Source organism: Alosa alosa, chromosome 19 (genome assembly GCF_017589495.1).
Source record: "Alosa alosa isolate M-15738 ecotype Scorff River chromosome 19, AALO_Geno_1.1, whole genome shotgun sequence".
NCBI lineage: Eukaryota > Metazoa > Chordata > Actinopteri > Clupeiformes > Clupeidae > Alosa > Alosa alosa.
Genome location: NC_063207.1, coordinates 14,207,960 through 14,280,048, shown reverse-complemented (window position 1 = coordinate 14,280,048; position 72,089 = coordinate 14,207,960). Strand labels below are relative to the sequence as shown.

General features: G+C 43.4%; 4 protein-coding genes across 5 annotated transcripts; 2 read left to right on the top strand and 2 right to left on the bottom strand.

Moving 5' to 3' along the window:
• Window positions 1–115: 115 nt before the first annotated feature.
• Window positions 116–795, top strand: LOC125284532 (protein yippee-like 5). The gene has a single exon (XM_048228511.1). It carries the CDS (start codon window positions 152–154, stop codon window positions 335–337), a length of 186 nt encoding a protein of 61 aa, XP_048084468.1. The 5' UTR covers window positions 116–151; the 3' UTR covers window positions 338–795.
• Window positions 796–16,319: 15,524 nt separating this feature from the next.
• On the top strand, window positions 16,320–26,610 carry slc30a10 (solute carrier family 30 member 10). Its single transcript, XM_048228510.1, is given in 5 exon segments — window positions 16,320–17,264; window positions 21,045–21,110; window positions 22,434–22,673; window positions 25,210–25,427; window positions 25,429–26,610. Coding segments are annotated over 5 exon segments (1,248 nt in total). The 5' UTR covers window positions 16,320–16,768; the 3' UTR covers window positions 25,657–26,610.
• Window positions 26,611–31,246: 4,636 nt separating this feature from the next.
• Window positions 31,247–45,558, bottom strand: lclat1 (lysocardiolipin acyltransferase 1). The gene is made up of 6 exons (XM_048227782.1): window positions 45,227–45,558; window positions 38,787–38,956; window positions 37,526–37,724; window positions 37,033–37,179; window positions 35,317–35,433; window positions 31,247–33,562 (listed from the first exon to the last, which is right to left on the bottom strand). Exons 2-6 carry the CDS (start codon window positions 38,952–38,954, stop codon window positions 33,018–33,020), a joined length of 1,176 nt encoding a protein of 391 aa, XP_048083739.1. The 5' UTR covers window positions 38,955–38,956; window positions 45,227–45,558; the 3' UTR covers window positions 31,247–33,017.
• A 12,683-nt stretch (window positions 45,559–58,241) lies between these two features.
• lbh (LBH regulator of WNT signaling pathway) lies at window positions 58,242–67,817 on the bottom strand. Of its 2 annotated transcripts, none has more exons than XM_048228573.1 (3): window positions 67,567–67,817; window positions 61,797–61,899; window positions 58,242–59,013 (listed from the first exon to the last, which is right to left on the bottom strand). In XM_048228573.1, the coding sequence occupies exons 1-3, from the start codon at window positions 67,593–67,595 to the stop codon at window positions 58,804–58,806; spliced, it is 342 nt and encodes a 113-aa protein (XP_048084530.1). In that variant the 5' UTR covers window positions 67,596–67,817; the 3' UTR covers window positions 58,242–58,803. The 2 variants fall into 2 exon arrangements, with proteins under 2 accessions (XP_048084530.1, XP_048084532.1); XM_048228575.1 differs by lacking the exon at window positions 67,567–67,817 and adding an exon at window positions 66,399–66,867.
• Window positions 67,818–72,089: the final 4,272 nt, after the last annotated feature.

Below are 72,089 nucleotides of genomic sequence, written 5' to 3'. Positions count from 1 at the left end.
TGAACACCTCTACACACATACACGCACACACACACACAGGTACAAGTTACTGGTGTAATAAACTTAACTTAAGTGTGTGTGTGTGTGTGTGTGTGTGTGTGTGTGTGTGCAGGTGGTCAACCTGCAGTACAGTGAGGTGCAGGACCACGTGATGCTGACAGGGAGGCACATGGTACGTGACGTGAGCTGTCAGAACTGCAACAGCAAGCTGGGCTGGATCTACGAATTTGCCACGGAGGACAGCCAGCACTACAAGGAGGGCCGTGTCATCCTGGAGCGGGCGCTGGTGAGGGAGAGCGAGGGCTTCGAGGAGCACCTTCCCTCTGACGCTTCCTGAGACGTTTACTAACACACACACACACCCACACACACACACGTGGAAGTGCACAACAAAGTATTGACAGCCTCTGAGCAATACTCTGACAGTCTCCAAGACATGCAGAGCTCAAAACATATTGAATACTTAAAAAAATATATATTTTTGATAACACTATATTCCCTGCCCCTACCAACACAATTGTGTCGTAGCCACACAGATGCTGTAACTTATGTGCACTACACACACACACACTTTCCCTCAAAATGTACAGAGTATGTCATCCCCAAACAGACGACTACAGATACCAACAGACACCATGTCTCTAAAGAGTTAATAACAAAGCAAGCCAAGCAACTTTTCAATCTTGACTCTCTGTGTGTGTATGTGCTGTTGCTGGCGTGGGCAGATGTTGTACTGTAGACCCTGTACTGGCTGTACTGAATGTCCCTGCCTTGTGTCTCCCGCCCCATGCAGCTGACCCATTTAACGCACAGAGAGGGACCTGAGCCACACTCTGAATGTTCTCATATCACGCAGCACTCGTGAATGTAGCGTAAACAGCTCCAGTACCAGGTGGCATGACAAAAGACCATGAAACACCGCAAACTTGAGACATCCCTCCCTATCATACTCATGCACACTCATACATTGATACTCAAACCAACAGAATATATAAACATGTTTGCGCTCAACACCGGAGGAGTGGTTTTCTCCTCGCTCTGGCGGATTTCTAGGTAGATCTCTTAAGACATAGGTGTGTGTGTGTGTTCCATCGGTGACCGTGATTTGTTCAAGTAAGAGTTGTTCCTTGACCAACATTCTAAAGACGGTCCTGGACCAACAACTCTTTAAAGGGACACCAGGCAACGTTTTCATGTTAATTAATCATCTTCGTAAGTCAGTATATGGTTAAATGACTCATTACGGGGCGAATGAAGGCTCTCTCGCCCGCCCCTACTGCCTGTAGAAAGAATATCCCACTTGCAAGTTCGGTGTATCCTACCCGCCGACCGAAGCAGGATCAGTTTACAGCACAGCGGTAGGCTAACGAAACGCTAGAGATTGTTGCAAACGTGTGTATAATGGCAGAGCCGGTGAAGAAGCAGCGAAAACCATTGACGGAAGACGCAAAGAAAAGGAAAAGAGCTTCAGACCGAGCGAGGGGGAGTTTCATAGAGAAAAAGCATCAGGCTTGCCTGGTGTCCCTTTAACCAATCACAGCCTTGTGATGTCATCAATGTGAGTCTTCTGCTTCTCCCATTGCCATTTTGAAATTTCCCTCCAGAAACAACCAGTGGATCACCAACTTGTATCTCAATAAAGGTAGGTAGGGATGGGCAAAGCGAGGCTTTATGAAACACTGAAACGTTCGAAGCAATTGTGCCGAATTGTTCCGAAGCTTTGAAACAATTCCGACACCTCAGAGCTGTTTAGGGTGAAACAAATCTGTCAAATGCTTCGTATTGGAGATGTAGTCTTTAAAGTTCGTGGCTCGCTGTGTTACCTGTGTTCCGTCTTTGTCAAAAGCTAAGCAGCATGCCCTTGGTCAATTACTGGATGGGAGACCACATGAAGTCACAATAAAGGGAATCTTATTGCTGCCACTATGTGTTCTCTAAATCACTTTCTTCTTATAAAAACTCTCGATTTTTGACCATTCTGAGAGTTTAGTTGAAACTGAGTGGTTAATGGTGAAGTAAGAAAACATAAACAGATACGATCTGAAACAATACCTTACAAATCAAATGGGGATCGAACCACATTTGAGCAGCCTGGGCTACCGTGCAAAAAACACCCTCACTAACCACTACACCATCATGGTTATTGCTTAAGAGAAAGCTACACTGTTAATTGAACGCGCGGGCACGCCTGCCGACACCGGTGAAATGCACCGAAGGTTCACTTAACTTTGGTCACATGACATGGGGATTTTGAACGATGTTTCGAAGCAGTGGTCACATGACATGGCTGTTTTGAACCACGTTTCGAAGCAGTGTTTCGAAAAACTTGTGCTTCGAAGCCTCGACACTGATTCGAGACGTCGGTTTGGAAAGTCACACCCCTAAAGGTAGGTCCTTGCATATTTATGTGTAAAATAGTTGTAAAATAAAGTAATTCCGAGTGGAATCTGAATATATGCACCTTAGATTTTTTTTATTTTTGTTTTAGTTGACTTGGTTCCATGTTTGTCTAATGTTAGCTGCCAGGCTAGGGACCATACATTTACTGTAATACATTAGCTTTCTAGTAGGTAATTCAGTGGCTATGCATCTTTTAAATAACTTATTTCGAAGGGATACAGTAGTTGAAGTAGCTTTGAATCTCATTTAGCAATCTTGGTGCCGCTGTTATTATGTTAGAGGCTAGGCTAGGGAACATAAATTTATGCTACCAAATTAGCTTGCTAATAGGTAGGTGCAGCATGCAACTATGTGAAGTGCCAAGCCGGTGTTATGTTAGTTCACTTGCTAAGGAGCACACTTTTGGACTACTAATGTAGCTTGGTAATAGGCTAAAGCAGTAGCTTTTGTTTGTACATGGTCCTGGAGCGACGTTGCCATGTTGGTCTTGGACCGTCTTTACAATGTTGGTCCAGGACCCACATTGTCATGTTTGTCCAGGACCGTCATTACAATGTTGGTCCAGGACAGGCTTTACAATGTTGGTCCAGGACCCACATTGTCATGTTTGTCCAGGACCGTCTTTACAATGTTGGTCCAGGACCCACATTGTCATGTTTCTCCAGGACTGTCATTACAATGTTGGTCCAGGACCGTCTTTACAATGTTGGTCCAGGACCCACATTGTCATGTTTGTCCAGGACCGTCTTTACAATGTTGGTCCAGGACCAACATTGTCATGTTTGTCCAGGACCGTCATTACAATGTTGGTCCAGGACCGACTTTTCAATGTTGTCTTTACAATGTTGGTCCAGGACCGTCTTTACAATGTTGGTCAGGGACCGTCTTTAGAATTTTGGTTCAGCACCGTTTTTACAATGTTAATCCTCGACCAACATCGTCATGTTGATCCTGGACCAACATTGTAAAGACGGCCCTGGACCAAAATGGTGGTCACTTCTGGAAGATGTACAACAAACAAAAGTGACTGCTTTAGCCTATTACCAAGAAGAGACCCAATAGTTGATATAGCTTTGAAGCTCATTTAGCAATCTTGTTGCCATAGTAATTAGTGCTAATGTTAGCTGCTAGGCTTGGTAAAATACAAAAAAATAGCTTGCTATTAGGCAATACAGATCTGTCAGTTGTCGTTAGACTGATTTATTTTCTTCCTACATTTCTGAGAAACTTGCCATGTTTAAACCTTCATCATAAGGAAGCTGGTCCAGGCCCATCACAGTGCAGCTGGTCCAGGTCAATCACAGGGAAGTTGGTCCAGGTCCATCATAAGGAAGTTGACCCAGGTCCATTACAGGGAAGCTGGCCCAGGTCCATAATAAGAAATAGCACTCTGCAGTCTGCACACACTCTGCTCTGGTCTGGACCCAAATTAATGGTCAAAAGCCTTGTGCAATGGCAGCAACGTTTGCTACACAAGCGATACATCGCTGTTTCAATTGAATTTTCTCCTCATTAATCTGTTTATACTATAATTTAAGGGGGTGGGACATGGAACTGCAGTTTAAAGGAGAATTCCGGTGTGATATTGACCTAAAGTGTGTTGAAACATGATACCGAGTGTGAACGTATGTCTCATAGCCCATCTCGGCTTGTCCCCTGCACTCCAAAATCTGGCGCTAGTTAGCCGATGCTACCAACAGCTTTTTCAATGGTGGTGCTTCGGCATCAGGCCAGCCATGCAAATAAATCACTGTTTTACACCATTTACTAGGCTCAATGTATCTCCACACTTCATTGGTAGACTTCCGAGGGCCCTGACATTTAAAACGAGACATTGAGAACTTTAAAAAAGCACTGGTAGTTTACTTACAAGACGATTTATACAGACAGTATCTTCACGAAGTTTAGCGTTTGCAGCCATCTTGAATTTAGTCACGATAAGTCGAGCGACTAGTAAGAATGAACAGGTATGATAAGGGATCAGATTCCAAAAATAATTCCGTGGAAATGCATGGATTCCAGTTGCTGCTACTGGAAGAAACTGGAATCCATGCATTTCCACTGAATTATTTTTGGAATCTGATCCCTTATGGCTAGCCCGATGCCGAAGCACCACCATTGAAAAAGATGTTGGTAGCATCGGCTAACTAGTGCCAGATTTTGGAGTGCAGGGGACAAGCCGAGATGGCCTATGAGACATACGTTCACACTCGGTATCATGTTTCACTTTAGGTCAAAATCACACCGGAATTCTCCTTTAAGAAAGATAAGATTAGTAGGGGATTGACTTTTGCCATGTTAAGCTATGTAGACTGATGGAGTGTGGGTCAGTAAGAGTACTTATTTGGAAAAATATATTGAATTATTTTTTAAGTGTCAAAAATATATATTTTTGTCATATTTGTCAATATATATTTTGTCAATATATATTTTTTGTAAATATTTTATTTTATATTATATTTTAAATTTTCTACAAGAGGCCAGACACCATCAGAGACTATGAAAACAGACTGCCCACCTGCACCAACACCGCAATATTTCCAGATGGAAATTATCCATGTGGGCACTGAGCACAGGACAATTTCACACACAAATGTCACTCCTTTAATCACCCTATAACAGGAAAAGAACTATGGGTTAAAGGAAAAATCACATGCAGCACTACTAATTAGGTATATTTGATCAAATGTCCCTGTGGGAAAGCATGTAGGAAAAACACGCAGGGCTCTGAAGACAAGAATGTGAACACAGAAGCAACATCAGAAACAATCATTATAAGAGTCCCCTGGCGACTCATTTAAAAAAATTTGGAGGTTCATAGGGTAAGAACAAGTCAAAAACCACCGAAGAGGAGGGGACATAGACAGTCAGCTTTTAAAAAGAGAGGCTTTTTAGATTTACCACCAGGGAACTTTAGCCCCAAGAGATTTTTCAAATCTGCATTTGTATACACTAGAGATCTGTTGTGGTCTTATATAAAGTTCTACTAATGTTTCTTATAATGTTCTTATGCATTTGTTTGGCATTAGTCACGCCACAAGCTTGCCTGCCATACCTGTAAGGGTTAATGAGTCACTGAGCTGGCTCCCCCCTATACTGTAGGCCAGGTGATTTAGAACATGTGCAATGCCTGTGTTTGCAGTGAATCTGAGGAAGAACAATCAAGGTCATAATGTCTTGCCAAACTATGAGAAAATAAAATCAAGAAAAGAAAATACCAAGGAGTGTGTGGACTTTTTCCTAAACACTTTTGCTTGTTTTTGTCCTGTATCTTGGATTGTGCACAAAGTCCCTTTACAAGTTGTTAGAGAATGGAGCCATACACTTTTCTAAGAATCTCTGAATTTACCTGTATGGGTGTCACCAAGCCATATATAATTATTTTACAATCTCAGAGAATCATGTTTATTGGTTGCAAAAGAGTTTGGGTAGATTGTGGAATGGCAGTGGCAACATACTGTAGAATAGCATTCACAATTTATTGTAACATTGTAACATAATTATGTCACAAAAGAACAGTTAACATCGCTATAGAGTCAGGGACATCAGTATAACTTTACCCAATATAGCCTTTAACTTTTTCTTTTTGGGTAATCTTTGAACTATTGTACAGTTGAGTCACATTTCCTATTTGGAAACAGTGGCTGATCTTGCATACATTATTTGGGGACTTGCTGACTGCAGATTTAGAAACCGATATACTGTGGTTTGTTTATGAGGCACTTTGAAGCTTGCCTAGCAATGTCCATCAATAGGGGGAAGTGAATGGACAGTGTGAGCCACATGGCAGTCCCATGTTTGAGGTGGGCTACACGCTTCACAATGACAGCAAAGAGTTGTTATCAGACATTCACTAAGACTTATTACCCAGCACCAATCTATCTAATAAAAACTTTTGGAAGTGCCATTAATGATATGTTATAAAATATTATAAAATATACCCGACCGAGGACCGAATATTTTAAAATTAAATAAAGGAAAACCGAATATTGATCCTTCATTTCAATTTCCAGTATTATCGTTATGTGGTATATAGGAAGTGGAACCAAGTCAAGCAGCATGCGTGTCTTGCCGCAGAAAGCTGCGTTGTCTGATGGACAAAGCACATAACGATGACAACTCTTTGCTGTCATTGTGAAGCGTGTAGCCCACCTCACAATGATTCTGCCATTTTTATAGCTGTAACAGTAAGTGTTAACATAATGTTCCCCATAAAGTCAAAGTCAAAGTCTGCTTTATTGTCAATTTCTTCACATGTCAAGACATACAAAGAGATCGAAATTACGTTTCCCACTATCCCACGGTGGAGACAAGACATATTTGACCAATTAGGTCCACAGACAAACATAACATTCAAGTAAACAATATAAAAAGTAAAAATAAGAAGGCACATACAATGAAGAAAATAAGAGCAGCAAAATTTGAGTTGAAAATGTGCAATTGTGCATACAGTAGACAGTCAATATAATAGTGCAAAAGTCAGGCCAATAAATGGCTGAGGTAGTTCTGTTTGACCTAAGTATGCAAGTGGCATAGTGGTGCAAGTTATGTAAGAGCAGCAGAAGTGTGTTCAGAAGTGTTTTCAGGACAACAGGACAACAACAAGTTGCAAAGTGGAGTAGTGCAAGGCAGCCATTGTGGGTCCAAAGTCCAGGATGTTATGTAGCTGAGGGTGGAGGGGGGAGAGAGTTCAGCATCCTAACAGCCTGGTGTATGAAGCTGTTGGTGAGTCTGGTGGTGGGGGGTGCAGGCTTCTGTACCTCTTCCCAGAGGGCAGTTGATCAAACAAATTGTGAGCGGGGTGACTTGCATCACTCACAATTGTGGTTGCCTTGCGGGTGAGGTGGGAGGTGTAAATGTCCTTCAGGGAGAGGAGTGAAGCACCAATAATCCTTCCAGCTGTATTCACTATGCGCTGCAGGGCTTTCCTGTTGTATTCAGTGCAGCTTCTGCCCCACACAGCGATACAGCTGGAGAGGATGCTCTCAGTGGTGCCTCGGTAGAATGTGGTCATGATGGCTGGTGGAGCACTTGCTCGCCTGAGTTTCCGTAGGAAGTACAGGCGGCGCTGAGCTTTCTTCGCCAGTGATGCAGTGTTGGTGGTCCAGGAGAGGTCTTCACTGATGTGCACCCCCAGGAATTTGGTGCTGCTCACTCTCTCCACCACAGCACCGTCGATGGTCAGTGGCAGGTGTTGGGTGTGACCTCTCCGGAAGTCAACAACAATCTCCTTGGTCTTGCTGACGTTCAGCAGGAGGTTGTTGTCCCTGCACCACGTGGTCAGAAGGTTGACCTCCAACCTGTATTGAGTCTCGTCGCCCTTGGTGAGTTTTGTCGTCAGCAAATTTCACTATGTGGTTGTTGCTGTAGGTTGCAGTGCAGTCATGCGTCAGAAGGGTGAAGAGCAGCGGACTGAGCACGCAGCCTTGAGGGGCCCCCGTGCTCAGTGTGATGCTGCTTGAGATATTATTGCCAACACGTACTACTTGAGGCCTCTGACAGAGGAAGTCCAGTAGCCAGTTGCAGAGGTAGGTACTGAGTCCCAGTTTGTCAAGTTTGCAGATGAGTTGTTGTGGTGTTATGGTGTTGAATGCAGAACTGAAGTCTATAAACAGCAATCTCACATATGAGTCTCTTTTTTCCAGGTGGGTGAGGGCTGGGTGGAGGGCAGAGCAGATTGCATCCTCTGTGGACCGTTTGGCTTGGTATGCAAACTGGAAGGGGTCCAGGGTGGGGGGGAGAATGGATTTGATGTGTGACATGACAAGCCGCTCAAAGCACTTCATGATGATGGGTGTCAGTGCCACGGGGCGGTAGTCATTGAAGCAGGATGGAGCAGTTTTCTTCGGCACAGGTATGATGGTGGCAGCTTTGAAACATGATGGGACGATGGCTTTAGGGCTGCAGCTATCGATTCTTTTTGTAATCGATTAATCTAGCACTTTATCGATCGATTAATTGATTATTCAGATTTTTTTTTTTTTTTTTGCATTTTTAAACAACCAAAACAAATAATGCATAACGAAAATGACATGGCTGTAAAATCATCAAGCAATTGGCACAGAGGTATTTATTCTAACTCCAATATCAGGCTACAAAACTAAGCCCATTTATTGCAATTTACCCATTTAGTGTTTATAAGTGCCAGTGCCAACAATTAAATAATGTTCAAAATGCTCTCTGTAAAATTGCAGCCTCTTGTGCATGACTTAGCTGGGCGAACAAAGCTGTCCACACTATGTTGTGAAGTGCTGGGAGGGAGAAGAGGGAAAGCAATTTAATGTATTAATATGCACAACAAGTTTCATGCTGCAATCTAGACCTGACATCAAAGTAAATATCTGTTTTATGTAGATTTCTACACCTGCAGCATTTACCATTAGGCTACTAACAAATAATTTTACTATTAGGCTACTAAAAAATAATTTCTGGGGTGAGCCTATTTGCTATGGTAACCTAGCAACCTGTGTGTGTGTATGTGTGCAAGCGTGAGGGAAGATGAGGGTGCATGCATGTGTGTATAAGGGGTTCTTTTTTAGGCATACTGTCTTGCAATTGAACGTGAATAAGTTTACTACTTAAAAACATCAAAGCTAAACATATTACATCACAACATCGCTACAAATACAGTATGTGATTAAAATCAGCCAACATCAATGTAGGCTATAGGCTACGTAGTTGATAGATAGGCTAGATAGATTGATAGATGGCCTACTTTATTGACACTTGGTGAAACAGCATGGAGTAGATGTTTTCGGTTCAGATGCTTGTTCTTTTCCTTTTTGAGTATGTAATGATCCCAAAACTTTACTTGAAAACTTTAGACATTCTCTGCCATTTATGGACATCTTGACTCCGCCATCGCGCCAGCTAAATTCAGAATGTATCACGATTCACGCGCTAGTGGTGTGCTTCCTGAACAACGGTCCGTGTGGAACAATCTGATCCCCCGTGTATAGTGCGCGGCGCCATAGAATTTAAGGGAGAGGCTTCGAGGCAGGGTTTTTGCCTCGAGTAATTTTTGTAATCGAGTTATTCGAGTAACTCGATGAATCGTTTCAGCCCTAGATGGCTTGCTTCAGGGAAGTGTTAAAGATGTCTGTGAAGACATCCTTAAGCTCCTCAGCGCAGTCCTTCAGCGCACGACCTGGGATGTTGTCTGGGCCTGCTGCCTTTCGGGTGTTGATAGCAGCAAGTGTCCTATTCACGCTGTCGGCAGAGAGGCACAGTGGCTGCTCGTGTGGAGGGGGAGGGGTCTTCTGTGGGCAAGTGCTGTTTTGTGCTTCAAAGCGAGCAAAGAAGCGGTTCAGATTGTTGAGCAGAGGGATGTTGCTCTCACAGCTCTGTGGCGCGGGCTTGTAGTCTGTGATGGCCTGAATGCCCTGCCATAGGCTTTGTGTGTTCCTGCTGTCTTTGAAGTGGGTGGTTACACAAAAAATATTTTAAAAATATTTTCACAATATATTTTGAAATATATGTACATATTCAAAATTGACAGAAAAAAAAATAAATTTCAACATATTTTTCCAAATAAGTGCCCTTAACGACCCACACTCAGTCAGTCTCCATAGCTTAACATGGTAAAAGTCAATCCCCTACAAAACATCTTTCTTAAACTGCTGTCCCACCCCCTTTAATTATAGTATAAACAGATTAATGAGGAGAAAATTAAATTGAAACAGTGATGTATCGCTTGACCATCCATTTGGGTCCAGACCAAAGCAGAGTGTGTGCAGACTGGTATTTCTGGTATGATGGACCTGGGCCAGCTTCCCTGTGATGGACCTGGACCAATTTTTTTATGATGAGCCTGGACCAACATCCCTGCGATAGACCTGGACCAACATTCCCTGTGATGGACCTGGGTCAACTTCCTTATGATGGACCTGGACCAACTTCCTTATGATGGACCTTGGCCAACTTCCCTGTGATGTACAGGGACAAACTTCCCTATAATGGGCCTGGAATAAACAAAGCAGACAAAAATATTTTGCAGCTTATTGTATAAAGGTTTAAACATGGCAAGTTTCTCAGAAATGTAGCAAAAAATAAAAACAGTCTAACGACAACTGATAGATTTATATTGCCTATTAGCAAGCTATTTTTTGTATTTTACCTAGCCTAGCAGCTAACATTAGCACTAATTACCATGGCAACAAGATTGCTAAATGAGCTTCAAAGCTATATCAACTATTGGGTCTCTTCTTGGTAATAGGCTAAAGCAGTCACTTTTGTTTGTTGTACATCTTCCAGGAGTGACCACCATTTTGGTCCAGGACCGTCTTTACAATGTTGGTCCAGGATCAACATGGCGATGTTGGTCCAGGATTAACATTGTAAAAACGGTGCTGGACCAAAATTCTAAAGACGGTCCCTGACCAACATTGTAAAGACGGTCCTGGACCAACATTGTAATGACGGTCCTGGACCAACATTGTAAAGACAGTCCTGGACAAACATGACAATGTGGGTCCTGGACCAACATTGTAATGACGGTCCTGGACAAACATGACAATGTGGGTCCTGGACCAACATTGTAAAGACGGTCCTGTACCAACATTGTAATGACAGTCCTGGACAAACACGACAATGTGGGTCCTGGACCAACATTGTAAAGACGGTCCTGGACAAACATGACAATGTGGGTCCTGGACCAACATTGTACTGACGGTCCTGGACAAACATGACAATGTGGGTCCTGGACCATTGTAAAGACGGTCCTGGACAAACATGACAATGTGGGTCCTGGACCAACATTGTAATGACGGTCCTGGACAAACATGACAATGTGGGTCCTGGACCAACATTGTAAAGACGGTCCTGGACCAACATTGTAATGACAGTCCTGGACAAACACAACAATGTGGGTCCTGGACCAACATTGTAAAGACGGTCCTGGACAAACATGACAATGTGGGTCCTGGACCAACATTGTAAAGCCGGTCCTGGACCAACATTGTAATGACGGTCCTGGACAAACATGACAATGTGGGTCCTGGACCAACATTGTAAAGACGGTCCAAGACCAACATGGCAACGTCGCTCCAGGACCATGTACAAACAAAAGCTACTGCTTTAGCCTATTACCAAGCTACATTAGTAGTCCAAAAGTGTGCTCCTTAGCAAGTGAACTAACATAACACCGGCTTGGCACTTCACATAGTTGCATGCTGCACCTACCTATTAGCAAGCTAATTTGGTAGCATAAATTTATGTTCCCTAGCCTAGCCTCACATTACAGAGGGCGTCCCATTGCTTAATGAGCTTCAAAGCTACTTCAATTACTGTATCCCTTCGAAATAAGTTATTTAAAAGATGCATAGCCACTGAATTACCTATTAGGAAGCTAATGTATTACAGTAAATGTATGGTCCCTTTAGACAAACATTAGACAAACATGGAACCAAGTCAACTAAAACGAAAATAAAAAAAAATCTAAGGTGCATATATTCAGATTCCACTCGGAATTACTTTATTTTACAACTATTTTACACAAAAATATGCAAGGACCTACCTTTATTGAGATACAAGTTGGTGATCTACTGGTTGTTTCTGGAGGGAAATTTTAAAATGGCAATGGGACGCCCTACAAAGGCAAAGAGCAGTATCTGCACTTTTTCAAAAAAAAAAAAATTGCACAAATAAGAAGTACATGATCTGCTCTTCAATCTGTTAAAATTTCATATGGCTACCTAATACATTTCTTAGCTAAATTTACATTTTTAGTTTGCAGTTTGTATAGAAAAGTAGAGTGAAACCAAGGCAGAGTGCAGTATCTGCCCTTACTGCCTTGATTTCAATTGCCATTACTGCATTCTGCCTTTGTTTCACTTGCCCTTACTTTAATAGGGTGTGTGTGTGTGTGTGTGTGCGCACAGGGACAGACTGGGACTAAAAAAGAGGCCCTGGACTTTCTTCTATAAAGGCACACTACCATTCACACACACATTAGGTGTCTATCATGATACAGTCTCACAAATATTAAATGCCAGTGAAAGTATCATATTCAAAATAGTCAGTCTTTTTTTACAAAAAGTAATTAACATTTACTTTAATAAATATAAGCATCAGTGTGCAAAGGTGTCAAAGGTTAGGTTTTGGTGTGCAGCAATGCAATATTGCTTGACATGAAAGTCTACAAGAATACCCGATTGATTTTCTTCCATTTTAACATAAATGTTTATAAATGACAGAGTTGCCATTGTTAAGGCATCAAGCAGCATATCTTCACTAAAAATGTAGTAAGTACCTCCTCAAATAATATAAAAACTTAGTGATCACTTGCTACACTTACTGCAAAATGTTATTGTATGGCTACGTAAGTATAAGCAGTAATGCAAAGGCAAAGCGCAGTATAGCCTATAAAACTACCAAATTTTGCCTAAATGTCAAAAAACAAAATGTTTAATATTCACCTCACTTTGATCTATCTAATTATACCCCTTGTTGTTGAATATAATTTGATGCTTATACTTGGTGTAAGAAAAACACAAAAAGCCGTTTTTCTCAGTTTGGCATTTTTGCAGATACTGCTCTTTGGCTTTGTAGGGCAGAGAAGCAGAAGACTCACATTGATGACATCACAAGGCTGTGATTGGTTAAAGAGTTGTTGGTCCAGGACCGTCTTTAGAATGTTGGTCCAGGAACAACTCTTACTTGAACAAATCACGGTCACCGTGTTCCATCTCCCATCTGTATTGTTGGCTTGAGAGAATCCTACAAAGAGCTTTTTACAGTTTTTCCTTACAAAGACTCCTGGGTTTGCATGTCCAGTTCTGCTCCACTCTGTACTGTGTGTGTGTGTGTGTGTTAGCGTGTGAGACTGAATACTTTTTATAATGTGTGTGTGCAATGAAGCGTACGTGTGATGGCCAAGTGATTCTCCATGATGTCATTTCTATTGATGGTCTCAATGAGGCTGTCATTTCTTTTTCCTGTTTCTTCCTTGCTTCTCCCTCCTTTCCTTACTCTTTTCATTTGTGTGATATATTAGAGTGTTATAGTTATGATATATCGTATAAGTATCATTATTTCTATTGTTATGGTTATGAACAATATGGTCAGTACATGGCCATTTTCTGTTAAGTATGGCTTTGAGTAATAATGCTATTATCAAGTTCATTTTTGATGTCAGATTTAAAGGGAAAAAAAACTCAAACTGATTTATTCCTCCTTATTGTGCATATTTCTTCAGCAGTGTTGATTTTGAATAAAGACTGGTCTTGCAACAATAGTACTTCAGAAGTATTGTCTTCTTTTATTTTACATTTTATTTTGCCTAGATGCATTGATGTTTCCAATGTCTTTACAGTACAATTTGCAACAAACTTTTGATAGGCTACCTCCTGCTAATCTTACCATTTTCGAGCTTTCATGAAAGCTAATTTGTTGTCTGATTTTCAATGTTGAAGCGTCGGCTACTTTCGACTACGACGTGTAGTGAATATTTGGAAACTAGGGAAATGTGAAAGGGACTGTTCGTTATTTATAAACGGGCCACCGGAGGGATTTTGAGTGCTTCAATCAAAAGTTGCATGACCCTCGCCTGCCTGAAAGAAAATTTTCAACGACCCTCCAGCAGCATTCACATAGAAGACATGACCCTCTCCGGCCAATTGTCAATACCTTCCGCCCGCGCTTGGAAGCGCTATGAAAACACATCGACTTAACCTACCGATCGGAAATTAACCTCTGCTTTCTGATCTAACACATCACACTTCACCAAGATGGTGGCCATTTTAGTAGATTTACTCACTAACGTTGTGGAAACACAATAAGCATGGAAACTAAATGCACACTTCCTGCAACTGCATTAGCCTACTTGAAATAAGTTACTCCTCTAGTAAGTATTCACATGAAATAAAACAATAAAACATTGAGACCATTCAAGAAAGCACACTGGGTAATAACAAATTCAACACATGAACTTGTTGCTATGGACTTGTCTCTAGGCTTCCTCAGTCATTGTAAAGCTGCCAAAGCTGAACATTATCCAAAACTCAATTTCTCAGACGAGCGTCAATTTGAGAGCTTACTACACTCCTTCCTTCTCAAATGACTTGAAAAGGCCGTTTGCACAATTTCACAAATAACCACAGGGACCTAACATGCCAACTTTTTCCGGGTTTATCATTTTAACTTTTCTCCGCTGTCTTGCCGTTTTAATATTTTCCCGTAGAATATCCCATATTACTGTACTCTCATAACATTAGTCCTGCATTCTGGCCTGTCTCTGTGTTGTTCTGTTGTTACCCCTTGCCCTTCCAGTGAAACAGATATATTCAAATCATCGTTTTGCTTGCTTGAATGCGAACTCAGAGTGATGTTAACCTAGGCCTATTTAAGTTAATGACGTGGTTGTCGTGAGAGCAAGATTCATTGGCGCTTGCAGCGTTCGGCCGTAGGCTATATGTCTACGTGCGCACCTGCCAGGCTACTCAGCTACGAGTAGACAAAGAATTCCCCCTGTATATTCACTCCAAGTTGGCCTACCATAACTTACCAACTCTACACTGCAGACCATAAACTGGCTATTTATATGACCAATGTATTTGTTCAACTTTATGAAGCAGAATTACGCACTGCTACTTGGAACGTAGGGTAGGCTAGAGTGGGGGGAAACGCCCCTTGAGGTAAAACGCCCCCCCCCCCCTATATTTCACAAACTAATCACTAGATGAAGTAAAATGTTGTTGTTTTTATTTCTATGCACTATGTTGACAATGGTGATGTACAAGTACCCACCATAAAATGGATGCATGCTCTGTACTTCAAGAAAACAAAAGAAAAATGGATTTTTAGGCAAGTGTTCTAATTTTCAGCAGTCACTAAAACAAAGTTGGATATTGCCGATATATTGATCAAATATAGTAGCTTGTAATCAATTTATTGATTATATTTTATTGCTCCACAATAGATTTTGTTTACTTTAGTTGTTAACATTTGGTTTTGCTATTAATGTACGAGGGGCATTGCTTTGACAGGGTGGGGGCATTTTACCCCACCCTTGGGTGGCGTTTTACCCCACCGCTGGGGCAAAACTCCCCTTTTACACAATTTTTGTTGTTGGTAAAATACTAATTAACTGTATCACATATTCCTTGGGGGGGGCGTTTTCCCCCACTCTACCCTAACACATTTTTGTTGGCAGGAGAGAGAATGACAGCGATTAACAAATTGCACTTGTTGTTGGTTACCAATAAAAAGGGCCTAGGCTACTATATATTTTTTGCAAAAAAACAGAAAGGATGGAGACAGCAAAGCTAGAGATGGGCAGAAACAAGGTCAATTGGTAGAAATGCTTGTCAAAACGTTAGGAGTGGATGTGTGGATGAATGAAGCACAGTGCTTTATGTTAAGCATGCACACTGTTTAAAGTTAGGCTACACGGTAAACTAGCCTACCAGTAGGCTAAACCAAAGTTAAATTTAGCTTTTTTAGGGCTGGATAAAGTTGACCAAATGGAAATAGGCTGTTAGGCGTGAATAAAGTAGGCTACTTTGTTGCTCCAACCCTTCCAACGTTAATGGGGAGGAATGTTGACATTTTCCGTATTTTGCGTGAGAAACCCGGGAAATCTCCCTTATTTTCATTGTTCAATCTTGACAGAGCTATGGAACGAAAGAGAACGTTATATGGCGACAGAAATCAACAATTAAACAAACCACTTTGATTTTTTGCTATTTTCATTAATGCAAAAGATGGGTGACCCCCCCTAGACAAAAAAAAGTTAGCTGGGTAACGTTCATGTCGTCATTTTCTCAGCACAGGGACAATGGCGACAGGCTCGTAATTATGCACAGATCGCTAGGAAATAGCCTACGAACGCTGACCCACGAAACTGTTGACTGACATTATCTGAAAGGCAATACGGTCTTGAAATTAGGCTTGGATACCTAACTCCGCTCACTATCATGCTGGTTCCGACTCCTTAGTGAATGAGGGTTGAGGAAAAGGATATGAACCATAACCATGTAGGCTACGGCATTATGTATCAGGGGAGGTCTGAAAGGGGACAGTTTGTAGGCTACGCTCACTGCGCAGTCAACAGCGGTCGGAGCTGGCAAAAGGCAAGATAAACCCTTGCCTGTTTCTTTGAGATAACGATGTCCGGTTTACTTTTGCACGGGTAAAATAAAGGAGCAAACCTCATCCAGGACCTCATCAAGACGCGCTAAGAGAAGTGCCCTGCCCTCCCTATGTGTCTGACTCAGCTGTCACGTTCAATATTTGCTGACAGACAGAAAGAAAGAAGGTGATACGAAGATATCAAAAGCAGCGCACCAAAGCAACAGATGAATTGGATGGATGACTTTCCCTTTCCTCCAAGCAACAGTTAATTCCAGGAGGAAAATTGAGTAGCCTAACCATGGGGCGCTACAGCGGAAAAACATGTCGCTTAATTTTCATGCTTGTCCTCACTGTCATATTCTTCGTGGCCGAGATCGTCGCCGGGTACATGGGGAACTCTATAGCACTTGTATCAGACTCCTTCAACATGCTGTCGGACATTCTGTCTTTATGCGTGGGCTTGACGGCCTCGTGGGTGTCGCGTCGTGCCGGATCAGGGCGCTCCACATACGGTTGGGTCCGGGCTGAGGTGGTTGGTGCTCTGGCCAACGCCGTTTTCTTGGCCGCCCTGTGCTTTTCTGTTTCGGTGGAGGCGATGAAACGACTTGCCCGGCCAGAGGCCATTGACGATCCTAAACTGGTTCTCGTGGTCGGCGCCCTAGGGCTTGCTGTTAACATTGTTGGGCTGTTAATTTTCCAGGACTGCCGTAGTTGCTGCTGCTTGGGCTCCCGGATGAAGAGAGCCCATGAATCAACCAAATCAGACGGGGGATGTGAGATGAACGGCGAGGCAGGTGCGGTCGCCTTTATATTTAAATCATCTCACGCTCTAACTTTTTTGTACAACTTTTTAAATGACTTTAAAACCGATCACATTTGAGGGAAACAAGATAATAACGGTTTTGACGAATCTTCAGTCAGAGATGCGCAAGCAGCTCAGCGTTAGAAAAGCCCGGACACATTTAGAGAAGGTTTTTATAATCTAAAATTGTGTCAGTTTGGAGAACAATATGATTGCCTTCCCAGCAATGTCCGGAAATTTTGCATACATGTCAAAGTAACCTCTCCCACTCACCCTTGATTTGTTGTAGAAAGTCTTACTTACCTCATCTGCTATTCCCTGGGGATGCCCTGGCACCAATAGTAGGGGGGCCTATGTGTCTAATTTGGGGGCTTGTGGGATTCGCATGTTAATTTTTTGAGAGTAGCCTATCATATCTTTGTTCTAGGGGTTCTTAAGAGTAAAAAAAACATGTCTCCATTTTTTGAAGGTTTTGAAGGACCCAAATCAAAGGTCAAATTCAGAAAAGGTCAAATTTGGTGTTTTGTCCATAAACCTCACATTGCCGGTATTATAGCATAGGGTTTGGTGCCAAAAAGCAAATATATTCTACAAGGTAGTGTGCAAAAGTGGACCACATAAACAATACAACATTATAAAACATTTTTAGGCTGATGATTGATCTCTTTAACAAGACATTGTGCCTAAAATTCTCGAAATTGTCCGCTTAAAAAATAATACTTCAATATCAATACTATCAATTCATGCCTATTAGTGTGCTTGAGCTTGCTCTGCCAGTTCTTGTCTACACCCATTCAGAGCACAAAGTTTAATAGACTTTTACATAGCTAGTACCAGCTGAAGTCTGTAAGGCCTTCTGTAGCCTATGTATGTGTGAAGAAAAGAAAGGGTAAAAGGATCAGATAGACAAACAGACAGGTGAGTGTGTGTGTGTGTGTGTAAGAGTCAGAAAGAGAAAGAGAGACACTACCAGTGACAGTTGGCTGTTGATAGCTGGCAGTTATAGAATTTAGAATATTGAATAACCTGAAGCACATAGTGCTCTGTTCTTCATGGTTGGTGATATTAGTGACCTAGCCTTTTACATCTGAGCAAGCACATTTTCATAATTCATGGTGGCACAGTCTAGTTAGGTTATATTCTGAGGTGTGTCTTTCTGTTAGTCAGGTGATGGCACACATATTCTAAAAGAAACAGATTTTGGGCTATGTATCCAGTGGCAGATATGTGTGGACTGGTGAATGACCCATCACTAGAGACATATGCCAAATTTATTGTTTTTGTCCATGAAAGTGTATGGAGATGGTGATCACAGATCAGCTAACGATTACATTGTTACAGTGCAGTTATTTTACAACAGAACAAAGCAGTTTGGCACAGGAACTGCTACAAATCCACCTGTAACAGTGAGCATCTGCAGCATGCTAAGATTCGCTACTAAATCATGTGAAGCAGGCAGGACTCAGTGTCTTCAGAAAAGACGTAGATCATCTTCTGAACCTGCAGCAACACCTGCAACTGCATCAAGTCCATCTAGAGGGACTTTGTACACTTGTTCAGCAGCAGCTGCTGCCAGCATAGATAAGTACTTGGTTGCCTGCATTGAAAGAGGACACCTCATGAAGACGCTCTTTTGTCTGCTTCTTTTTTTTTTCCTTTTATTGAACGTGTTTAGAGAGAAATGTAATTTAAAAACTGCTGTTATTTTCCCTCTGCAAGTATTTAGTTTGAATGGTATCTTCAGTTGTAAGGCGCTGACCCTAATAACTTCATACAATAAAAAATAATTATAAAAAAAAAGAAGCAGACAAAAGAGCGTCTTCATGAGGTGTCCTCTTTCAATGCAGGCAACCAACCAAGAGATATAAGTAATATTTTGAAGTCAATGACTTTTAACAGGTAGCCAGTGTAAAGATGCTAGGATGGGGGAAATATGTTCATATTTTTTGTGTGTGAGCAGCTCCATTTTGTATAAGCTGTAAGCTCTTTAGAAAGGTATTATTACAGCCAGCGTAATAGCATTGCAATAGTCTATCCTTGAGGTGACAAAAGTATGGATTCATTTCTCGGTATCTGGTAAGGATAAGGACTTCCTTATCTTTGAAATGTTCCTTAAATGGTAAAATTAAGTTTTGGTGATCTGTTTTATGTGATTATTTAGTGCTAGGTCCTGGTCAATTATAACTCCTAGGTTTTTAACAATTGTGGATGAGGTCAGTGGAAGATCACTATATGTAGCCTGTGATGTGGATAGGATATCCCTCATCTTTTTAGAACCTAAAACCATGACTTCTGTTTTATCTGAGTTCAAAAGCAGGAAATTATTCGTCATCCATGTCTATATCTCTTATACATTGGGGCAGCCGTGGCCTACTGGTTCGCACTTCGGACCTGTAACCGGAGGGTTGTCGGTTCGAACCCCGACCAGTAGGCACGGCTGAAGTGTCCTTGAGCAAGGCACCTAACCCCTCACTACTCCCCGAGCGCTGCTGTTGATGCAGGCAGCTCACTGTGCCGGGATTAGTGTGTGCTTCACTTCACTGTGTGCTGTGTGTGTTTTACTAATTCACGGATTGGGATAAATGCAGAGACCAAATTTTCCTCACGGGATCAAAAGAGTATATATACTTATACATGTGTCAAGTTTGGCTAACGGGGTTAATTCATCAGGTTTTATGGAGAGGTATAGTTATGTATCATCTGCTAAAGAACAGGGGCCCCAGTACTGATTCTTGAGGCACTCCATATTTTACCATAATCTGGGTAGATGGTTTATTATGGACCTGTACAAATTGTTGACGGTTAGGAAGGTATGATCTAAACCAAGCGAGTGCTGAGTCTTTGATGCCTATTACATTTTCAAGCCTAAGTAGTATGTCATGGTCTATGGTGTCAGAGGCAGCGCTGAGGTCCAGGAGGACCAGTATTGATACAAGGCTAGGTTTTTCGAGGGAGGGCTTAATAACAGATGTCTTAAACGACTGCGGTACATGCCCTGATAGCATTGAATTATTTATAATCTAGAGCAAAACATTATCCTGGAATGGGAGAGCAGTCTTAAGAAGGTGAGTAGGAATAGGGTTTAGTAGACTAGTTGTAGATTTTGATGAGGAAATTGTGGAGGTGAGATCTAATATGTTGTGCATATGTAAATTAATTAAATGTTGTTCGAGGTCTCATTTGTGATTCTGTTATGTTTTTGCTATCTTTCAGCATTGGAGTATGTGTATTTGGTGAAACTGATTGGTTATTGATCTTATCTCTAATTGTTTGACACACAATCATAATACTGACATACAATCATACTGTTGAAAATAACTGTTTTGTGAACTTTATTCATCATAGCCAGTGCTTTAGGCGAAATGTATGGTGTTAATTATAGTGAAATATACATTTCAATATATTACATATACAGTATACAATTACATATACAATATATTACATATACAGTGAAATATACATTTCAAACCCACAGAAACCACATAGGCCCTAGACTACAAGCCAAGGCTTCTGTTGTGGCCATTTCCCCCTCACAAACACCATGAGAGTCAGCACTGTCTACCATGTCTCTCAGGAGTGGGGCAGAACAAAGCCTACTGCTGCAGTATGCACTTCTGTGTGCTCAGAGGAAGTCAGTATAAAGGGCTTCATTCATGATCTGGACAAGAAAAACGTCCCATGAATATGTCACACTGCCCTTGTATTGGAAACTCTTCTGCACTCTCTCTCATCTACATTAACAGCTTGTTGTATGTTTAATGTTTTGGCACAGGTACCACAGTTCTAACTGATGAGAGTGAGCTGCCACAGAAAGAGGGGCAGCCCCTCAATATCAGAGGTATGTGTGCAGACAAAAAATACAACACTTGAAAACACGCACTCACACCTGTCTATTATTAACAGGGATGGACTGCTAAAGAGCAATTTGTAATGGCACAGACAGAGAAAACAGAGAAAAATCATTAGTCATCCCGCTCTCAGAGATGTGGCTTTATAGTCAGTGTGACACGTCCATGTGAGAGCTACATAAGAAAAAGACGACGCCTTTAGATGAACATCTGTTTGTTTGGTTCACTGAAACCATTGCATTTCTGGATGAAGAGAGGTCATTGAGGACACTACTGTTGGCTGTCTTCAGGCCTGAGACCTTTGAACTGTTTATGTAACTCAAAAGTCTGTGTGGTGTATCACCTTAACAGTGACTTGGCATTTCATCCATGCTATCAAATATTTACCATAATGCTTAACCCCTGACTACACTCTACCATAATGCTTAACCCCTGACTCACCCAGCATTAATGAGAGACCTGTACAGTTTCAGATTATGGCTGTCTAGTAATCCATCTTTACACTTGAATCTTATCACTTGAAAATTGTATTGACCACCAGGAAATGGTTTGCCCTGTGCCATCTATAGCCTGCTCAGCATTTATAACACCTATAAGCAGTGGCGCCGCTGGGGGGGGGGGGGTTAGGACAATTCTAAGGGCCCAGCACTGACAGGGGCCCCCCAGAGAACCCCCTAATAATACTATAGCAGAATTATTTTCTGTTTTTCTGTCATAGGGCCCAAATTTTCTAGCAGCGCCCCTGCCTATAAGACGCTGTTAGAACTCATACATGTAAGCTTTTGCCCCAATGCATGTTAGAAATAACTCGTCTTGATGTTATATCAATGTTACAATTAATATATAAAAGTTGTAGTAAATTAGACATCCTGGGGTGCGTTTCCCAAAACCATAGTTGCTAACCAGTTAGCAACTTAGTTGGTTGGCAATGGGAAATTGCACTGCAACCAACAAAGTTGCTAACTTAGTTAGCAACTATGGTTTTGGGAAACGCGCCCCTGTAGTATGTTTTCTACAGACACAGAAATGAAGGACTTCTGGCATTCTAAACAGAGGATATTTTAAAATGAAACATTACAGTTAGAAGATTGGAGATACACACACATGGACCTACATATTAAAAAACATGTAAATTGATTAGACAATTTACAATCAATCAATCAACTCATTTTTTTTCAGGAAATGCTGTGTTAACATTCAGATCTCACACTATCCAGAAGGCTAGATCTATTTGTTTTGCACACCAGCGAAGCCATGCTGACTTTAGAACCGTAGAACCTTAGAACCTTTAGAACCTCTGTGCTGCAATGCAGGTGTGCTGCTTCACGTTCTAAATGATGCGCTGGGCTCCGTGGTGGTAGTGGTGGCCTCGGCCCTGTTCTACGTGTGGCCCCTGGACCCTGGGGCCAAGTGTAACTGGCAGTGCTACGTGGACCCCAGCCTCACTCTCATCATGGTGGTCATCATCATGTCCTCTGCTGCCCCGCTGCTTAAGGAGACAACCACCATGCTGCTGCAGATGTGCCCGGCTGACCTGCCTCTGGCTGCGCTCGGTGAGTCCTCACAGGTGTCTTCACCAACTGTTTAGGGAAGTCAAAGGGGTTGAAGAGTTAGTGAGCAAGTCCATATTTCTAAAGGGCAACAAGCATTTACCCATTATTCAAAGAGGTGCAAGAGAGATGATAATAATTGGACAAATACTGTAGTTATTTAAAGTTAAAGTTGACTTTATCCAAGGCGACACAGACTCACAATGAAAGAAGTCCAGGTTTAACTTGAGAAGTGGGATAGCTCCAAATGAATGTATAATATTGGTAATGCCACCTCCCTAAAGGGTGTCTTCCACTGTATAGCATTTGTCATGCTATTCTGCTGCTGTTCAGATCATACTCTTTCACTTCGGCACACAGTATTGCCTGCGTACATTGCATACTGCACATGTTAAGAGCAGATGCCTGAAGAAGAGCAGCAGCTCTGTGGAGGGGGACCTGGACAGGGCGAACCAGTTGAACCACTTCTACAACAGGTTTGACTGCCCTGCTCCAGCTCTAATGGCGGTGGTCTGTCCACCACCCCCAGCTGACTCAGACACGGCTCTTGTTTGCGTGCCTGCCTTACCCCCACCTCCCAGCCTCATCACCTCACGCCCTGTGCCTGTTGAGGCGTCTACGACTCTGGCAGCCTTGATATGGACATCAAGGAGGTGGTCATCCCCCAGCCCCCACCCCCATACCCCCTCAATACCAGTGCAACACTCACCTCCATCATCACAGGCTATCGTACCCCCACCATCACTGGATATTGCACCCCTCCCCCACGTGGCGATCACGAACAATGAGTTGACAACGAACTCAGTCAACAGCCATCAGACACACAGATCCCAGATGCACCTCCCCCCCTCCCCTCCCCTTTACACCCCCCATCATCACAACAGATCAAGTGAGAGCCCAACTAAAAAAACTGCGCATCAATAAAGCAGCAGGGCCTGACAGACTGTGTCCAAGGCTACTCAAGGCCTGTGCTGCTGAACTGGGGGAGCCACTGAAGCACATCTTCAATTTGAGCCTACGCCTTGGTCAAGTTCCAACACTGTGGAAGACATCATGTCTCACCCCTGTCCCTAAGAAGCCACACCCTAGTGAGCTTAATGACTACAGACCTGTCGCTCTTACATCACATGTGATGAAAACAATGGCGCAACTAGTCTTAGGTATGCTCAGACCCCAGGTACGGTCTTAGGTATGCTAGACCCGTTACAGTTTGCATACCAGGAGAAAGTGGGCGTGGACGATGCCATCACTTATCTTCTACACAGGACACATTCTCACCTAGGGGAAAAGTGCTGTGAGAATCATGTTCTTTGATTTCTCAAGTGCTTTTAACACCATCCAGCCCCTCAGACTGGGAGACAAGACATGTTCAGAGGACGCAATGCCAGCGTCCTCTTCTATGCAGTGGTATGCTGGGGAGGAAGCACAAAGAAGAAGGATGCGGGGCGAATTGACAGGCTGGTAAGGAAAGCTGGCTCTGTAGTGGGAGCTGAACTGGAGTGCATCACTTCAATGTCTGACAAAAGGACCCTGAACAAACTGATCAACATCTTGGACAATGAGTGTCACCCACTCCACAGCACTGTTGTTAAGCAGAAGAGCCTGATCAGCTGGAGACTTCGCTCACTGCCTTGCACAACAGACAGACTGAGGAAGTCATTTGTCCCCAGGGCTATTGAACTGTTCAATGCTTCACTTAAGGGAAGAGGAGAGATCATAGACTGTAAAAAATAGGGAGAGATAGACTTATCTGCATAGTCTGTCTGCCTCTTCACCCCCTCCATGTTTGGATACTGTCTGTCCACTAGCCACTTTTTACCACTGTCTTTCTGCCTCTGTTTGCGTGCTATATTAGCACATTAGCACATATGCATAACCCCTCCCTCCATGCCACAGCCGAACTGTGGCCACACTTATACCTTTTCTTATATAGATATATAGATAGATACATAGATATATAGATATATAGACTTATTCTTGCACTGTTGGACTTACTCATTTGCACTATCACCATGACCACTATCACCATTGCACTCACACAGAGCACCTTACCTTACCTTACTATGCACAGAGAATCACAGGCTCAGTCCCTGCCTCAGTCATGGCAAGCGCCTCTTGATTGATTAATCACCACTATGTGGATACTGTTTTTAGAATTGATTTAGATTAAGTGTTAGTATAATTTGTATTTTAGTATATTTAGTATATTCTTTATCTTCTACTGTCATTATTGCTTAGTTGTGTTTTTATATTATATACTTTTAATTACTTTTTCTGCTGTTAGTGAATGCGTGTGTGTTGTCTGTATGCTACTGAGACCTTTTCCCCTGGGGATCAATAAAGTATCTAGCTATCTATCTATCTATCTATCTATCTATCTATCTATCTATCTATCTATCTATCTATCTATCTATCTGTTAAGCCTAGCCTACAGTTATCTTACACAGTTATGTGGCTTAGAATGGTAGCCTACATATGAGATGGTAATTCACTCCATTTTTGCTCTCTCTGCTCTCATCTCTGTCTCTCCCTTTCTCAGTGGATGAAGTGTGCCTACTTCCTGGTGTGCTGGGCATTCATGATGTCCATGTGTGGGAATTATGCAAGGGCCGGCTTGTGGCCACCCTCCACGTGCACTGTTCTCCTGAACTCCAGGGCGGCGTTGCCGCCTTTACCTCCCTCTCCCGTCAGATACGCCAAATCTTCCACCAGGCTGGGGTGCACAGCCTCACCCTCCAGCCCGAGTTTGGTGAGCCCCAGCCGGGAAGGGGCGCCTGGCGCAGCCACTTGTCTGGAACCCTCCTGCCAGAAGCTGTCCTGCTGCCCGCACGCCACCCGACAACAGACTGCCGTGAGCCAGAGCAATGGGCACCCTCTGCTGCCCCTCACAGAGGTGTCCGTGGACGAGCCTGACAGCACCAGCACCAGCACCTTGCTGAGGGAACGGGCAGGAGCGAGCAAGACCGTCCAAAGCACAGAGTTTTAGAGCTACTCCATCGCTGAGGGTAGAAGATGCTGCTCCAGAGTTGACACACGCTTCATTCCTACTGTAGTGAGACTGAGGAGTACTGAACAACTGGCTCTTTCTTTTGAAAGATGTCCATGGACTGAGGATCAAAAGGACCATATGCCTGTAGGACAATCTGTACATTTGAATAGTTCAAATGGCCAATGTGTATGTTTGGACCAAATATGTACTGTACAAATGTGCCTTCCCTTTCTCAACTGTCTGCCAGACAAGCTATTCAGGGTTTAGCGCGCACACACACACACACACGTAATTATGCCAGTGATCAATTTCATTTATGATGCACTTTTGCACCTGTTAATTAGGCTACTCTCATTTCCTATCACAGGCTCTGATAAATTAATCAATTGAATCAGTCAGTACCCGTAATCTTTGCACTGTAACTTTGAGAGGGTAGTGAGTTCATGGGTAAAGGTGAGGGTGAGTTACTAGGATAAATGCTACTTCCCATTGATTGATAGACTGATGATTTTTGAGCAACAAAAATTATACTGAATATGATGCACTGTTTAGATATGTACTGTATTAGGTAGATGTCACAGCAAATGTGACTTGTTTTTGTCTAATAATCATTCAGTGAAATTAGTATTCTCATAAGCCTTCCTGCCTTATGTGTATTGAAATGCATTAGTCAGTTCCATGACTGAAGTTATATCCAAACATAACTGTCTCAGTCCATAATGCAAGTCTTGATGTCAGGTCTGAGAGAAGAGTAAGGAACTGTATGTGTCATGGTGCTTTGGCCAGTAGATGGCACTAGAACAAAAACATTGCGGGACCACGCAGCCTGATGCAGCGATTGAATATGGTTGTACTGTATGTATTTATGGTTGTACAAAATGCTGTCTACATGTCATTCCACAATGTAATCCCAAAAACAGTTTTATGAGTAAAATATCTCAAGTGATTTAATAAGTGATCATCAAGGTATCTTGCTCTGTGACACGATACATGACATTCTGCTTATTGACTAGATTGAATGAGGTGACGGGAAAGGGAGCATTTTTCAGTCATTTTCAAAAGTAAAACAAAAGCAACAATATAGATATTAATAATGGCAGAATGAGATTTATGTTGTTATATGAATAGATTTACAGTACATACTGTATATATTATATATTTTCAAGTGAGGCTGTTGACCTACTCGCTGACAGAGGACAAGAGGTACAGCGGTGTGTGTGTGTGTGTGTGCTCCTGAACCTGCACACTGATGTTTGAAACTGGAGCTGGGGATTGTGGAGAGATTAAAAAATACACAGTTTTCTCACTGACTCAAAGCTCCCATGATGCAACAGGAGAACGCAGCGTCTATTAACAAGAGAATGACGCAGCGCTCTTCTCATATCGCCCAGTTGAGGACAGAGCTATATTTAGGCTACGAGATGACTGCAGTGTGTGAGTGTGTGTGTGTGTGTGTGTGTGTGTGTGATGACACCTGGAATCTCCACTGTCTGTATGCCTGTAGGAGAACTCATGGATACAGTACGTCAAAGACCCTCCCCCCTAAAGGAGGAGAAAGAAAGACAACGCCTGCTTGGAGAGAAAGGAGAGATCATCTCTGAGAACCCTGATCTCCGACCTGAGCACCAACGAAAGGCAAAAGTTTCATTGACTGAAATACAGGCACATATTACAGTTATCTACAGACAGACATTCACTTAACACAGATAGATAATAGGTAAGACCACAGTCATGTGTTCCAGACAGGTTAATCGACTTGTATATAATATACAAAAACACAACTAAGCAAGGACTGTAGAAGATAAAGAATATACTAAAATACAAATTATACTAAATAAAACTTAATCTAAATCAATTCTAAAACAGTATCCACATAGTGGGTGATTAATCAATCAGGTGCTTTGTAATGACTGGAAGCAGGGACTGAGCCTGTAGTCCCTCTGTGCATAAAGTAAGGTAAGGTGCTCTTTGTGAATGAGTGTCACGGTGATGGTGCAAATGAGTAAGTCAAACAGTGCAACAGTGCAAGAATAAAGTCTATATATCTATGTATAAATAACTATATTAAGAAAGGTATGGTCACAGTTCGGCTGTGGCATGGAGGGAGGGGTTGTGCATATGTGCTAATAAAGCATGCAAACAGTGAGGCAGAAGACAATGGTAAAGTGGCTAGTGGACAGACAGTTCAAGACATGGAGGTGGTGAAGAGGCAGACAGACTATGCGGAGAAGTCTATTTATCCTCTTCCCTTTAGTGATGCATTGAACAGTTCAATGGCCCTGGGGATGAATGACTTCCTTAGTCTGTCTGTTGTGCAAGGCAGTGAGCGAAGTCTCCAGCTGATCAGGCTCTTCTGCTTAACAACAGTGCTGTGGAGTGGATGACACTCATTGTCCAAGATGTTGATCAGTTTGTTCAGGGTCCTTTTGTCAGATATTGAAGTGATGCACTCCAGTTCAGCTCCCACTACAGAGCCAGCTTTCCTTACCAGCCTGTCAAGTCGCCCCGCATCCTTCTTCTTTGTGCTTCCTCTCCAACATACCACTGCATAGAAGAGGACGCTGGCAACAACAGACTGGTAGAACATCCTGAGAAGCTTGCTGCACACATTGAAGGAGCGCAGCCTCTTCAGGAAGTACAGCCTTCTTTGCCCTTTCTTGTAGAGTGCATCAGTGTTGGCTGACCAGTCCAGTTTATTGTCCAAGTGGAGACCCAGGTACTTTTAGGTGCTTACCACCTTGACATTGACCCCATCAATGGAGACTGGTAGCAGAGTGGGCTTAAACCTGCGGAAATCCACCATCTCCTTGGTCTTTGAAGTGTTGAGTTGGAGATGATTGAGTTTGCACCATGCACAAAGTCCTCCACCACCTACTCCTCCTCCTGCCCGTTCCTGATACACCCCACAATTGCAGTATCATCAGAAAACTTCTGCATGTGGCATGACTCAGTGTTGTAGCAGAAGTCAGATGTGTACAAGGTGAACAGGACTGGAGAGAGCACAGTTCTCTGTGGCGCTCCGGTGCTGCTGATCACAGTGTCGGAGAGACAGTTCTTCAGTCTGATTTAACTGTGGTCGCTCCGTCAGGTAATTTGTGATCCAGGTTACCAGGTGAGCGTCCACACCCATCTGCAAGAGCTTGTCTCCCAGTCTGAGGGGTTGGATGGTGTTAAAAGCACTTGAGAAATCAAAGAACATAATTCTCACAGCACTTTTCCCCTTGTCCAGGTGAGAATGTGTCCTGTGTAGAAGATAAGTGATGGCATCGTCCACGCCCACTTTCTCCTGGTATGCAAACTGTAACGGATCTAGTGCATGGCGTACCTGGGGTCTGAGCATACCTAAGACGAGTCGCTCCATTGTCTTCATCACATGTGATGTTAGAGCGACAGGTCTGTAGTCATTAAGCTCACTAGGATGTGGCTTTTTAGGGACAGGGGTGAGACATGATGTCTTCCACAGTGTTAGAACTTGTCCAAGGCGTAGACTTAGATTGAAGATGTGCTTCAGTGGCTCCCCCAGCTCAGCAGCTGCACAGGCCTTGAGTGGCCTGTTGACTTTCCCGATTTCCCAGTTACCTCCAGTCCAGGTTCCATTGATGTGTTTCAAGACTTTATTATTTTGGTGAGTAACTGGTTCTCTTAAAGAGGATTTGACTAGGTGGCTTATGTTCATTTAAAATATGTGTTTTCTTTGACAGGAGACAAAGAGGCTCATTGCAAACCCTTAATTGCCACTGTTCTATGTGTGTGTACATGATGGTCTGACTTCATTTGTTACATTAAGTTTCACATAAGTTACAGCTATAATTTCAAAGACAAGATTTCAGCTGATGGCCTTATATGTTTAGCCCATAATTAAATGACCCATTAGCCAAAATAATCATAGCACTCAACTACAGAGTCTATCCTGTATCACCAAGTGACAATAGCATTCCAATAACAACAACAAATCAGGTTGAACGAATGTTAGTCTAGGTATAGTGTATTTGTGAAAGCGTGAGGTACACACACACACACACACACACACACATCTCCATCTCTTTTCATTGGTTTAATATCCAAAAAAGTCAGGACATTGTGTAAAATGTAAATAAAAACAGAATGTAATAATCTGACAATAATATAACCCATATTTAATTGCAAAATATTATAGACAACATATAAAATGTTGAAACTAACATCCTATGATTTTATGAAAAATATACACTGATTTTGAATTTGATGCCAGCATCATGGGTCAAAAAAGGTTGGGATGGGGACAACATCTTTCATACTTAATATCATTCAAATATTCAGAGAATCCAGAAGAAATGTTTGTACTCAAGGGACAGAGCTGAAAAACAATATTGGATGGCAATGATCTTTGGGACCTCAGATGGCACTACCTTAAAAAACAGACCTGTCTGTAATGGGAATCATTGCAAGGGCTCAGAAAAACTTCCAAGCACAGTTTGATACTCCATTCACAAATGCTGTCTAAAACTCTACCATGCAAAGAAGAAACCATATTAAACCATGATCCTGACAGGCCATCCTCTGGGTCCAATCTCATTTAAGATGGACTGAGGAAGTGGAAAACTGTCCTGTGGTCAGTCTAATCAAAATGTGATATTTTTTATGGAAATCATGGACCTTGCAGCCTCTGTGCTAAAGACAAGAAGGACCATCCAACTTGATGGTTTTGGGGTGTGTTAGTGCGATTTAAAGCTGCATTTAAAGAAGAAAAGACCCAATGACAGCTTAGCAATGAACTCACTTATGTCTTTTTTTTACCTCAACCCATCCCCACTCCCTCCTCATACATGTTTTCTATCATATCAGACACAAGTAAGCAGCAGCTAAGCAACCAACACAGCGAGGGAGTGGAAAGACAAAATGACATGCAAGAGGTCTCAAATGACATCATAGCACCTCCTGTTGCCTGGCAACAGACAAAAGAAATCAACACGAGTTGCCACAGCAACCCCTCTTCACCTTCGAATGTCCCAAGTCTCAACGAAACGACCCCTTCTGTCACTCCTAGCCTGTGTGCATTGTGAGAAGGTGACATGAAACATTGACTCCATGATGCTTGATTTACACCTGTGTTCAACTAAGATGACCCATTGCTGGAAAAACCGTGGCTCTTTACCACTGAATAAACACAGACAAACACAACACTCAGTATTGCTAGGAGAGGTGGAATCTAGACCTGTGTTCACTGATTCCATAGAGCACTATATACAAAGATCCTTGATTACTCTGCTTCAACCCTCTCTGCTATATAGCTCTCCTTGGCAGTCTACAATCACCCTTTAGTGATCATAGGTAGAAAGAATGATTATTGCTTGACAACAGATCTTTTATTTTGGATGGGACTGAATGGTGAAATCAATCCAAAATGTTCTCCAACCATAAAAATATTAACTTACAAAATGAAATATTACTGGTAATACTACCAATAGCTAAATGAAATGATTTTACTGAAATCTCTGAAAGCTTAAAATTCATTTTCTTCATTAACTTATTCCAATACTTAACATACAGGTTTCTGCAACCTAAAACAGTTAAACAAACAAAAACAATAATTACAAGAATCCCAAGCTGGTGGAAGAAGTGAATATTTATTTGGAGTTCTTTAACAGAGTGGTTACAGAGATCATGAAAGTGATAAACTTTACCTGAGAGGATAACAGGGGGATCACCTCCAGTATAACATGGAGAGACTAAGGGCAAAGAGTGAAACTCAGTTTGGAACTGAACTTTATGAGATCTATTATAGTAGTAGTGTAATTGGTACAGGTTGACCAGTTTGCAAGCTACAGTTCTCCATCACAGTGTCCAAGGCCAGTTTTCCTCTGCACATACATGTAGATACACACACGTGCACGCACAGACACGCACGCGCACACACTCACGCACACGCACACACACATTACATCTGTTATGAAGAGAAGGATGTCATCATCAAGACAGCATCTGATTGTGATTCAGCGTAACATGAGTAGTCTATGATTGGTGATGTTTTCTAATCTCCAGTTAGCACTCTAAGTCAGCAGTGGTTGGCTTAAGGCCACCACACAGTGTTGGTCTGCGCACTACCTTTGCCTCTGCCGTTCCCATGCAACAGCTTCAATAGCCATGCACAGTCACACACACACACACACACACACACACACACACACACACACACACACACCTGCAGTATAAACAGCTAAACAGCTATAGATCCAGCATCCAACGCATACATACTCCTGCTACAGAAAAACAGGACGTTAAGATGCGGCTTCATAAATGTACAAAAACACACACACACCTGTGCTAAGGTGAGTCGGGGCTCTGTGTAAACTCATCACAGTTTAGAGAAAAGGGGGTCCAGATGCGAGTGTCAGCACGGCGTTGCATTCTGAACGCGGCCGGCCTGCGAGCACTACTAACAATGTCTATTGGCTACAGGAGTGACGTCTCTCGACTCATCTCCACAACACAGCGCTAAATTTGGCTACAGTTGCGATTAATGTTCAAAAACATGACAAGTGCAGCCCAGGGCCGCGGGTGGCATGGCAACACAAATATGGCTTTGATTCCTGAAGGATAAAAACATGAAAGGACAACTAACACAACAAAAAACTTAAACAAAGCAATGACGATTTAAAAAGATACCTTACAAAATATGGCTGTGATTATAGAAAATGGTATAATCTGGCATATAAAGTAATATTATGTCAATGACATATGACAGGCTAGGCTGTAAAAAAGATAAAGAAATAAAAAAATGCTTCTCTCCCATTTAAGACAAGACAAAGCAAAGTGAAACTGAGGAGAAGAGAGAAGAGGGATTGTGAAGTGGATGGTTGGCTGACCTTCAAGTAAAGTAACCACCAAACTGCCATACACCAATAAACATTCACCAAACACACACAGCAATGATTGGCAGAACAGCATTCCGTTTAAGATATTTCTTAATCTTGCCTGTTCTTCTACATTAGTTCCTGACATTGTACCAGTCAGTGACCTCATCCGTCTACACATTCATATTTAAACCTTCTCCGTCTTTCAGAGCAGAGGCGGACGGCAGCACAGCCCAGGTTGCCCGGTTGACGGCCAGCATATGGACACACTAGTGAGCGAAGGAGAGTGAACGACAGCACGAGATGGAGGGCAGGAATGGAGGGAGGAAAAGTGAGCAGCTCTCTCTGCCTGAAGCTTTGGTATGAGGAGACAGAGAGAGTGTGAGTGATTGTTTCCTCTCCGTCCAAAAAAAAAAATGGCACTCGCCTCGCACCGTCACCTCCTGGGGAAGGACGTCGTCCCAGACACACACCGTTTCCCCCGGGCGGGCGGATGGGTGGCCGTGGCTCGACCTGTGTCCATCCTCACTCTTTCTTCTTCTCCATCCCGTTCCCTACGTCCTCTTTGACCCCTGACCTTCCTCCGTCACCATGACGACCGCCCATCCAATAGCGGTAGCAGGCCATCTCCATCAGCTCCACACCGCCCACCAGCTTCTGCTGTGCCAGGAAGAAGGCCACCACCAGCAGGAAGTAGAGCCGCACGGACGCCCACAGCCAGAGGGCGGCGAACGAGAGCGCCACGAACACCGTCCAGTAGAGCAGCGAGGCGACCTTGATGAGAGTCACGCGCAGCTCCGTCTTGCAGGGCGGCTTTAGCGCCCGGCGATGTCGAAGCCCGCGGCTGCTCCCGGGGCGAGAAGTCGCGCGAGGCTGCTCCTTCTCGGTCCAGCGCTCCTGGCACCAGGCCTGCAGCGCCTCGTTGCCCGTGGGGAGGGCGGAGACCGGGTAGCGCTGCACGTGGAAGTGGATCTCGCGCGGAAACAGGCCCAGCACCAGGTGGCGCTCCGTCTGGGGGATGTTCTTCGGGTAGGCCACAGTGATGTCGTGCACTGCGTCCAGGTTGTCACCTGAGAGAGAGAGAGAAAAAAACAGAGAGAGAGAAAAACAGAGAGAGAGAGAGAGTCCTTAAGGGCCCCTCACCATGCCACTCCAAGGCAACCCTGGAAGATGATTACATCAACAGTATTACAAAAACCACTTCATTGTGAAATCTGGGCCGTCTCCACTGTTAATCAGTACACTCAAGGACTTCTCAAGTCCAGCATGTGTGGACCTTGTAAACCTCTGACCAGTCACTCCGGTAACGCAAACAACAAAGATAACAGAAAAAAATGCATTATGTTGGTTATGGGGGTTATACATTATCTTATCCTATTTATTTACACTGACGCATCAAACAGCCCATCAAAACTATTTTAAGTTAACTCATCTGAGTGGACATAAGAGTGTGTGTGTGTGTGTGTGTGTGTCCAGTGTGAAAGCGCTCCTGGGGACACTGATGACCTTGGTGCTGGCTGCCCCCAGCTCAGGCCCGTTAGGCAGCTCTGCGGAGCCCCATACTCGGCCATTTGTGAGGGGGAGCGCTCAGTCGGTCTGTCCGTGCGAAGCCAGCCGGCAGCGGGAGGGCATTAGAGCGGCTAAAATCAAACGTGGTGTGAATCCACCCCCGGCCTCCACTGTCGTCAGCGCTCTCGTCAACGCCTCGTGTGGATCTACACCCCCCTTCCCCATATCTCTCTCTCTCTTCCTATCTCTCTCTCCCTTACCCTCTCTCTCTCTCTCTATCTATCCTTCCCTCTCCCTATCCCTCTCTCTCTCTCTCCTATCCTCCTCTCTCTTTTTCCTCCCTCCCTCTCTCTTTTTCTCTCTCTTCCTATCCTCCCTCTCTCTTCCTATCCCTCCCTCTCTCTCTCTTCCTATCCCTCCCTCTCCCTATCCCTCCCTCCCTCTCTCTCTTCCTATCTCTCCCTCCCTCTCTCCCCTGCCCTTCTCACCCTGTGCCCAGCTCTCACGCCATGTCAGCACCGTGACCTCCCTGACTCCACTGAAGGCTCGGGCTGGTGCTGTCAAAGCAGTTGGACAAGGGCCAGACAACTGTTCAGGGAGCAGTGTGTCCATGAGGAGTCAGAGTCTGTGTGTGTATATGTGTGTGTGTGTGTGTGTGTATGTGGGGGCAAACAAGTGTGGCTGAGACAGATGAGCATTCCATTGAAGAAACGAAGGGGGTGGTTGTCCTTTCCACCAGACAAATATGAGCTCTATGCCACAGACGTCAGACAGACACACACGCACACAAGCGCACACACGCACACACTACTGGGAAACGGGTGAGTAGTGCAGCCTCCTACTGTGTACATCGATGGCATTACTCAATGGTGTTGCAGAATGTTGTGGACAGCAGCCAAGTCTGGCAGTCCGAGTTACAGGATAGTGTTTGACATAGCTGGATGATTCACTGGAGATCATCTCTTTATGTGTGTATATGTGTGTGTGTGTGTGTGTGTGTGTGTGTGGTGTCAGGACAGTTCGGTAATATGAATACTTGAATACATAACCTTGTGCCTTACATTTTTCCATATGACAGGATGCCAAACCCAGGAAGTGTTTCAGTTCTAGCCTATTCTGTCTAGGTTTTGTTCATCCCAAAAAAATGCACTTTGTGAGATACAAGGCCATGGAAGGATATTGTGGCCATGATGGCATCATTACACAACTGACTAATGCTGATGAACCGTGTGACTTGCGGTCAATATTCTAACTAAGGGGGCAGATCACAAGTGAGGTGTGGTGATTGGCCGATGTGTGTGCAGTGACCTCTGACCTTCACGGAGCGTGTTGACGATGAAGGTGAACCCGGTGGTGCGTGGGTGCAGCACGTATTCGTACTTGGGCAGGCCGTTCTTCTCAGCGAAGACGTCGCTTCGCGCTCGCGTGTTGTCTGTAGGGTCAGAAGCGAGCAGAAAAGAATAGCACAGGAGGGGAGGAGAAAAGACCACTTCCATTCACTTATTTGTCAGGCACTTTTTTTCCAAAGGAACTTGACAAAGCTAAGCAGTAGATGACAACCCAAGTGACAGAAAGGCTAGGGAGAAACCATGATGAAATGTGACTAAACCTAATTTCCATCAGCCTGAGAGCACCAGCATGAGGGTGGAGTGAGGAGGAGGAGGAGGAGGAGGAGGAGTGGGAAGGAGGAAGATTAGGAAAGGAAGAGGTAAGACAGGATTATCATCTACTTGTTTACAAACAGCATCTGGCTTTCACCCATCCACAGTGAGAGCGTGATTTGGAGGTGCTTGTCATTCTTCTCCTTCTCTCCTTCTTTAAGCACCACACACACACGGTTCAATATCTATTTTTTCCCTGTGTGCCAACACACTCACACACAGACAACTCCTCCTCCCTCTGACACACACAGACTGGAGGAAAAGTATGTCATACTGTTTTTAATTAATGACACAGGGACATGAGGGGGCATCTGCTCGAAAAGACACACACTAGTACACACATCCACACACACACACAAATACACAGTAATTAAATCAGGCCAGTGTTGTAACGGAGACTCAGGAGATTAACTGCCCCCATCTCAATAGAAGAAGCGAGAGGGGGCAGTCAGTGTTAAAACAGATTTAAATCAAAAGCTATCCTAAGAGGATCTGATGGACAGGTGAGAATCTGATCTGCGTGTGTGTCTGTGTCCGTGTGTGTGTGTGTGTGTGTGTGTCAGGGGTCAGTATGTTTGGACATGCTGTAATTGGACCACTGCCAGCTCGGGTCTGCTGGCTATTTCAGGGCCAGTACAACGTCCATTTATTTCCACTGACCTCTGTTGTGTCCAACAGAGGTATGCATGAATGCCACACACAGACCCTGAAGAACAGAGTACAAGAATAAGCCTGTGAGTGTAAAAGACAGAGAATGTACAGTAATTATGAGCAAATTAGAGAGAGTGAGAGTGTGTGTGTGCGTGTGACATTCTCTGTGCACATTCACACTAGACCCTTTGGTTCAGACCCGAGTTCGTTTGGACTGTTGGTTCGGTTCATTTTGATTGTGTAGTCTACCGAACTCGGGTGCGGACCCAAGACCGGACCAGAGTCCGCCAGAAAGCGGTGGTCTCGGGTACGGTTTGAAGCTTTGGTATGAATGCTATCTTTTCCAAAACCAGGAAATAAACACTATTGGTGGTCCATATGATTTTACCACTTTTTTGTGGCATTGCCAAGCGATATTGGTAAATAGAAGCTAGTGTTTATAACATAAACAGACCTGGGTGCACAAATAAAAATTCAATGTGAAGAGACCTGCTTGGGCAGGGCTATGGGGGAGTAACAGACTTCACACTTGGTCCGTTTAACAGAACCGCACTCAGGTTCGGTTCTGTTAAACGGACCAAGTGTGAAGGCAACCTATTGAGTGAAACCTCTCCTAATAACACGTGAAAGAGGCAGAGGGAAGAGTCAGTCAGCAAAAGGAAACAATAAGTGTAAGGGTTTATATGAATGGGCATGCGTGTGTGTGCGTACTCCCTCACCGGTGAGGTCAGTGCCCTCGGGGAAGAGCAGGAGCTGCAGGGGCTCCCTGATGCGGCAGAAGTACTGCAGCATGTTGGCCATGTGGGTGCGGTCCTCCTCCCAGCGCCGATGGATGAAGATGAAGGAGGCTACCTGCATCGCCCAGCCTAAACACACACACACAGGCACACTTTTTCAAAACTAAATGGCGACGTGCTAATATCACTGTATAAACTGGTTTTATCAGCATTGCATCGCCCAGTCTAGACACAGAGAGAGAACTGGTAATACAAGAGATGTGACAGGAAGCAGTGGGAGTATTACTCTAATCAGAGCAGTCATTCTGCAGCCAGGGGGGCTGCAGGGGACCAAACAATGATGCAAGACTTGACACACACAAACATTTATTTGCACCCTAAATGTAGGATAAGGTCAAATTAAGTCTATCCTCGTAAACTAGTGTGTGTAGTGTGTGGCATGAGTGTACATGTGTGTGTGTGTGTGTCCACACACCGAAGCCAGGCACAGCTTTGAGGCCGGCCTTGAGGCAGATCTTCTCCAGGCGCAGGTAGCTGTAGCGCAGCAGGCAGCACCATAAGAACATCCAGTCCAGCCGCGTGCGGTGGTTCATGATGATGACGCTGCGCTCGCCCGGCACAAAGCCATCGCCTGTGATGACCACCTTCACCCCAAACACCACCTCCAGCAAGGCCTGAGGGACACACACACACAGTCAGTGTGACAACCCTCTCCAACTTCTCACGTTAGTGGCATCATAACGTTACTTATACCTGCTCTTAAAAAATAATATTTTTACAACTGTATCAGCAGGAGGCAGAGAAGTTTTGTTGCGCTCAGACGACTGTTTTTAAGTCCAGGTGCGTTAGAACCAATAATGTGAAGAGGCTATAAGTGGTTCGCACTCTGAAAAAAGTGACTAGACAAAGTCTTGCAAAAGGAGCAACTAGTTTTAATAGAGAGCAAGAGCAGACGTTTCAGCCATCCGGCTATTCTCAACGCTCGTGTCTGCTATTGCTCTCTATTAAAACTAGCTGCTCCTTTTGCAAGACACACAACTGTATCAGCAGAAAGCTCCGGTGAGATTGAAACTTGAGTTCAATCATGAGTTTATGGTGACACACGTGAGAGTCTTTGTCAGCATGTAAAAAGGTCAGGGTTTTGTGGTGAATATCACGCTGGTCAGAGGTGAGTGAAAGAGCACATGCAGACGGGCGTGAGGGTTTTTGCATGCAAACACACACACAAAATCGGTTTGTGATGGAAAGTGCACATTACAGATACACACACACACGTGCTTTTCTGCACACATATAAATGTACACATCATAGCTCTATCTCTCACGTATACGTATACATATACACAAACACACACATCCTCTCTGTCTCTCCCACACACACAGATATACACACATACCACATACTCACCACAGCCAAAGTGAGCTTCACACACACGCTATTATTTTATTTTATTTGTATTTATCCTTTATTTAATTAGGAGTCCCATTGAGATCTTGCATCTCTTTTTCAAGGGAGCCCTGGATTTGCAAAAGTAAAAAAAAAATATATTATTACTAAAATTATAAGTAGTTTATAAAACATGAAATAAATAAATAAAGAAAACAAACAAAAAACAAAAGGTATTGATTTTCCTCTTCCTCTCTCCCGCTATACCACACACACACACACACACACACACACACACACACACACACACACACACACACACAGACACAGACACACAGACACACACCCACCACGGGCAGGGTGAGCCAGGTGGCGACGATGCGATCAGTGAGCCAGCGGTACCAGGCGGGGGAGATCAGCATGAGGGGCAGCACCGGCCCCAGCATGAACACACTCCCAAAGAAGCTGCCCAGGAAAAGAGTGGTCAGGAAATAAAGGCCTCGCGCAGACACCGCCATACCTGAGAGAGAGAAAGAAAAAAGAAAGAAAGACATTGATCCATACAAATAAACCAATGCTTGTTACATTAATTGTTACATTAATGCTACCCAACTTCTGGTTCAGGCAATAGTCATCTCCCGACTCGACTACTGCAATGCCCCTCCTGACAGGTCTCCCAGCCGCGCAGTGAAACCACTTCAGATGATCCAGAACGCCAGCGGCGCCGCTTCTGGTCTACAATCAACCCAAAAGGGCACATGTTACCCCGCTGCTCATCCAGCTACACTGGGCTACCTATGGCGGCCCCAAGATCAAATTCAAGTCTCTAATGCTTGCCTACAAAGTAGTTCCTCGGGTTCTGCTCCCACCTACTTGAATGCCCTCATACAGACTTACACTACCTTCAGACCGCCAAGGCCCTCTGATCTAACGACGCCTAGCTCTACCACCGTACGCCAAGCCAATCCAAACTTTTTTCTCATCTGTTGTTCCTCGTTAATTGGGAACACACTGCCAGTTCCTACAAGGGCAGGGACATCCTTTTCCACTTTCAAAAAAACTCCTGAAGACCCAGCTCTTTAGAGAACATCTACTCTCATAGCAACACTTACAACAAGTCTTACTGATCCTAGCACTCACCAGCCGCTTTTAAACTGACAAGTAACTGCTAAAAACAGCACTCACCGACGACTTATTCTTACTGTACTCTAATGTTTTTTTTAAACTGTCCTAAAATTGTGAGAATTGTTCTAAAACTTACTGTTTACCATGTTGTTAGTCGCTTTGGTTAAAAAGCGTCAGCCAAATGTAATGTAATGTAATGTAATGTAATGTAATGACACTGTTACAGAGTGTGTTTTTGTGTTGCTTGAGGTGCGTTTGTGAGTGTGAGTGTGAATGCAAGTGTGCGTGTTTGTGTGTGTGTGTGTGAAAACGGATTCAATTCATCTGTGGGAACATCAATGCAGCACAGATGTCAGAGCTGTTGTGTAAACAGGACTACTGCTGGTGAAAGCAGAGTATGATGAGGAACGTGTGTGAGAGAGTGTGTAAAAGATAGAGTGAGAAGTGCAATATGAATCTCGTGTGTGTGTGTGTGTGTGTGTGTGTGTGTGTGTGTGTGTGTGTGTGTGTGTGTGTGTGTGAGACTGATAAAACACTCAAATATTTCTACTGTGCTGCTGATTAGAGTGACTATCAGTAATCGTTACCTCCCTAATGATATCCATTACAAGAAAGGTACGTGTGTACATGCAAGTGGATGGAAAGTATTAGACACACTGTCAGGTTGCAATCCTGCTGAGAGTGTTAAAATTTACACTGGTATAGCAGGTACAAAAACGCACACACACACACACACACACACACACACTCCAACCATCTGGTGAAGTTTGCGGATCTTTGTATTGGTGGGCCTCATCACTAACCATGGCATGAGGCTCACTACAGAGAAGAAGTAGACCTGCTGGCTAAATGGTGCAAAAGACAACAACCTCCTGCTAAATGTCAGCAAGACCAAGGAGATTGTTGTCAACTTTCAGAGAGGCCACAAACAACTGCCACCACTGTCCATCGACGGAGATGCTGTGGAGAGAGTGAGCAGCAAAAAATTTCTGGGGGTGCACATCAGCTTAATTTACCCTCCTGACCACCAACACAGCATCACTGGCTAAAAAAGCCCAGCAGCTCTACTTCTTGGCTAAATTGAAGAAGGCAAGTGCCACGCCTCCCGTCATGACTACATTCTACAGAGGGACCATCGGAGCATCGCCTCCAGCAGCATCACAGTGTGGGGCGGAAGCTGCACAGATCAGAACAGGAAGACCTCCAGCGACTGTTAACACAGCTAAGAGGATCATTGGAGCACTACCCCCCCTGCAGGACATTTACACCACCCGCCTCACCAAGTAGCACTAATGATTGTCAAGGATACAACCCACCCCTGCACACAAACTGTTCAGCCTCCTGCCCTCTGAGCTGTACAGGAGCCTCCGCCCAAGCACTCACCAGACTGGCAAGTAGCTTCATCCACCAAGTAATCAGGATGCTGAACACTCTACCCACTTCCTCCCATCACTGACAGCCCCCCCCCCCCACTCCACCAGCCAGCCAGGAACCTAGGAAACTAGGATCCTGTCTACCCTAACCCCTCCCCCAACACCGCCTGTGGAACTGCACTGTGACTGGCAAGAGCCTAAGTTGCTGTTGCTGCTTCACATCAAGCCTGATATACTTGAAATTACTGCATACTGTATATCAATGTAAATATACAGGTCACAACAAGCACAAGTTTAAACTTCATGTAACTGTTAAGACTATATAAATATACAACACAACTACCTTCTATTTTTTTTTATATATATGTCCTATATTTCTATTTTGATACATACATGTTCTATATTTCAGTCTTGCACTTTAATTTAATGTTTATTGTCTATGGCTATGTCTATAGTCTGTCTATGTCTGTATTTAAAGCATGTCTATGTCTGCATGGGAAAGTAAGAAACGAAATTTCAATTCTTTGTATGACCAGTGCATGTAAAGAAATTGACAATAAAAGCCGACTTGACTTGACTTGACACGCACGCACTTTCGATCTCAGCATTAGCGTATTCCAGCAGCCTCTCGGTCGCCATAACAGCAGTACGCTACTGTAATGACGGTCTGCTGGGAGGTGTCATTTGTACCCTCTCTTAGAGGTTAATATGGTACATTAGTATAGTAGGAAAGCTGCAGTCTGTGTCTACATGTATTTCCCTGCTCCTGCTGCTCCCAACACTAGTCTTCAGAGTAAATGCACACTGATAGGACTTGATACAGACTGAGCCTTTTGCCTGGCAAACAAGCGCTGCTCATGTCCTGCAGTAGTCATTTGGTTAAACAAATCATACTATCATACTAAAGTCATAGTACAACAATCTTGCTACTGTTGGAGAAGAACAAATGAAATATGTAGGCTATTCATTTGTTTCAACACACACACACACACACACACACACACACACACACACACACACACACACACACACACACACACACACACTTAATGATTAATGGAATGTGTGCTTGTGTATGTGGTTTGTGGTAAGGGAGAATGTGTGGAGTGTTGAACACCGGTGGAAAGATGACAAAGGACTTCAACCCCTACTGCCATCACCACACACACACACACACACACACACACACACACACACACACACACACACACACACACACACACACACACACACACAAAGTGTCTCTTGGTCAGAGCTTGAAGGGATGGAAAAAGCAATGATGCTTTGATGACTTTTTTTCCACTGGCCCTGAACAATAAACACTTAGAGGATTACAGATGGATCACGCCTGACTGAGTACACGTGGCCCCTACCCAATCACTCACACACACAGACACAGCGTTTCTGGGACACACACATGACTCAGCATACCAGTCTCTCTGACACACTCATAAGATTAGAAATAACAGCCGGTCAAAGCTCACCGTGTCTTCACGAATGACTCAGTCTTACACAGCATCTAAAAGCTCTTCTCGGCTCAGGCCTGTCCTTGTTCCCCCCTCGCTTACAACGCATTACACGTTCCCATCCACTAGGAACATCCAGTGTTAATCACAAGATAACACACTTGCAATCAACGGGGCCTTAAACACATGCAGGACCAGGCCTTCATGCATGCAGGAACTGGCACAGAACAGTCTGAAACATTTTGAGGTCAACAGATCTCGTTTTTTAAAGATACATGAATGATGGGAGCGGGAGTAATAGCATTAAAGCCCCTCACCACTTCAGCTATTCTTGTTATCACTCCTCTCGTCCCTTCACTTATCCACGGCCCCAAATCTGCCCTTGGCAACAGCACTCCTGAGTGAGAGCTCTGTCTCACAACCTTGGTATAGGCCTACCATCTCTTGACTCTTTGGCTGGATGGTGTTTAGAAAGGTATTTTTCCTCCTGACCTAAAACAACCTAACCTCCCCATAGGGTGCCAGCCATGTCTGGCTGGCTTTATGAGATGAAAACAAGGAGATGAAAGCATGGAGAAGCAGTTGTTAAATTGGCTACTATGCCATTCAAGACCGTTGCTTTCTAGACAGTTGAATCAGTACCAGGATTCAGATATGTGGCAGGCCTGGCTATATTAAAAGAGTAACGCTCAAGTTCTAGACCTAAATGAAAAGATGTAACTGAAGGCAATGCTGATTGTGGTGCAGAACATTCTGTCAATCAATAGCAGGGCTCAACATTAACGGTTGCCCGGTTGCCCTTGGCTACCAAATTGATACCAGATTTGGTTAGCTTTGGCAACCAAAACCTCATGCCTAGTTGCCAAGCTGGCAACCACTTTTAACCACTTTTAAAACAACACAACTACATGATCAGTTCAATAGTATAATTAAGGAGTCTTCTCTGTCTGATAAGTCTATTATTTTAAAGAGCTGCTCCTAAATAATTAGAGTTAGTGTGAAGTGTTGTGGACCAATGCCCAACCTCATCCTGTGGGTGACCACCTAAGCCTCAACATGTGCCCTGACCTCCACTGGCTCCCACACGCCCTGCCAGACTTTCCCATGACCCAGCTGACCGAGAAGCTGGGTCAGAGTTCCAATTGCCAGTTCTGACAAGTGTAAGCATTCACTGCGTTGTGGCTTGAGCTACTTTAGACAAAAGCATCTACTGTGTGGGTGCAGATCTAGGCTACCGCAGCTTTCTCTTCCTCTACATGCAAATCCAAATAACCATGGGACTCGTTAGGAGGAAATTAGGAGGTTTGGTCCTAATTTCACTTTTTTTTTTTAAATGACTAACCTGATTGGAATTTACGGACAGTTCTTTAACTCTTCAGACAGTTGTTACTAGTTAAGACTCAAAATGTACCATTAAAAAAAAATCCATGACATCAATGATGAAAGCTAATGTTCTGGGCTACATCTTGTCCAATTTTATGTGCATGAGTCAGTGTGTGTGTATGTGTGTGTGGCTGACAGACACACCCAGCTGTCCCAGACCTGCCAGGTGATCCTCTTTGCATTTTAATCTCTCTGTGTCTCTCAGGGCAACCCACTCACACGTGATTGAGAGACACTGTGTGTCCTTTTCAGCTGATCTAATACGGCATCACTGTAGTATGCTGTGCTCCATTAAAAGAACGCTCAGCAAGCGGCTGCATACAGTACCTGAATCAAGTAATCTGTGATGGAACAGAGGTGATTCTAACAGAGGTGGAACTGGTTTGCATTGACCAGGGCACTCTGCTCTACAATTTTAATGTTGCAGTCAAGTCCACTTGGAAGCACTACAAGCACCGCTCTTGTTAGTGCAGACGGACAACACAGCACCAGAGGATCAACCACACGCACACAGCTGCAAAGTACTTTTCCACCCAGTCTGCTTGATAAGAGTACAGCTGTTTATGGAGCCTTGAGGAGTGAACAAACAGCAGCAGCTTCGAATGTGCAGTTTACAGAGTGAGAGCAAACCACACAACCTTTGTTTTGTCTACACTTAAAGTACAGATAACATCTCAAGGAAGTAGTTTCAAACTGCTGCATTGTATGATTTACAAGGACAAAACTGCAATTAGACCCCCAAAAAACTGTGGGGTTTTATGCCTTTCATCTGAGAAGTGATGAGTGATAATGCACGTCACGAACTCTGCATAGTCCCTGAGGTATCCGGATTTGCTTTCCTCCGACATGACTGTGTGTAACCCTAGTGGGTAAACACGAGGATGCACGGGGGCCCCTAGTGTAAAGTGGCTAAAAGTACTGTATTGCTATAACATCACCGACTATAGAGCAAATTACTAAAGGAATGACGTCAGTAAACTGCATTGACGTTAAACGGTAAGGGTAATGCATAGGTTCATTGCCCAGCTATATTCTAAAGCGGCTAACGTTAGCTGGCTACTGTCAATATAAACCACAACCTGTGCCAAGCTAACAGTTAAGGGAAGTAACTACTTCACATACCATCCCAATGGCAAGACAGTCGCAGCTAAACACTAAGATACATAGCTAACAATCTATAAACCAAACTCACCAAGTTAACATGACTTTTACCATTTTAATATCGGCTCACGGATTAGGAAGTAGATTGACGTTAGCTATCTAGCTAGCTCGTGAGCTAAATTGCAAGCTTCTCAATTGATATTGAGCACTGAGGCAACAGCTTCGGTTTAACTTCCCAATCGGTCCGAACATGACTGTAAATGGTTTTGCGTCACAGTGTTCACATAGCATATTTCGATGTAATAGATGGTAATGTTAATGTGTACTTCAGTCTTTACCCACCTGAATTGCTGGAGTTCTCTTGCTTACTAGGGAGGTACGCGGGCAATTTCAAGGTGCGGTCAAGCGAAGTTAGCAAGCGTGCTAGCTGACTCACACTACAGTATTAAGAAGCTTGTTTGATTGCGACACAGCTAGCTATTTGCTAGAACCAAAACAAAAATATTTTTTTTCAGTCGTGAGTTTGCTACTTCCTTGTTGACAGAAATTATTTCAAGATTCAGGGGAATTACATCATCAAAAGGCATGTTGGCAGAGGACTCTGCCGACTGCTAAACTGCAGGCTGCAGCTGCTTGCTTGTTGACGCCACCATGCCATTCCTGGCTTCCATAGATTGACCTCTTAACACCAATCAAATGGTGGTGCCGACAGGGGGCGCTGTTTTTATAGAAATTAATGAATTTCAGTCCAAGTTGCATGTTTTGCGAATATGATACCTCTGTGCACATATTGACGGCAGGATTAGATTAAACTTCAAGAGTATCAACTGACGACTCATGAAATAAAAGACAATCAATGCGAATTAAAATAATGCATAGTGATAATGGCAGTTTTGAAGATGTGCAGTGCATTCTGCATCCATTACAATAAAATAGATGTACCGCATAGCGGTACAAAATATGACCGCCGCTCAGTCATGTACATCCGTTCCGCGAAAATAAATCACACTAATCAATTTGTCTTCATCTTTTACTCCATCCCCCACTCTTGAAACCTTTGTGTATGCTTGTTTGGCATGCCTGTGTGTGTGTGTGCGGCTGCACATAGCCTACTGGCGCTGCAAAGGTGAATAGATTGTAGAATAGCCAAAAAAGTTGTAGCATTGTTATAAAACCTTTAAAATCTCTAAACAATCACAAGTAGGGCAGTTCATCACAGTTCATCCATTGCAACTGGATTGATGAAAGGTCACTTACACCTGTAGGCTACAATGTATTTTCCCCGAGCGCCGCCATTGTAGCAGGCAGCTCACTGCGCCGGGATTAGTGTGTGCTTCACCTCACTGTGTGTACACTGTGTGCTGTTTGTGTTTCACTAATTCACCGATTGGGTTAAATGCAGAGACCAAATTTCCCTCACGGGATCAAAAAAGTATATATACTTATACTTATACTTATACTTATTTGGGGAAAGCAGAAGGTATCAGCATAATGTTTATTTATTATTATTTATTTATTTATTAATAAACAAAAACATCTCTGTCAGTTCCATGCAGTTTTCAACAGCTATCAAAAAGAAAGGTCATTTTTGGATGGATGGATTTTTTGTGAATGTTTCTTCTTCTACATAATTTTAGTCATCTTTAGGTTCATGTTATACTTTATTGTCAATGCACAAATTTATGGGGGGGTTTTCCTGCCATTAATAAAATGAAAATGAAAACAGTGAAATTAAAATGAAAAACTCGTTTTGCCATTTAATTTTCAAAGTGTCAGTGCAATTATCCTGCCAAATTTCCTGACAATGCGCACAATGTATGCCAAAATGATAAATAAAATGAAAACTGACACCTGCTTGCGATTTATTTTCCATTTCTCGATTTTCATTTTCATTTTGAAGTTCACAACATGCAAATGAGCTGCATTGTTAATGAGATGTATGTGGGTGGTGCTCTGGTGACGACAAATTAAATGCGCCTACCATGATCATGATTTAGCTTTAGATCAATAAACGCGGTTGGTTGACGGCAAGATGGCAGCCAGATCGGTCAAAGACGAGGCCGTAGCGGCCCTAGAGTCCTCTTGTATCACACGAGGCCGGCCCAGGCAGGATATCCCTGCCGAGACGATTACAGCCTATGTGCAGTTAGGAATGACAGCAACAAAATCGCGAGCCTGCTCAATTCGCCGGAGAGGACAGATGGCGTAGAATGCAGGAGCTTGGATTACTGTCTCTCTCGAATTAATTGAGCAGGCTTCGCGATTTTTGCCTGGGCGGCCTCGTGTGATAAAGGGGACTCTGGGGCGCTACGGCCTCGTCTTGGACTGATCTGGCTGCCATCCAGCGTTGATCTAAAAGCTAAATCATGATCATGGGGCGCATTTAATTTGTCGTCACCAGAGCACCACCCACATACATCTCATTAACAATGCAGCTCATTTGCATGTTGTGAACTTCAAAATGAAAAATGAAAATCGAAAATGGAAAATAAATCGCAAGAAGGTGTCAGTTTTCATTTTATTTATCATTTTGGCATACATTAGCACATAATCAGAAAAGGCAAAGTCAAAGTGAAGTTTGCATTTTTTTCATTTTCCAACTAACATTTTCATTTTTGGCAGTAATATACCAGGATGGTAAAGAAAATGAAATGACAAATAGACATTTTCAATTTATTTTTATTTTTGTCACAAATGTATCGTGTTTATCAGGAAAATTAAAAGCCAAATGTATATATTTCATTTTATTTTTAAATTTGGCAGGATAATTGCACTGACACTTTGAAAATTAAATGGCAAAACGAGTTTTTCATTTTAATTTCACTGTTTTCATTTTACTTTTATTAATGGCAGGAAAAACCCCTCATACAAATTAAGTACCAGTAGTCTGAAACGAAATGCAGTTTTACATCTAACTAGTGGTGCAAATGGGCCTTCATGAAATGCGTCGCTAGACTGTTCATACACATTTTAACGGGCCATGTTGAAGAGCTGTTGTCCGTTATTGTTCGTGCAAATATAGGTTGATTTATGTTCCCTTGCATTGTGTAACTGAGGTCATGGCTAGTCTGGCTTTCACCAGACCAAGCTCAATCTTTTAAGAAATCAAAAAATAAATCGCCGGCAGATCAGGCTGGGTTGACCCAGCCTAGTCCACGGTAGGCGCCCGATATTGTTTAATTTTCACAAATAAAATCTCCTTTGGAAACCAATGGCTTACGCCTTACAGTATCAGCGGACTTAAGCTGCCACATCGTGGCGAAAAGTTGTAATAAAATTCACGCAGCTCCTTGAATCACGGAAAGCGCGAATGAAGTAGCCACTTCTAAATGGGACCCACTACACAGTAGCTGAAGGTCTGTGGCTAAAGCAGCCATAATGAAAGCCATAACGAAGGTGTCATTGTTTGGATACTTCACACACACGTGCTTTTTAATCTTACAGACTACAACTACCAAGCTGGAATCAAAGAACATCGATTCCCCTCTCACAGCATGCACTTAAAACAAATAAACAGGCGTCTCAGTCTCACGCATGTATAGCCATAGGCAAAACTGTATCGGACCGGTGTAACGTTGGTAAATCATCCATTGCACAGAATGATTTTTGTAGCACGTGCAACAAATAATATTAGCCTACGATTATGTGTACAGCCCTGCCTTGGATACATCTCTCAAAGTGGGCTCTAAAATATTAGGTTTAGATGTAGATCTAGCCTGGCGGGCCATCCTATATCATTGAAATGTATAGTCTGGCATCGAACCATTCACCTCGCTTAATCCAAGGGGCGGGCAGAGAATTGTCTTTCAAACTGCCTAGGCATGCAATAGGCCAGCTATGACCATATCCGTATCCGATTCGGCAAAAGCGGCAAATACATCCTTCTTGAAAGGAATGACTTAAGTGCATTGTGTTGCTCAACTTTCAAAGAAAAGCACAAGTCCAACTTTTCCAAAGTTGGCGCCAACGCCGATTCAAACAACCGCTCTTAGTTAAGCCATAGCCACCTTCCTTGTTGTTCACCATCTTGGGACTGTCGTTATCCTGTTAAGCCCGCCTTAAGACTCTCTAACAAAATAGGCTGTGATTGGATGAGGTCCCGGCGTCAGCCAATAGAAATCCCTATGGTTTGATACTAGACGTACAGGCTGAGCAAATTAATTTGCCGCCGCTAGGGTGCGTCTAGATTTCTAGGCTAATGTAGATCATCATGGGTGCGTTAATTTTGAAAATAGAGTATTGAAGTAGCCTAGTGAGTGTTTGGGAATGAACGTTAGCTCAGATGCTTTTTGAGACTTTTGTGGTCTTAATGCAACACTTTACAAAGCACTGAAAGGGCCACCAAGGACTGTGACCAAATCAACAGCAGAAAAAAACCTATTTAGCAAGCAGAAATGTCCCAGCCCGGTGTTTGCATCATAGACAGGTTATCTTTCAAGTATATTTTCCATTAGAAAACCATCGCGTTAGGGAATGAGATGACAGTCGAAAGATACAATTGCAGTGCTGCTATTAATTTGCTTAGTAGAACCAGAGAATGTCTAATAAGGGGAGAACCGCCACTCTCTGGAAACTTCCGGTTTCTGAACTGGTTGCAGTTCCTTTTCTGGTTCCACATGAGGGCGCTCACGAATAAGTGCAGAATGAATGGAGGTCTATGGAGCTATACCCCTCAAATCCACTTTTCTCTGGATATAATTTTTTGCCCAGAAATTTGAATGTTGCATGCGAAAGAGGGGGCAGAGAAAATACAGACCGCTGAGATTTATCTTTTTTGAGTCACTTATTTGATCTAAAAAGCCTTTCAAATGCGTCAATGACGTCATTCATTAGTAGAAAGCTAGTGTGTTGTGGGCAACAACAACCCAACCTGTAAGAAATCAAAAGGATGTAAGTACTCGTTTATTCAACTTTTGACCTATAATCCATATTAAGCTTGCAGAAACCACAATCAAATCTTCGATTTTTCAACTACAACCAGGTGAAAGAGACATATTTAGCCTTCTAGCTCCATAGACCCCCATTGTTTTTGCACTTTTTCGTGATCGCCCCTAGCGGAGCTACAACAGATTGCAGGTACAATAGAGTTAATAGGGAGAGATCCGGCTCTCCGTAAACGGGCTCTGGTATAACCCCATTTATAGTTTTCTACAAATTGCCCTCCATCACTCAACCAATGCTAACGGTAACATTATTGTACCTAGGTCCTATAGCTATTGATATTATAAGATTAACGTACCTGCAGTAAAAACCAAGCATGTCCGATGTCTCAGATTTATTTCGGCTTCAAGAAGAAATGGGAATTACATTTCATGTGAAAATATTAGACGTTCTCTGCAGTAAACTACAGTCCTTGTAGGAAGCGTCCATTGTTTTTCCAACCCACTTTAGATTAACTTCCAACAAAATTACGTCTCACTGCAACGGTACGCCATCTGGTGGACAAACGACTACATATCGCCAATACTGGAAATGCAGCCATGATGATGATGATGATGAATATTTGGTTTTCCTTTAATCCTACTCAATTTGTAATTATGTATCGGCTGTTCTAATTGCCGATACCGATAGTATGTGCGTGCCTGTGTGTGTGTGCGTGTGTATATGTGTGCACCTCCATCTACAGGCCAATGAGTGTAGTCACTAAATTTATAAGTAAGTATATATACTCTTTTAATCCCATGAGGGAAATTTGGTCTCTGCATTTATCCCAAACCGTGAATTAGTGAAACACACACAGCACACAGTGTACACACAGTGAGGTGGAGCACACACTAATCCCGGCGCAGTGAGCTGCCTGCATCAACAGCGGCGCTCGGGGAGCAGTGAGGGGTTAGGTGCCTTGCTCAAGGGGCACTTCAGCCCGTGCCTACTGGTGGGTTTGAACCAGCAACCCTCGGTTACAGGTCCGAGAAGTGCTAACCAGTAGGCCACGGCTGCCCCCAAATGTACACATAACTTTTTTTAGACCCCCCCCCGGATGAAATTCTACAAAACTTGGCATACCCCCAGAGAATGCCAGGTTAATCATACACATAACATTTGGTGCAGTTCTGAACATCTTAACTGAAGATAGGGGCAATAAAGCAGAATGATATTGCATTTTCATTTTTTACCGGGGGGGGGGGGGTGCAAATCACAAATGAGTGATTATGGGCCAGGTTGATGTGGGCCCTTGAGACCAACATACCTTAAAAAATTCTTCATTCTCAGTGCCACGATTCAGGTAGTTATTTAGGAAAAACTGCATTTTTTGGGTTTCGGGGGGCCCAGCGCGGGGGGGGGGGCTAAGTCTAGTGGGGCTACACCCACCAAATTTCATGTGCCCCGGTGTTTCGGTGTCCCGGGTATCGTTGACCAAAAATTCAGGAAGTAGATGATGGAAAAAAAAAAAAACTTTGACAGTCCCTATATGTCCGCTTTGCTAGCGGCGGTCATAATAAATGAGCAGGTTTTGTCTAAGAGACTATAATTTCAAGGGATTTTAGGGATTAATTCTACTCATACAATATTTCAAAGTGGCAGGACATCAGATAAATAGTATAATAGTATACCACAGATAAAAAGCGGTATTAGAGGTGTTTTGAAAGGATGTTCTCTGAGAAAACATGAGCCTTCAAGAAATGTTTGCATGATTAAGTTCAACTACTATGTGAAGTCCCAGAAGTCTCTCTGTTGGCAAACATTTGTGAATTGAGGTAGAGGTCGAGCAGTGAAGTATCACGTTCCCTTTTGATAAAAATAAAAAAATACAAAAAAAAATGTTCTGGACCATCTGTAAGAGCTGTGACTGTGCATTGAATCAGGGTTGGTCTGATTTTTGTTGTGTAAAGCAAAGCGGTACAACTATGGCATGGACACAACTTGGCCAGAAAATGATAGCTATTCATTAATCATGACACCCAGGGTTCTCATAACTTTTGAAAAGTCCATTTTCTGGGCTTTTTGCCTTTATTCAAATAGGACTGTTGAGACTGACAGGAAGTGAGTGGGAGATAAAGGATGGAGGAAGCTAAAAGTTCCTCCATCCTTCTGATAGATGAACTAACATCTGCACAGAGATTGTGGGATCATCTGGCAGGAATGAAAGCTGTGAAAACAAAGTTGAAAACCGCACTCTTAAGCATTAGCTCTTGCAAAAGTTTTTATTGGACCATGTCTTCAAATGTACGCGTTTCGTCCCTAGGCCACCATCAGCGTGTTGGGAATGAAAACTACCAATAGTGGTGATGTGAGGAGCCATGTATAGTAGGCAGATAATGTGACCCAAAGAGGCTGTGTATGTTGTAAAGAGAAGGGGCCCCTGAACCAATCCTTGGGGCACCCCTGTGGAGAGGCGATGGGATATGGACTTTTGTCCTTGCCATGACATAGTGTCCAGTCAGCTATTTCAAACCAAAACCAAAAGTGCTTTGCCCCAAGATGCTGAGAGTAGCGCTACCATGTTAAACTCTTCTGAAAGGTCGAGTAAGATAAGAACCACAGCTCTTAGATGCAAGGCCTGAGGTGCAGCTTTAACTGCCCTTTCAAAGCCATTTTAGTGGAGTCACAGCTCTTAAAGCCTGATTGATTTAGATCAAGGAGGTTAGTCTGAGAGAGATATTCTGAGACCATCACGTACATACTGTATATGATTGTATTGTATATATGCACATGGACAGCACTCTTGACATTTCGCAAGATAGCTGTGGTCTTCATCACAATAGTGACTTTATGTAATAGGTATAAGACAGGGAAAGGAACAGGGGGAACGTGGAAAAGCAAACTCCACGCCCCAGGGACATAGTTATGGGTCTGCTCGTCTAATCTACTTATGCTATATCTGTGAGCTTACATCACCAAAATAAACAAGACTTCAGTGAATGTTTTTAGAAAGCATGTTTTTTTTTCTTCTTCTGCAGGCTTTGGACATTGGGTCTTGGGCTTGTTTCAAAGGGGGCTATTGATAGCACTTTAACGAGCCTTCATTGGAAAGAATCCCAGCTGGTTTGTTTTTTCAAAACATTCTCACAGGCCTCCACATTTTGGGAAGGACAGAGAGACGAGCAGAGAGAATGGAGAGGGTGGAGGACAGAAGTGGAAAGATGCAGGGAGAGCAAAGGGTAGGAGAGGAGAGAGATGGGTACAGATGTGAAGATTGAAAAGAAGAATGAAGACGATGAAGAGAGTGTGTGGGGGGGGGGGAGGGAGACTGAATGAGTAGAGTGGGTGGTTGTTGTGTCTATGGATGAACAGGATGGGTCAAACTCGAAGTATCCAGCTGTCCTTATTGTCTCTAATAGTAATTTAATGTGGATTTTATATGGATTTCAAAGTACTTAATTTAACAATAATCCCTGTCTTGAACACAGACTCAGACACAGCACGTGGACTGTGGAACTGTTGTCCCAAATCTCAAACCAAATATCATGACATCTCTCTCTCTCTCTCTCTCTCAGTTCTTTTCTCTCTCTGTCTACCTCTCCGTTTCTGTCTGCTGCTCTATTTCTCTTTCTAAGGTTAAACAGTTTTTCCACCCAGGATTACAGGGGGATAGAATCAGACTATTTATAACACTGACGACTCATGCTGAAGCAGGACAGTGTGGATTAACACATTCAAACAGACACACATATGTGTGTGTATGTGTGTGCACATGCACACACACACACACACACACTGGCCGAAGCCTCAAAGCCAGGGAACAAGAAGAGCATGTCCCATTCCAACTGCCCTCATCAGATTGCAGTCCAGCTGAGATGAGGCCATGTAGGGACAAAAGATGACTTCATTGTCACACTCACACACACACACACACACACACATACACACACACACACACATACAAAGGCCTTTCACAGTCCCACCTAAAGCCTGACACCCATTAGCCTGACTCATTTCCTGATTCACTTGAACCTCTGAGGTTACCGAGGTTACTCCAATCAGATCCATGAAAATGCACAAATAGTATCTAGACTATGTAATCTGCTGTTAATAGCAGAGGCTTTGGTGCTCCTGATAAATCATTTCTAGAAAAGGTACGCTTGACCAACCTATTTTGGTGTTTTGTGGTGATGGATGTTTCGGCTGTGATGAGATTGCCCATTTTGAGGCAGCAATTTTCCATCTGATCCTTGTTATGCCAGAGTAAACAGATGCAGTATCTCTTAATCTGGATTACACACACACACACACACACACACACACACACACACACACACACACACACACACACACACACACACACACACACACACACACACACACACACCTGTTAATGCATCAGCCTGATTTCACCTCTTTTGCATGCACTGGACACATAATCAGACATGCTGTCTGTGTTCCCCTATTGTCTTTGCGTCTCCTTGCCAACCTGTCCATATATTTCCCACTGCACTCATCCGTGTGATTCTGCCCTTATCTCTCCATCTCTGTCAGAATTTGGCTCAAACTGTGTGGTCTCCAGCTCACTTCCTCTAAACACACACACACACACACACACACCGTGTCTTTCAGTACTGGCAGTACTTTGCGCTCTGTGTGTTTGGGTCGGGCTGGTATAAATATGATTCTTGGTCTTAAGGGATCTGAAAACTTCTCAGACTCTTGGATCCCCAGGGAAGGAATCTTTCCCTTACGCACATGGCAGACAGAATAACACAAATACACACACACACACCGCACACACACACACACACACACACACACACACAAACACACACACAGCAGCCTGGGACAAACCACAAAACTTTCTCCTTGTCACTCACATAACTGGCCTCTCGATTACTGGACACGCATGTACATTAGACACTCACATTACATGTCTGGCTATTATTTTAGACCAATAGCAAACACACACACACACACACACACCCCACACACACAAACAAACACACACACACACACACACACACACACACACACACACACACACACACACACACACATACCCCATACACACAAACACACACATACCCCATACACACAAATACATAGACACACACAGCCTCAAAGTCACATAGGGTTACATAATACATAGTGTCTGCACTGAACACATGGCTTCTACGACCTTATGGGAAACATCCCACCAGAGAGAGCGGTGAAGAGAGAGACAGAACAGCTCTGCTGCCTGGCCAGTTCATAAGCAACAACTAACAACTGCCACTGGATAAGAGATACACTCTTAAAACGAATGTGTTGAAAACAACACAACTTGTGTTGTTTTAACACATCTCTGTGCCCAGATAGGGATAACACAAGTTTGTGTTGTTTCCTTTTTTATTTGGTTTGTCCCTGGATAAGAGATAGTTAACAAAGATTATAAATAAATACCGATTTAACCTCATAGTAAGGGCAGTAATAGCTAGGATAGTTCATAGCTAAGATAATCCACCTGACCTTGCCTGTTCACTCCGGCGAGGTTGCAGAGATACGAACCTGTTAAATGCCTTTGAGTGAGGACAGAGAAGACCTGTTACTTTACTATTATGGAGAGAGAACATGAAAAAGTCTAACCAGTTTGTATTTATTTTACTGTGAGATGGGATTCATGTGAGAAAGAGGCTAGAGAGGGGAAGAGAGAGTGTGTGAGAGAGAGAGAGAGAGAGAGAGATGGGGAGAGAGAGAGAGAGATGGGGGGAGAGAGAGATAGATGGGGGGAGAGGGATAGTGGGGGAGGGGAGGTTCTGAAGATGTTTATGGCACAACTAATGTGAAGCGACATACAGTAGATAGAAAATATAAGTAAGTCAGTCAGGAGTGGGTGAGACGTGGAGTGACTACAGACTGTGTGTGTGTGTGTGTGTGTGTGTGTGTGTGTGTGTGGGTGTGAGTGCTTGACCGTGCTGACAGACATAGCTTAGTACCAGATTGTTTCCATTGGAAAGAATTTTAAGAATGAGACAGAAGTGCTATCAGCGACAGTGCTTAGGACTAAATACACACACTCAGACACACACACACACACCCAGACACACAGACACAACCATGGCAACAGTTCAAGAGCATTAAATGAGACACTATCCCTCAAAAGTTCATGCCCCTGAATATGAACCCGTTTTTTTTTTGCATGCGTCAGTGAGTCTGAGAGAAACCACTTAAGTTCTGTATGCGGCAAGTCTTTCTAATATGTTTGTGTATGCATAATAATAATTCTTTAAAGCTACATACAGTATTAATATAAAAGAGTGTAATGCTGACTTTGGGTGGCTTGATGTTGTTGGGGGTGTGGTTGTGAATGTGTTTGTGAGGAATCCATTCTCTGAAACTGTGGACATGTCGGTCACCCGCAGGGTTCCTAGAACACATTTGTGGCTTCGGTTTACATTGAGTCATCTGCACATGGCACTCCGGACAGGACAGGGTTTACATGGTCTGATCGCCTGCGTCCAGTGCCCACCTGTGCTCCTGGAATGCCATGGCCATTGTTCTGTCCCCAGGAAGTGCCTTTCAGGAATGTCCAGAGGAACCAGAGGAACTGTGATGCATCCACCACAGAGCTCCCTCACCTCCCATCATCATTCTGCATCTGTTCTCCAAGTCCCACCATGTCAAACATCAAGGTCAACTATGTTAGGACACCTCTGTGGTCATAAATTAGTCAGGGCCCACAATGCTAAATAACTTCAGGTCTATGCCTTTAAGCAAACACAATCATTATGGTTGGAAGGGGTAGCCATCACAAGAATGTTTAACAAATGCTGCTTACTCTTACCATGGAGTATGTGAGACACATTCCTGAACTGTTTTTTGATAGATACAGAGGAGGGCTAGTATGAGGGTAGTTGTGTGTGTATGTATTACTTACAAAGTGAATGAATAGAAAGACAGGTCTGGAGAGGAACCTGTACCGTTAAGAAAGGCGGAAGAAAGGTTGTGGAAAAACTTGATGGGCTTTCCCCCTTTGTTACTTCAGAAGAGACTTCCCGTCAGGCAAGCCCTGAAGCCAGTTCAGGAAAACAAATCACACGCCGCTGGCAAAAAATGTCAAGCTCAAGATCACATCACAACACGGGGGACTAGATGGTTAAGGAAATGTGCAAATGTGTTTGGAATGACAGGAAGGCAGTGTGTGGTTTTTCAGGTTGCTATATACAGAACATGCACTCGAACACACACGCACATACAAGTGCAGCAGCTGTACATGGGCAGGAAGTAGCAATATGCAGCAGCACTCGTGTCTCTCGCTCTGTTCTCAGGTGGGGGATGGGAGGGGGGCGCTTGTTTGGTGGTGGCATGTGCACACAAGTGTTTCTGCAAGACAAGAAACATACATCAAAAGCCTTTCCCCCATTAGACAGCTTCTGTTACTGAGCCTACTGAACACACTGTGTCCGTAACTTGCAACACACATCCATAAAGACAGATGCACAAAAAGGAACTACACAATAAGTTAATGTTATGCTAATGTCACAGAGGTGACATAACACCACCCCCCCAACACTAAATCATAACTTTCAAATAGAGTAGACATTCTACACGCACACACACACAGAGGGAGAGAGACAGAATTGGAAAGCACTTTTAAATGTTTATTTACAGTCCCTGCTAACCGCAGGGGAACGTGGTCTACATACAAAATAAAATTAAAAAAAAAAACATGGTGGCTATTCTCCCTGAGCTTACAAAAGTAAGAAGTGATCTACCTACAGTATGTGTGTCAGTGTGTATGAGAGAATGCTTGTATAAGTTCGCTATATTGGGATAAAGGATTCTGTACAAAGCCCTATGGTCGTTGGAAAAAAAGGGGAGATACAGGAGAACACAAAAGAACTTTACAAAAACAAATCCCACAGGTGAGTTCCCATGGCGACATGCGCCACATGCCCGTAGAAGCTAGGGCTACAGCTCCCCACCATAGACATAAAAAAAAATAAAAATTAACAACTGTGTGCAGTGCTCGACTTTGCAAAAAGTAATATAAGGACCATTCAGCTTTTTCCAACCCACCCCACACCTATTCAAAAGAATGGATGAGTATTTCATCTAAAAGCCAAAACCATGAATGGAAAAAAAATAACATGGTCATGGGAACAAGAGAAGTGCTTCATGGTGTAGGGAGAGATCGAAAACCAAAGTCATGGCAAACACAGGACAAATGATGGAGCGGGTTCTGTGCTCCTTTCCACCAACGTATATACACCCTCCCCCCCTCCCCTCCCCCTCTGACAGTGCCCATGGCCATCTAACAGTTACAGTGTCTTACCCTCAGGATCAGTGCAGAGAAAATCTTGATTATTACTTCAACCGAAAACCTCTTTGCCCCACTCTCTCCCCATCTAGTCATCTCCATGTATGTCTGCAGATCTGAAGTCACTTAACACTTAACTCACTAGCACTAAACATCCTTATTTCTCCTCATAGCTTTGTTACTGCTTCATTTGTGTCCCTCTTATGTACAACTGTAAGATTCAGATGGCATTTCAACAAAATAGTGACCGGTATGTACACACACTGTGGAAAAAAAAATACTAACTCTGGAATCCTTAAGTGGCAGACTCTGCTCAGTGTAATCTTTAACTTATCACAGTTACTGATGTTCTTCATTGGATCCAATGATTAATGAGGTCTTTCCACTAACTGGCTGGAGGACAGGGACTAGAGATCAACAAAAGTCTTTTGTTCCTTTTTTGACACACACCTCCGATGACAAACACACTAGAAGGGGAAATTACAGTTATCAGTTTGTGTGATGCTGGTGTGCATATAAGTTGGTGAAGGCAAGGGAGTTTTGCAGAAGTGATCCAGAGTCCAGAGGAATCACAGGAGGTCTTTGTTACACACAAGTGTGTTTGCATTTGCACTCTTCTGATGTGAATACGTGTACATGGGTGGCGTTGTCCACAGGTCATTACGTATGTAAGCAAGTGTGCAACGTGTATTTGTATGTATATGTATATGAATATGTACGCTTGTGTGTTTACGTGTGTGTATGTGTCTCTCTAGTGCTGAGAGTTCTGCTCTGTCTGTCCATTCTGGATGGTTCCGGCGGCGAGCTCGGTGTCGTCCTGCTCCTGCGGGATGAGGAACTCCTCTGGAGGCCAGCGCAGCTCACCGCTCTCCACATCCCCCTCTGTCGCCTCCACCACGATGGAGGGCAGCCGGTCCTTCAGCTTACAGCAGCGCTCAAAGTCTGAGGGGTCCGGGAAGATCTGAGAGAGAGAGAGAGAGAGAGAGAGAGAGAGAGAGAGAGAGAGAGAGAGAGAGAGAGAGAGAGAGAGAGAGAGAGAGAGAGAGAGAGAGAGAGAGAGAGAGAGAGAGAGAGAGAAAGAAAGAGAAAGAAACAAATAAAGAAACAAAGATGCTCAGTATTAGTTGAGATGGAATACATTCAATACAGGTTCAAGAATTGAACTACAACAATTGGTCCTTCAAGTTTCGACTGAAGTATGAGCGCGTACATATTCAACGTGTTTGAAAGAGCATATTTGTATGTGAAGGACAAAAGATAACCAGAGTGTTTCAAGGCTCTGGACATTTCAGGACGTGTGCATAAGCAGGATGAAGTGGAAGGGTATTTTTAGACGCATACTTCGGTGGAAAACCATGTCACCGCTTGGGCAGCGAGCCCAGATTAATGATGCATTTTTTTACTTTAAGTCTTTCTTTACTTTTCAAAGCCCATTAACCACCAAGTAACCAAATAAAGTGCAGTGAAACATGTTTCAAAGGCCTGTTAATAGACATCATTACAATTAGTTAAAAAAGCCATCTTCTTGTAGGAAGTCAATAGAGCACAGTGATGTGAGGAGTTTTTGCTAAACTGATGTAGTCAATCTATTAATGTGCTCTCAACTATATAGTGTAGGAGGATCACAGATAAAGGAGCATTGATAAGTCTCATAGAGACGTAATGTGAATCTTGACTTTTTGGAATAAAATATTGATACGGCAATATATTGTATAGCTTCTATTTGTGATGCGCTATCAATATGTTGGTGATCTGACAAAATTATGAAGTTCTACCATTCATATTCTAAGTGGACTCCTATGTACATTTTACTTACCAGAGTGACTACATGTCTTGTGTCGCCACTTATCAAAAAAATTGAGGGTAATCCTCAACAAATTGTCAAATTGTTTGTATATTTTTAAAAAGTGCTAAGATAAAAACTCAGTTGTGAAATGTAGTGAATAAATATATAACTAAGCTTTTGCACAGCTATTGTGTTGTATCGTAGGTGAATCTTTAGCAATATATTGAGCACTGCTGTATTGTGACATTGTGGGCAATGAATTGTGACCGAATCGATTTGTGAGACTCTTCGTGAGACACCCGTACTTCAGACACAGAGAGAGCATGACCTTGAGGATCACATTAAAAGGAGTCAAGAAAAATAGTATAAAAAAAGATTTACTTTTTCCCCCCTCTCAAGAGAACATTCCTCATTTCCCTCAAAAACAGACCCTAGACAAGCCACAAGAAATGAGCAGCTTGGCAAACAAAAAAAAAAAACAACATCTCATTTTCGAAATCAGAGTCATTAATCATGACTGGTCAAAGACCCTGGAGAATGATGGGAGTCATCCGACACTCTTAATTTTTCTATCCTATCCATCATCCATCATCCATCATCCATCATCCATCATCCATCATCCATCATCCATCAACCAACACACACACACACACCTAACAGAAGTCTCATAGCCATGAGATACAGCATAAACTAAAAAACGTTTTAAGTACACACAGAGCCAGTGGTATTCATGTTAGAGGATGCTCGCTCTCTGTGCTACTCTGGTCGAGAATAAAAGAGCTATTCTACAGCATCCAGACCACATATCCTAATAATGATCACCCGCTTTACTAAAACTGAGAACCCAGAGATCATATGCTCCCTCTTCGAGCCCCAGCACTTCCTCTGCAAAGGCGTTCCAGCGTGGTCTCTGTGCTTGCTGCACCCTGACAGACTCCGCTTCCTCTGGACCTGGCACCAGTCCAGACACATAGCTGGGATTACTGGAGTGGCAAAGAAAGATTTCCATTTCCTCAAACTTAGAGCACGACTCAACACATCTGCAGAGGCAAAAGGATTTCTCAAACTCTCTCGAACCCCAAATTCATTTTGAAAAGGTTGGTGTTGGTGAAGAAAATACTATATTCAGTGATTTTCCTCTTCACAATCACCTAGCGTTTGTTAGTTACTCTTAATTTCATTTTTATCCAGCTACATTAATTTACAAAACCCAACATTCAGATCTGTGCTTTAGGTAAAGCTGTGAGGATGCACACAGCTTCTGCAGGCACAAGAACCAAAACCAACCCTGAGAAAAATACGCAAAATAAGGATGTGGCTACAGCAAGTGTGAGAGGGCAAGAGAAAGCGAAAGATGAGCGCAAGACTGATGCCAAGACACTGGATTCTAAGGCATCTTCTCACACACACACACACACACCTCATCTCGATTCATATAACTCAGGGCACTGGTGGTGTCCTCATCAAGGTCAGTGTGCTATGCTCCGACAAAATGACTCAAACAAAGGAACAATGAACCCCTGGCAAGGCCACCACTGCAGTACAGTACACAGCTGTGAGCAAGGCCAACTCAAGAATACACAAACAAAATTGTCTTTTGTCTTGTATTTGATGTATTCTCTGGGAACGAATGAACCCCACACAGGTCAGTAGACCTCCACTCCACTGCAGAGGGAGGGGGGTGAGGGGTGGAAATCATTCAGACATTATGATCTCCTCTATAAATAGCCCCTTGCTGGAAAGCCAAGAGTGCTGTGTGTGCATGTACTAAACTGGACAGGACAGCAGATTGCGCAGAATGCTGGCCTTACGTCAGTGGACCGTACAGCGCTTAGATAAGATGCCACCACCAAAGATGTACTGTTAGACCTCTTTCTACACTAGGAGTAACAGATACTACACTTCCCATAATGCACAGCAAGGTTCATGAGAGGCCATATCGGTGAGGTGTTGGTTACCTGGAAAGTCAGCCGTTCTTTGGTGGGGCTGAGCCTCATGTCCTCCATCGGGGTGCTGCTAATGATCACCTCGGTCATCTCTCCAGTGGGCACAAACAAGGGGCTAAAGGAGGAAGAGGTCAAAGGTTAGGTGTCCATCACACGTCAAACATGACAAGATACATTTTCAGAAAAAAAATTAAGGCTTTGATTTCACCCAGTCAGAAAACCCCTAAAATTCTTCCACTGAAGTGCTGTAGGACTGGCTGGATAAATCCTGGACAGACAAGGTGTCTGTGTGTGTGTGTGTGTGTGTCATTATGAAAGCCCCTCAGTGGGCGTGCAGTACCGAGCAAACTACAGATATGGGCCAAAGTTTCACAGCAATACATATAATCGAAACAAACCATAACAGTAACCACACACATCTAAGCACGCTTAGCATTCAACACAGCTGGCTTAAACCGGAAGACCAGTCAACAAAACCACTGCCTAATGCCTCTTCAATGCTTTTAGAGTGCATAGTCACATACTTGTCATACCAGTTGACTTGTTTTAATCACCAGGACTGAACTCCTCCGGCTGTAGTCAGGACGAAAGTGCTTTCGAAATAATAGCGTTCTGTTTGTGTCTCTTCTAAACCACATTCCAGTAAGCATTATTTTAGGACTCCAACACAAGGAACACATAAACAGACAACAACAACTCTATCATAACGGTGCAGTCGTGCCTTAGCATGGGGACTGAACACTCCATGTTTTTGGAAATTTGGAGGTGGAGGTCAGTGAGGTCAAATACATGACAATTTGCTGACCATCAGGGGAGAAACTCAAAGCAAATCCTCAAGATGTAGCACAATGATATTTGCCTTCATTAAACAGTCCCATGAAGACTGTATATTTAAAAATATATGTAACACAAGAACAACTATCTGATCAACCATAATTTACAGGACAGTCTGCTCATCTAATGGTTTCCAAGAAACGTCCGTCTGCTAAAACACTTTGGATACCAGTGCACGTTGGCGCAATTAGGCTACTGTACGCGCGCTATAGCTTGCTCGTTGTCTGTCCAGCTGCACAGGAGGTTTAGACACAATTTAGATACAGTTCAGAACGATGTATATGAAATATATTTTGGGGGAAACGTGTTGCTTCTGGTAATTTGACGTTAGCAGTTGTGTTGTCATGCTGAAAGTACAATATTTTTCAGAGACAGTATAGTTTTCTTTCCTGTACGGCGTACCCTCTCCAAATATTTTAGTGGTACTCCGTACCGGCCAGTACCGGCTTACTTTCACCCCTGCTTATAACACCTGCTTCCTCCAACAATGTCTAGAAAGATTAAAATTCAAATCCTTGAAGACGTCATCTTTGAGGAGTGAATTGGAGTTGGAGGAGTACTAATGGAGGTGGTAATAAGGAGGAGAAAGTGGGCCTGTTAAGTGAACTGGGTTCACTGATCCATACAGGATTACTGTAGCAGACCGATACTACTACACCCACCAGTGTTTCCCAGAGAATTTAATTTAATTTGTGGTGGTTGGTTTGCAGAATTAACTTGAATGCAACAGCTTTTAACAAATTAGCACAGCTTGGTTATGATGCTAACCAGATTTAAGCACAATTTAGTACAACCTGGAAAATCATTGTGTGGTGGGCAATGTTGATATTGTGGTGGGCCGCCACAAATAAGTCAATGTATGGGAAACACTGCCCACTGTCCCGACATGGGCCCTGAACAAGCACTACCACAGAATTGTGGCGTGTGTGTGTGTATGTCAAGTCACTCATTCTAATACAGTACCCTGGAGAGAGCACAAAAAGCCCCGTCTCTGACAAATCAACACAGGATTCTGCACACCATTTACAGAGCACAGCTGTCCATGGCGAATGAACAATGTGGTGAAAAATCCCATAAAAAGAGAAAGGGAGTAATCTTTACTTGTAGCAGCATAAATACTTGTGTCCTGTGCGAGTTACGGACAAAGGAAAGAGCGGGCTGAACGGAGCGGAGAGGATAAACACTTCAGTACTGCCCCTTATGATTTAGCTCTGGGCTCGTATAAACATCCTGCTGCGAGAGGAACTGCAGACCCTATGCTATACCAGCCCACCCCCACCCATACCCCCACTCACCAGCCAACCAGGAACCTAGGAAACTATATACCCCCCACCTACACACCACACCTACAACAATCAAGCAATCAGGATGCTGAACACTCTACCCACTCTCCCATCACTGACAGCCCCCACCAGCCAGGAACCTAGGAAACTAGGATCCTGTCTACCCTAACCCCCCTCCCCCTTTTTATATATATGTCCTATATTTCTATTTTGATACATACATGTTCTATATTTCAGTCTTGCACTTTAATTTAATGTTTATTGTCTATGGCTATGTCTATAGTATGTCTATGTCTGTATTTAAAGCATGTCTATGTCTGCATGGGAAAGTAAGAAACGAAATTTCAATTCTTTGTATGACCAGTGCATGTAAAGAAATTGACAATAAAAGCCGACTCGACTATAGCATGCACACACACACACACACACACACACACACACACACACACACGAGGGGAAGACTTTGAGCAAGTGCGCACACACACACACACACGAGAGGAAGACTTTGAGCAAGTGCACACACACACACACACACACACACACACACACACGAGGGGAAGACTGAGCAAGCAAGTGTGCACACACACACACAGGAGAGGAAGACTGACACTGTGTGTGTGTGTGTGTGTGTGCGCACGCACACACACACACACACACACATTTCACCAACTCAACCCAACAAGGCAGACCGAAGTTACACAACAACCTGCCTTCCTCTTGCCCATTTGGGGGCTGCCAATGTTCCTTTTCCAACAAGAATCATGGACACTAAATTAAACAAAAACCTAAATTCAGGATTCCCAATAGCACATGTTTAACATAAAAGAACACAGACAAGCACACGCACACATACACCTAGTGGCACTGATGCACCCTAAAATCAAAGTGTCAGAGGTCCCTGTGAGCAAGCATCTCAGACAGTGAAAGATTAGATTCACAGCAGTCTAATCCTGTCTAAGCTCATGACAGAACCTCCGCAACTCATTCACATGCACTTCATTGTCTCTCCGAGCCAATAATCTTCTTTTTGGTCATTAAAATGCCAAGAGTTCAGGTACACACACACACACACACACACACACACACACACACACACACAAGATGGCACCTTCTTTTATAGAAAGACATGTGGCACACCACTGACATATTTTCACCCTCACAGTAAATCACAAATATCACATGCCACTCAGGCAGCCTGAGAGTCTGGGGCCCCACATCCAATTAATCCCATGAACATCATACTAAACCTTTTCCAGAGCTGGGACATCTGGCATCAAACTGCCCTGGAAATAGGACATTAGCAAACATATGAAATTAGTGGCCACATTTGACTTTGGCTGACACACACACACACACACACACACCACACAACAGAAATGACAAAGTCTTGACCCATTTCACACACTGGCACTGTTCCTTTCTGGTTGCATGGACAACCCTGATTAAAAAGCAGATTTAGTGCAGGATAGACATTTGTCACACAGACAACTTGAACAAGCACACATTCCCTCTGCATCCCTGTGTGTGTGTGTGCAACTACCAGCTCACATGCAGCCAAAAATCCCTGACCTCCCATTCTGTACAAGCACATATTGGCCATTCAGATCAGACCTCTTGCTCCCTCTTTCTGTTTGTGTGTGTGTGTGTGTGTGTGTGTGTCTTGGAGATGCTGTTTCTACTTTGCAAGGCTGTGCATTTGCAGCTCAGTGTTAAGTTAAGGTCATCCCTCTTCTACTTCTCAGCTGCAGCTTTCCACTGTGACCGCACAAAGCATTTTCACTTTCATGCAAGTAAAGTATTGCATGTAAACTCTCCAATCATATGTGGAAAGTGGAAACTATTCAGTCATTCCAGCACCTGCAAGCACCCACCAACTCAAGGTCCAAAGGCAAAACATGAAGTTTCACCAGTCAGAGTAGTTGAAAAGTCAACTTCATTAAAGTACAACTTCAAAAGAATCTCTTTTTCCACTGTCTAGTTAAACAGGTGTCAAAAAGTGGGTGGCATTTTAAACCTGGAAAACTTTGAGTTACTGGGTAACTTGTCAGTTCCAGGAGCAATTATGTCCTAAATCAAGCCAAAATTTACAGAGGAGTTTATGACTCTGTACTGTCTTTAGTTCAGGTACTGCTGCAGACAAGCTCTAAAAGTTTGCAGACAGCAAACCTCAACCTGCAGCAGGGAGATGCAAAAAGGGCAGCTCTACCCAACAACGATGCGGTGAGAATAAAGAGGTCAGGTCTTCACTTCCTGGTGAAAAAGAAAGACACACAAATACCGAGAGTGAGAAAGAAAGAAAGAAAGAAAGAAACACTGAGGGAGAGGGAGAGCCTGAGGAAAATACCTATGGTGCGTTTCACCAACCAGAACGTTTCTCTGACAATACACCATAGCAACATCGCCGATATGAACAAACAAACCACGCCAACAAAGGAAAGTTGTGGGGTGTCAAAGTAACAAAATGGGGAAATCTCTTGAGGCCGTGCTTTCCACTTACGTGAGTGGGCGCGAGTGTTTTGGAAGCTTTGAACTCGTGGAGGGGGTGATTCCCACGCGATTCCTCAGAACGCCTCTGCTCACCGAGCATGAAACCACAGCAAACGCGTGGCGCGCGCACAATTAAGTTATCATGCATTGGTGCTCCCCACTGCTGGTGTACTGATGTAGCCTGCCGCGAGTAACAAAAAAATCGCCTTGAGCCCAACTTGTATGACGATAACGCTCACGGTCCCCATACCTGAAGGTCCACGTCATATGTCACACATTTTTTATGGCAAGCCTCTGACCTCTCCAAAGAGATTGCATGCCACTTTCAGTCAAGAATACCCAATTTGGTGAGACCCTGGTGCAGTGTTTTAAGAATCATTTTCTGGGCTGTGGCAAGCGCTATTTTTCCATGGAGCGATAGCGATGAAGAGGATTTTGTTTAATTCAGCAACATTGACCATTATTTCACAAACGTGTTACTTTGTACGGGTAAAACTGTAAGACAACTTTAAGCAAGATTTAGATGTTTTGAATTGGTACCCAGAGCCCGACCCTTCGACTAATAATTATTTCCACCACCACTCGACACTGACTGATGTGTTTATTTGACAGAAGAAGGTGGGGCAGCATTCAAGCTCAACTCGTGCTTTCACTTATCTCAACCAGTTTCCCTCCACGCTAATGCGTTTAAAGATAGCCCGACATTTCCTTGCAGAATGACAAAGAACGCCCATTTGTAAAAGGTCAGTGCCGATTTGTTTCTCTCGAAGCCGAAAACTATTGACATTTTATCCGACCTCCAGCCGTCTGCGGTCCGTTGGCCTACATGCTGTTAATATGAGTCTCATATCTGGCCTCTGCGCAAGAAGCCCATACGTTTTGCTCAGATATTCATAGACTAATAATAAACAGGTAAACACATCAGCAAACCCATAACACAGAGAACCAATTAGTTCTCACACAGAGCAAATGGCATAACCGTAAACACAGCAGGTGTGCAAGAAGAATTTAGCATACGCAACTCTTCAAAATTACAAAAACATCATTTTAAAAAAGTCGGTCTAAGCCCATTTTAATTACAGCAAAACAAGATGTGACAAACTCTAAAGTTGGCCGGTCATAGACGAGGGTGTCAAACCTCACCAAACCAAACCCGTACACAAATGGATGAAACTTACCAGTACAAATGAGGTGGGTACACAGACATGAATTTTTTTAGGTGTCTGGCGCAGGGTTGATCCAGGAAAGCTCGTGTCTTTTGCGCACTTGCAGTACCTTTACAAGAATCACTTAAACAATGGCGATCAACGGGGAGGATTGGTCATGCGAGAAAGAAAAAAAACTTCTTCAAGCGCAGCTCAATGCGGAATTGAAAGCAGCTCGCTTCTCACCATCAACCACTGAGCTATAGCACTGCCAGCTCTGCCTTTGGACTTTATGTAAGAGGCGTGGATTTACGCTACTTGCGACACACCCCCAGCGCACGAGTCTCCAAATTCTTGAATGGCAGCAGCTGAGCAACGCACTCACTGAGCCATCGCTGCCAGCCAATCGTACAGCAAACATTGTCCCAGCCCGTGACGGCAATGGGAGCGAGAGGACTTCATTGGGAGGATGGGAGATGCTGCATTGCACGCACAGAGTTGTCTTCATGCTATCTAAAAATCACACCACACCGAAATTGAATATGCCATGTGCAGCTAATACACCACACACACAGCATTCTATGTAAGCATTATGAAGTAGAGGATACTTCTGGTCTGCTTTCTGTTGTCCACTCACTCAATTTATTTTTGTCTACCTGGGAAGAAAATAGGTTACACTGAATCAGTTAAAACTGTATTTGGAATGGATGATGCTTTCCCGTAGCGTCACCAGAATTATAATTATTTACCATAATTCTACAGAGAGAACTAGCATTTTGAGAGGTTGACCAATGACACTGACAGCCACTATACACCACTCTTTGACTGAGCAATGACGATTGACACTTTATAGCAACCGGAATATTTCGGGTGAAAAATCTGTTTCTGTTTTCTCACTTCAGACCTGGAAAGAGGTAGATTTTATAACGGTACAACATGTGTTCCCAATGGCGTAGTCCGTGACCTTGGCATTGTTAGCGATATGCACTCATTGACTAAAAGCTCAACAACAGCTGTGCAAAAAGAAGCTGTTGAACCAACACCCCATCATTACTCAAAATGATCTTTCCTGTTAGAACGGCACACACGATTTAAAATGCACCAATAGCTGAGATTAAATAAGCCTTTATTCCATTACACTTCTCTTGCGTGACTGCCAGCAATGAAGCAGAATGTCCCTCTTCTGGTGACAACGAGTTACTACAAAATATAATGTAGGCTTTGAGCGAAGACGCCATCTAGTGAGTCTGGGTAAGAAGTGACAGGTGTTTCTGTCTCATTTTTGGTGTAGCTACCTTCGTTTCTATCTTTATGGCTATAATAGTTATGTTATTTCGTATGTAGGATTTTTTGTGTTCAGTGACAAGAATGGTATTGCTAGTAATTTACTGATTTGGATATTTGGATATCTTATTTTTCACAAATGGCAAATTACATAAAAATAAACAGCATAAAAGTAATATATTACTGTAATGTGACCAGTAGGCTTACTGCATTCAGACTTGATATCCCACAGTGAGGTAGGTCCTTTCCAATCTTTTACTATTGAGGTCAACCCTAGAGTGAAACTATTTTCTAATATGTACTCAAAGACTAGATTCTCTAACACTGACAGTGTTGGTATCTTACTTTGACATTAATGGGAATTAAGCTGCACTGGACATTTGAGAATTTTTTTGATCTGAACCTGTATTAATACCAATCACTGTAACATGCCCCTTATACTATCTCTGAACAGGATCTATGAGCTCCTTTGGTGTGTCATGGATGGTATTGTTCCTGTGGCTGTCTCCTGTTCATGTCTGTCCGTGAACGAGTCCAAATTTATGTCAGTAATATATATTGCTTTTTGCCTGGTTCTTGTAAGAGTGTGAATTACTTTTTTCCCAATTTTTCCCAAGTACATCAGCTAATACCTCTGCTGCAAAGAGGTTGTGCTATCCGCTGGCAAACTGCATCTTTGTGACAGTGTCAGGACTTCTTCATACCGTTGCTTTGCGAATGTTTACTTTTCCAACTCTGCCACCAACATTTACTTTCCCTCTTGCTCCTCCTCTGCAGACCCCTCTTCCTGAGCTGTGAGGCATGACAACTCAGCATGAAGACCAGAGCTGCTGCTGAGGGCTTTCAGCACAGTCACACAGTCAACACCGGAGGATTCAACTGTGTCACCCACCTTCAGATGACTCACACGAATGGAAGCTCACATAATGTGTGTGAGCCAGGCTAAAGCAGCACAACAGCCAGCGTGTAGTCGCATTCACATGCTAACCTTGAGCTCTGCAGCACCTTGGACAGCTCCGCCAACCCTGAGAACTCAGACAACGCTGTCTCTGGAGTACCACGGACAGCTCCACTGCTTCAACAACACTGATACCTTGATCTTTCATGCAGTTATTCTCTCTCTCTCTCTCCCTCTCTCTCTCTCTCTCTCTCTCTCTCTCTCTGCAGGGTCTTGATCATTCACACTCCCAATACCCTGACTGCACACGCTTATGGAAGATCCTTTCAGAATGACAGTGACATTAATGACAGATTGTGTAACATAACTGACAGGTAGTCTAGGATAAGGGTTTGAACACAAATACGTTTGTTTAAGCACAAAAGCAGTGTTTGTGTGACATGGACTCAACCAGAACAAAAAGGAACATGGAGCACTCAGGATTCTGGAGTATTTCTCAGGTTGCCTTATCATGTTCTTCTCTTCCACATGGAGAGATTTACACCAATCAAACACAGAGCCTAATCATTTTTGTTCATGTTTTATTCACAATTTAAGCGAACCCTTTTCCAAGTGTTTTTCAACAGCCACCATGTCTTTAAGTACTACTATCTGAGCTGTAACATAAATACAATCCCAAGCTAATATGCTGATATAAACCTTTACGGTACTTCACCTGACTTTTTGCCTGGACTACCAGTGGGCCATCAAATGATCTCAGTAATGGTGCTGTAGAATTACCCATTGCCAACAAAGACAGGCCAAATACCTTTGGCAATATAATGTCATTATTTTTGCAATACTTTAACCGTTGAACTGAACTGGAGGTGGAAGCGGAAGAACTGAAAGAACTGGAACAACTAGATGCCTTGCTCAGGTCTATAAAAAAAAAAAAAAAAAGCAGCGCAGCCGGCCCACTGGTTAGCACTTCGGACCTGTAACCGGAGGGTTGCCGGTTCGAACACCGACCACTAGGCACGGCTGAAGTGCCCTTGAGCAAGGCACCTGACCCCTCACTGCTCCCCGAGCGCCGCTGTTGATGCAGGCAGCTCACTGCGCCGGGATTAGTGTGTGCTTCACCTCGCTGTGTGTACACTGTGTGCTGTGTGTGTTTCACTAATTCACGGATTGGCATAAATGCAGAGACCAAATTTCCCTCACGGGATCAAAAGAGTATATATACTTATACTATACTTATATAGGTCTACAAATCACTTTCTCATCTGAATGAGCAAGGCCCGGAGTCTCTCTAATGTGCATCTGCCAGATGTTTGTGTGGGATTCGGTGATCAAGTGTGTGTGTGGACTCTGTGATGATGTGTAAGATGTGTGTCTATTTTGGCTGTGTGTGTGTGTCATTCTTACGTTACACAGTGACTCACACATTACCAGACTGCAGTCGTAGCATCTCCATGGCAACACCACACATATTCTGAGACATATGTCTGCAGAGTGCTGTCTTGTAGACTTTATTATTTTTATCTGGATAGAGATGAGGAATATGTTACTGAGTTTGCACAGTCCACATACATGTGTGTGAGTGGGAAGCAGAGGATGTTTTAATTTATGCCTGGGTAGTGATGTGTGTGTGTGTGTAGTTATGTGTGTGTGTGTGTGTGTGTGTGTGTGTGTGTGTGTGTGTTTATGCGTGTGTGGTCTATAAATACACAGTGGTGTGGTGTTTCTGTACCCTGAGATGATAATCAGAGTTGGCACTGTCTGTGTGCAAAAGATCAGGCCCAATCATCTCTTTCTCTCTCTCTCCCTCTCCTTTATCTATTCTCTTGGTCATGCTTGGTTCTCTGCCCTGTATTTATCCCTATAGCCAAGGGCCACCCTGTGGCATAGGCCAACAAGGTGGTGGCCTATGGTGCCATAGCTACTCAGGGGGCCCATGCGCTGTTATCTATTTTGTTCATTCTTGATTACATTAAGTGTTAACAACATTTTCCCATTAAACTGTTAAAACGCTGTCTCTTCAAGCATTTTGTGTCAAAAAAAGGGAACAAGGAAGAGTTTAAATATTGTAGCTAGATCACTTTGAAGCAGCTTCTTGCATTAATATTGCTGTATTTTCCACTACAGTGAATTATTATTAAAACAATGGGCGAGACAAGGCAAAATGTCTAAATTGTTTATTGGTCAACAGTAGCCAAACATACTTTGGGTGAGCATGAACTGCCCCAGTGAAGTGATTTAGGCTACACTGTTTGTCTTAGGTTGCTAGTGTTACCGTCATAATACATCAACAAACCTTGAGCATGATTACACACATGCAATATTTGCTTGTAGTATGAGCTGAAGATTTTTTGCTTGGAATAAAATGGGCCTTTTT

Bases quoted from the DNA above. Each gene is read 5' to 3' on its own strand.
- LOC125284532 (XM_048228511.1), top strand. From the start codon at position 152: ATGCTGACAGGGAGGCACATGGTACGTGACGTGAGCTGTCAGAACTGC.
- lclat1 (XM_048227782.1), bottom strand. From the start codon at position 38,954: ATGGCGGTGTCTGCGCGAGGCCTTTATTTCCTGACCACTCTTTTCCTG. The intron at 37,725-38,786 runs GTGGGTGTGTGT...TGTGTCCCTCAG, and splicing joins CCTGGCTCACCCTGCCCGTG to GCCTTGCTGGAGGTGGTGTT. The intron at 35,434-37,032 runs GTGAGGGAGTAC...CTGACCCTACAG, and splicing joins CGAGGGCACTGACCTCACCG to ACAACACGCGAGCGCGAAGC.
- lbh (XM_048228573.1), bottom strand. From the start codon at position 67,595: ATGTCTGTGTACCCACCTCATTTGTACTG. The intron at 61,900-67,566 runs GTAAGTTTCATC...TTCCTCCTTTAG, and splicing joins TACCCACCTCATTTGTACTG to CCCCTTGTTTGTGCCCACTG. The intron at 59,014-61,796 runs GTAACCAACACC...TCTCTCTCTCAG, and splicing joins AAGAACGGCTGACTTTCCAG to ATCTTCCCGGACCCCTCAGA.